At 43.9% G+C, this 71129-nt stretch overlaps 4 protein-coding genes and 1 long non-coding RNA gene across 10 annotated transcripts; all 5 read right to left on the bottom strand.

Moving 5' to 3' along the window:
* Nucleotides 1–11221: 11221 nt before the first annotated feature.
* On the bottom strand, nucleotides 11222–13222 carry LOC121544389 (gap junction beta-4 protein). The gene is made up of 2 exons (XM_041854329.2): nucleotides 13108–13222; nucleotides 11222–12516 (listed from the first exon to the last, which is right to left on the bottom strand). The coding sequence occupies exon 2, from the start codon at nucleotides 12398–12400 to the stop codon at nucleotides 11576–11578; it is 825 nt and encodes a 274-aa protein (XP_041710263.1). The 5' UTR covers nucleotides 12401–12516; nucleotides 13108–13222; the 3' UTR covers nucleotides 11222–11575.
* Nucleotides 13223–15736: 2514 nt separating this feature from the next.
* LOC121545010 (peptidyl-prolyl cis-trans isomerase E) lies at nucleotides 15737–22321 on the bottom strand. The gene is made up of 10 exons (XM_041855326.1): nucleotides 22236–22321; nucleotides 21793–21891; nucleotides 21573–21616; nucleotides 20183–20209; nucleotides 19937–20018; nucleotides 19737–19840; nucleotides 19488–19611; nucleotides 16657–16842; nucleotides 16352–16494; nucleotides 15737–16230 (listed from the first exon to the last, which is right to left on the bottom strand). The coding sequence occupies exons 1-10, from the start codon at nucleotides 22264–22266 to the stop codon at nucleotides 16162–16164; spliced, it is 909 nt and encodes a 302-aa protein (XP_041711260.1). The 5' UTR covers nucleotides 22267–22321; the 3' UTR covers nucleotides 15737–16161.
* A 4726-nt stretch (nucleotides 22322–27047) lies between these two features.
* On the bottom strand, nucleotides 27048–36229 carry LOC121545008 (polyadenylate-binding protein 4). Its single transcript, XM_041855324.2, has 15 exons — nucleotides 35604–36229; nucleotides 32168–32361; nucleotides 31873–31988; nucleotides 30682–30821; nucleotides 30424–30518; nucleotides 30142–30279; nucleotides 29879–29974; nucleotides 29503–29772; nucleotides 29147–29237; nucleotides 28875–29000; nucleotides 28463–28596; nucleotides 28219–28309; nucleotides 27916–28046; nucleotides 27702–27806; nucleotides 27048–27453 (listed from the first exon to the last, which is right to left on the bottom strand). The coding sequence occupies exons 1-14, from the start codon at nucleotides 35797–35799 to the stop codon at nucleotides 27705–27707; spliced, it is 1920 nt and encodes a 639-aa protein (XP_041711258.1). The 5' UTR covers nucleotides 35800–36229; the 3' UTR covers nucleotides 27048–27453; nucleotides 27702–27704.
* A 2366-nt stretch (nucleotides 36230–38595) lies between these two features.
* LOC121545009 lies at nucleotides 38596–44205 on the bottom strand. Of its 6 annotated transcripts, none has more exons than XR_005996178.2 (7): nucleotides 44034–44205; nucleotides 41272–41398; nucleotides 40736–41004; nucleotides 40463–40640; nucleotides 40282–40387; nucleotides 40108–40193; nucleotides 38596–38889 (listed from the first exon to the last, which is right to left on the bottom strand). It is a non-coding gene; the product is annotated as an uncharacterized LOC121545009 (long non-coding RNA). The 6 variants fall into 6 exon arrangements; XR_005996181.2 differs by having other exon boundaries at nucleotides 41272–41325; XR_005996179.2 differs by lacking the exon at nucleotides 44034–44205 and having other exon boundaries at nucleotides 40736–40820; nucleotides 40900–41004; nucleotides 41272–42490.
* An 11863-nt stretch (nucleotides 44206–56068) lies between these two features.
* LOC121545006 (histone deacetylase 1) lies at nucleotides 56069–65379 on the bottom strand. Its single transcript, XM_041855323.2, has 13 exons — nucleotides 65250–65379; nucleotides 64430–64542; nucleotides 64183–64300; nucleotides 63942–64016; nucleotides 61195–61333; nucleotides 60887–61028; nucleotides 60523–60615; nucleotides 60134–60383; nucleotides 59854–59962; nucleotides 58524–58654; nucleotides 56707–56895; nucleotides 56553–56607; nucleotides 56069–56439 (listed from the first exon to the last, which is right to left on the bottom strand). The coding sequence occupies exons 1-13, from the start codon at nucleotides 65299–65301 to the stop codon at nucleotides 56412–56414; spliced, it is 1494 nt and encodes a 497-aa protein (XP_041711257.2). The 5' UTR covers nucleotides 65302–65379; the 3' UTR covers nucleotides 56069–56411.
* Nucleotides 65380–71129: the final 5750 nt, after the last annotated feature.

Below are 71129 nucleotides of genomic sequence, written 5' to 3'. Positions count from 1 at the left end.
TGGGATCAGGGTTGGTAAAGAGTGGAGGGGAGGTAGGGAGTAGTATGGGGAAAGGTTTTGGAGGGGGAGACGGTTCCTCTGAGGGGGTGGGGGAGGGGGTGATGTTATCTGGTCTCTTGCTGGTGTGTTGTTTAGTCTTCCTTTTCTGCTTTTTTGTCTGTCGTTTGGATTTTGTGTGTTCTGGCCATTGTGGTTCTTCTTCTTGACTGTTAGAGGAGTACAGAAATTGTGAGGGGGGAGCTGGAACCGTCTCCCCTCTGGCCTGGGTTTTAAGGGGGGTAGAGGTGACCAGGAAGGGGGAGCTGGTGGAGGGACCGGCAGCGGTGGGGTTCGTTTCTGGGGCAACTTGGGTGGTGGTGGGGGACATTTCTGGAGCGTCTTGGGTGGGGGCAGGGGAGGGGGTCGTTTCTGGGACATCTTGGGTGGTAGGTTGGACGGTGCCTATGGAATGGTCTGGTTCTGGTTGTGGTTCTGGGTCTTTGTTGTTGTCTGGGGGTGGGGGGTTGTTGGGGTTGGTGTGGTTGGTAGGGGGTTGATGGAGTTGGTGTTGTCAGTGGGGTTGGTGGGGTTGGTGTTGTGGGCGTTGGCCCTTGCCCTGCCGGAGTAGGAATTGGGGAAGGTTTTTAAGAAGTGGCCCCCTTTCCCGCACAGGTTGCAGGGCCATTGACCCTTACCCTCCTAGCTGCTGACTTGAGGGCGGCAAAACGGTGTAACCAAACTTCTACAGTACATTAGGAAATTATTCAGACCCGTTGACTTTTTCTACATTTTGTTACGTTACAGCCTTATTCTAAAATGGATTAAAATAATTTCCCTCATTAATCTACACACAATACCCCATAATGACAAAGCGAAAACAGGTTTTTAGAAATGTTTGCACGTTTATTAAAAATAAAAAACAGAAAAATCGTATTTACATAAGTATTCAGACCGTTTGCTATGAGACTCGAAATTGAGCTCAGGTGCATCCTGTTTCCACTGACCATCCTTGAGATGTTTCTACAACTTGATTGGAGTCCACCTGTGGTAAATCCAAATTGATTGGACATGATTTGGAAAGCCACACACTTGTCTATATAAGGTCCCACAGTTGACAGTGCATATCAGAGCAAAAACCAAGCCATGAGGTAGAAGGACTTGTCGGTAGAGCTCCGAGACAAGATTGTGTCGAGGCACAGATCAGGGGAAGGGTACCAAAAAGTTTCTGCAGCATTGAAGGTCCCCAAGAACACAGTGGCCTCCATCATTCTTAAATGGAAGAAGTTTGGAACCACCAAGACTCTTCCTAGAGCTGGTCGCCCGGCCAAACTGAGCAATCGGGGGAGAAAGGCCTTGGTCAGGGAGGTGGCCAAGAACCCGATGGTCACTCTGACAGAGCTCCAGACTTCCTCTGTGGAGATGAGAGAACCTTCCAGAAGGACAACCATCTCTGCAGCACTCCACCGATCAGGCCTTTATGGTAGAGTGGCCAGGGATGTTTTTCAGCGGCAGGGACTGAGAGACTAGTCTCGGAGAGATCCTTGATGAAAACCTCCTCCAGAGCGCTCAGGACCTCAACAGGACAACGACCCTAAGCACACAGCCAAGACAACGCAGGAGTGGCTTCAGGACAAGTCTCTGAATGTCCTTGAGTGGCCCAGCCAAGCCCGGACTTGAACCCAAACGAACGTCTCTGAAGAGACCTGAAAATAGCTGTGCAGCGACGCTCCCCACCCATCCTGACAGAGCTTGAGAGGATCTGCAGAGAAGAATGGGAGAAACTCCCCAAATACAGTTGTGCCAAGCTTGTGGCATCATACCAAGTCCAAGACTTGAGGCTGTAATCACTGCCAAAGGTGCTTCAACAAAGTACTGAATAAAGGGTCTGAATACTTATGTAAATGTGATATTTCCGTTTTTTATTTTTAATACGTTTGCAAAAAAAGTATAAAAACCTGTTTTGCTTTGATTTGGAGAAGAAGGGTGTTGGTTCTGGTCTTGGTGTTGTCTGGTCTGGTCATTGGTCTGCTCCGGTCCTGCAGGGGGAGGAAGGATAAACCTCAGAATGAGCAGACACACCTGGAAGTCCTTGACCCCGTAGGTCAATGGAGGCACTCCCCTGTGGTCTGCTCGCTCCAGGCATAGGTTGGTGTCTTTGGTCCTTCCTCCGCGCCTCTGGTTCTGGTGGTGATGCTGTCTGGTCTCATCTCTCCTTCTGTTGGTCTGCTCCGGGTGGTTGGCGGTCTGCTGGTCCTGGTCTGGTCGGTGGTGGCCTGAGGACAGCAGATGGAGAAAAAAAAGGCAGGGGAGGAGGGCTGCAGGCCAAGGGTAGAGGGAGTAAGGCTTGCCTCGTTAGCACTCTACTCGCTTCAAGGCCTGGTGGGGTGGGGTTCGTGGAGTCAGGTCAGGTCAGGCCACAGTCAGCCTTCCCTCTTCCCCCGGTTCCGGCCTTATCCGCTGGACCAGAAAGGCAGTGCCAGCCGCAGTCAAGCCACTGTTACCGTTGCTGCCTCCTGGTCCATCTAATGAAAAGGATAGAAGAGAGCGGGTACAGAGAAGGACACAACCCCAGTAAATCATCACCACGCAGGGTTGTGCGTAACGAAGAAAAACCAGAGTCATATCTCAACTATTAAAAGGTTTGAGACTTGCTGCCACTCTGTTCTGTCTCCTATATACATGTAATTGTTAGGGAACCACTACCACATATTATTTACATTTGTACAGCATTCTCACTAACGGGTGCAACAAATAAAGCCTCTTACAAGACACACCTCAAAATATGTTAATGTCAGAAACAACAATACCATGCACCCACTAGTGGTCAAAAATGTGGTGCTGTATTCTGAATAATAGTAAATTACTGGCAGCAATTGGCCAGTAAGTTACTGTAAGTTTTCAGGACAAGGTTTTTAGAATTCCTAAAGTACAGTATATTACTGTATTCTGTGGGTGTAGAGCATTCTCACATGGATGCAACAAATATAGCCTATTACAAGGCACGCCTTCAAATATGTTAATGAGTCAGAGACTTTCCCTGCCCAACATTTTCCCACAATGCACCATAATTAATTCTGTATTTTAATGTGCATTCTACAGTGTTTTACTGTTGAAATTGCAGAAAAGTCTTACAGTGTGCTGTAAAACACATTTACAGTATTTTACAGTGCATTCTACAGTATTTTACTGTTGAAATTACAGAAACGTCTTACAGTGCACTCTTCACTCTTTTGTGATCGGTCAGATGCGTCCAGACTCACCAGTTCAATAGATGTCATGTCTGCTTCTTGACAGTGTAGTACGGGGACTAACGTGGTTTGGTAACTTTGGTTCAGCTTGGACTTTGATGCGGTGAAGTTGTCCTGTCCCCTTAGCAGAAAAACACCCCCAAAGCATAATGTTTCCACCTCCATGTTTGACGGTGGGGATGGTGTTCTTGGGGTCATAGGCAGCATTCCTCCTCCTCCAAACACGGCGAGTTGAGTTGATGCCAAAGAGCTCGATAAGTAATTAATTATCAACACTATCCAGTTTTTAATTCCAATGTAAAACACAAATAAATACACCTATATATACAGTTCCAGGCAAAAGTTTGGACACACCTACTAATTCAAGGGTTTTTCTTTATTTTTACTATTTTCTTCATTGTAGAATAATAGTGAAGACATCAAAACTATGAAATAACACATATGGAATCATGTAGTAACCAAAAAAGTGTTAAACAAATCAAAATATATTTTAGATTTTAGATTCTTCAAAGTAGCCACCCTTTGCCTTGATGACAGCTTTGCACACTCTTGGCATTCTGGTTAGTTTAACACTTTTTTGGTTACTACATGATTCCATGTGTTATTTTATGGTTTTGATGTCTTCACTATTATTCTACAATGTAGAAAATAGTCAAAATAAAGAAAAACCCTAGAATGAGTGGGTGTGTCCAAACTTTTGACTTGTACTGTATATACTACTTACACATGTTAAGTTCCATACACAATAAATAGGTATTACCATATTATTGAAAGGCCATCTCCTTTCCATTAACTAAACTCAGGACAAATGGAGATAAGGAAATAGCAGATTGTTTGAGAATGTTTTGTTTGTGTGTTGATGTTAATTTCCATCTCCTGTTGCTATGCACAGTTCTTTCTTCCAGTTGAAACTTGTTCCAGAATGCTTCCAGCCCTCCACTAACATAAGAGACCTTCACACCCAGAGGTGAATGCGAATTTTTGTTCAGCTGCTGTTCCTCACACCTGATTGGTGGAAAGCATCAAAGGCTTACCTAGTGCTAGGAAGTGGTGGAAAAAGTAACCAACTGTCATACTTGAGTAAAAGTAAAAACACCTGAATAGAAAATGACTCAAGTAAAAGTAAAAGTCACCCAGTAAAATACTACTTGAGTGAAAGTCTAAACGTATTTGGTTTAAAATATACTTAAGTATCAAAAGTAAAAGTAAAAGTATAAATCATTTCAAATTCCTTATATTAAACAAACCAGATGGCACCATTTTCTTGTTTTTTAAATGTATGGAAAGCCAGGGGCACACTCCAACATTCAGACATCATTTACAAACGAAGCATGTGTGTTTAGTGAGTCCGCCAGTTCAGAGGCAGTAGGGATAACCAGGGATGTTCTGTTGATAAGTACGTGAATTGGACTATTTTCCTGTCCTGCTAAGCATTCAAAATGTAACGAGTACTTTTGGGTGTCAAGGAAAATGTATGGAGTAAAAAGTACATTATTTCCTTTAGGAATGTAGTGAAGTAAAAGTAAAAGTAGTCAAAAATATAAATAGTAAAGTACAGATACCGCAAAAAACAACTTAAGTAGTACTTTAACATATTTTTACTTAAGTACTTTACACCACTGGTGCTAGGCAACTCTCTATTGTTGGATGAAGACGTGGGGCAGCGAAAGAGGTGAGGCAGTGGGTGAGAGGGAGGGGGCACTTTCAAATCAGCAAGATAATTAATCCTTTCAGCTTTTTCAATAAAGGCACAGCAATTCCTTATCATATTACCTGTTTTTTTAAGTTACCTGACTTTTCATTGTGTTTCTCTACCCTCTTTTCATTGAACACTTTTTATTTTTACTTCTGTTTGTTGCATTGACATGCAGAGACCTTCCTTTGCAACACAATATTAGGAATATGTTCCTAATGTTTGGTATTCTCAGTGTATGTGGATTTGGCTATTTCAGCCACACCCTTTGCTGACAGGTGTATAAAATCGAGCACACAGCCATGCAATATCCATAGACAAACATTGGCAGTAAATGGCCTTACTGAAGAGCTCAGTGACTTTCAACAAGGCCTCCTTTCCAACAAGTCAGTTTATCAAATTTCTGCCCTGCTAGAGCTGCCCCGGTCAACTGTAAGTGCTATTATTGTGAAGTGGAAACGTCTAGGAGCAACAACAGCTCAGCCGCAAAGTGGTAGGCCACACAAGTGCCACAGAAGCTCACAGAACGGGACCGCCGAGTGCTGAAGTGTGTAACAATCATCTGTCCTCGGTTGCAACACTCACTACTGATTTCCAAACTGCCTCTGGAAGCAATGTCAGCACAATAACTGTTCATCGTGAGCTTCATGAAATGGATTTCCATGGCCGAGCAGCCTAAGATCACCATGTGCAATGCCAAGCATCAGATGGAGTGGTGTAATGCTCACCACCTTTGGACTCTGGAGCAGTGGAAATGTGTTCTCTGGAGTGATGAATCACGCTGCACCATCTGGCAGTCCGACGGACGAATCAGGGTTTGACGGATGCCAGGAGAACTCTACCTGTCCCAATGCATAGTGCCAACTGTAAAGTTTGGTGGAGGAGAAATAATGGTCTGGGGCTGTTTTTCATGGTTCGGACTAGGCCCCTTAGTTCCAGTGAAGGGAAATCTTAACGCTACAGCATACAATGACATTCTACACGATTCTGTGCTTCCAACTTTGTGGCAACAGTTTGGTGAAGGCCTTTTCCTGTTTCAGCATGACAATGCCCTCATGCACAAAGAGAGGTCCATACAGAAATGGTTTGTCGAGATCAGTGTGGAAGAACTTAACTGGCCTGCACAGAGCCCTGACCTCAACCCAGGTGTCCACATACTTTTGGTCATGTAGTGCATGTATATACTACCTACACATGTTAAGTTACATACACATGTTTTGTTTGTGTGTTGGTGTTAATTTCCATCTCCTGTTTCTATGCACAGTCCTTTCTTCCAGTTGAAACTTGTTCCAGAATGCTTCCAGCCCTCCACTAACATAAGAGACCGCCACACCCAGAGGTGAATACGAGTTTTTGTTCGGCTGCTGTTTCTCACACCTGATTGGTGGAAAGCATCAAAGGCTTAACTGGTGCTAGGTAACTTTATATTGTTGGATGGAGAGGTGGGGCAGCGAAAGGGGTGAGGCAGTGGGTGAGAGAGGGGGGGCACTTTCAAATCAGCAAGAGAATTCATCCATTCAGCTTTTTCAATAAAGGCACAGCAATTCCTTATCATATTGCCTGTTTCTTTTAAGTTACCTGACTTTTCATCGAGTTTCTCTACCCTCTTTTCATTGAACAAATGTTATTTTTACTTTTGTTTGTTGCATTGACATGCAGAGACCTTTCCTTGTGGTCTCCTTATTCCCATTGAGAGGCCAGGGGTGGACTGAACTAGAAGGTTTTTGCTTACTATGGAGATCATCCCAAATCCAAATCTCCAAGGAAATGGACTGTGGCTCATTATGAGCAAACTTTGGAGATAAGCTTTCATATAAGATGTTCACAATGTATTTTACTGGATGTAGCTCAGTGGGCCCCGTGTAGCTCAGTTGGTAGAGCATGACGCTTGCAACGCCAGGGTGGTGGGTTCGATTCCCAAAGGGGGCCAGTATGAAAAATAAAAAGTATGAAAATGTTTGCACTCACTAACTGTAAGTCGCTCTGGATAAGAGTGTCTGCTAAATGACTAAAATGTAAATGTAATGTTCCCAGGACAAAGATTATCAGTATCTTTTCAGATGGCCATGAGAACATCTTTGTTGGGAGAATATTTGTCGGCAAAAAAACCTCCCAGATGTGTGGTGAATGGAAAAGAACATCATATGTCTGCTTCTGATAATTCCCCATACATGTCAGAACATATCAGCTCTGTGTGGAGGATTGCCTCTATTCAGCACTATCATGTTACTGTATGTCCCCTCACGACACAACAACAAAGGCAAAAAGGCTTATGTAATATGAATGTAGAGTTCCTACATGTACATTCAACTTGATCGTGTGTGACTAGTGTGTATTTGAGCATCCATGTTCTCAAACACACCTGAGCTATTGACATATTTTATATTTCATATAGGCTGATACGTACTAATGCTGCAGGATTATAACACACTGGGATCACAAGTATGTATCCATGGGATGTGAACTTTCAATGACATCAAACACATTCTTGATTTCATATAGAACCTCTCTCAACTAGTGTTTACTGTTCATCCGCTTTGCCCACGCATCAGTGGTCTCAGCTCAGTGAATGATCAATCTCCCCCACATTCCTGCCCTTGAGCTGTTTTCTATTTTTCTGTCTTGTGTTCTCATCCACCAAGGAGAAGTATTCTACCTCTATTCACATTCCACAGGCGATTCCCAATGACTCATCAATGCAATCATTTAGTTGCTCAATCAAAGGCTGCGTTTACACAGGCAGCCCAATTCTGATATTCTGCCAAATTATTGTCAAAAGAGCTGATCTGTTTGGTGAAATGACCAATTAGTGAAACAAATATCAGAATTGGGCTGTCTGTGTAAACACAGCCAATATGACACTAAGGCTCAATGTAACTACATAGACAAAGGAGGTGACTTCTGTCCAGCTTTTGAGAATGAAACATGATTGTAATGGTTCACCACTAGCCTAAAAGTCATCATCAGGTATTGTAAGAGAAGATCCTCCAAGATCACACTTCAGGAATCTTTACAATGGTCATAGGCCTCTTATAAGACACGTCAACATCTGCCCTGGCAACACTTGTTGTAATTTATAAACTAGGTCTAGGAGACAGAGAGGGGTGGAAAGTTCCTTTTTGGCTCCAGTTTAATGAACTGAATCAGGCAGTTTGCCGGGCGCACCTGATGGAATGCAGCCCATGACTCAACCGCTGTGCAGCGCATGTCTCCACACGCTGAGAGAATAGAACAGGAAAACTACTACAATGTTCTGTGTCTGTACACTGCTCTATAAGATAGTGAAAACAGCAGGGGCAAGTACTAACAGAGCAGATGAGGAGTTGGGGCAGAACTAACAGAGAATCCTGTTCAGTCTTGCTGCTGCAAAGGTGTGTTCTTTTCTTTGTCTACGCAGTAAAATACCCACAAGTCCTGATTCAAGAGGCTGAATAGAGAGAAAGGATACAGACAGATTACATTCACTGTGTCAACAGACAAGGTCCGTCCTTGATTCCTGGTTGATTATTACAGAAGATAAAAACATACACTTCATTGAACAACTTAAATCCCCCTTTCTGGAATACAAAGTGAGAGTAACTTGTTTGATTTCACCTCACAGCCCTGTGTTCACCTTTATTACACATATCAAGCCTTTTCTTCTCTCATGTCCATGTAAACAGAGGAGTCATCAACTCAGAACCTGTTCCAGAGACTGACAGGTCAAATTCCTCCACTGGGTGGGTCTACAGTTCTGGCTGACGTGTTAAACTAGGGACCCCACATCTGTCCAACATTTTAAATACACTTAAGTATCAAAAGTAAATGTAATTGCTAAAATATACTTAATTTCAAAATAAAAGTATAAATAATTTCAAATTCCTTATATTAAGCAAACCAGACGGCACCATTTTTTAAATTTTTATTTATTTACAGATAGCCAGGGGCACACTCCAACACTCAGACATAATTTATAAAGGAAACGTGTGTTTAGTGAGTCGGCCGGCTCAGAGGCAGTCGGGATGACCAGGGATGTTCTTTTGATAAGTGTGTGAATTGGACAATTTTTCTGTCCTGCTAAGCATTCAAAAAGTACTTTTGGGTGTCAGGGAAAATGTATGGAGTAAAAAGTACATTATTTTCTTTAGGACTGTAGTGAAGTAAAATTAAAAGTAGTCAAAAATATAAATATTAAAGTACAGATACCCAAAAAAACGACTTAAGTAGTACTTTAAAGTATGTTTTACTCTTTTTTTTAAAAGTACTTTACACCACTGACAAATGGACAGGTCCTCTTATACAATGAGATTGCTGTTCATATGTTCTGGTCTCCATATAGAATGAGTTTCATGAATAACTGTTGTGACCAATGCCCTGGTGATGATATGAGACTAATACCAGCACCCAGAGCCAAATCTTCCAAGGCTGTCTGTCACAAGAGAGTAAAATGGGACTGATAATGCACCATTCGGAAATTCGGAAAATCCGAAATAAAGTATCTTTCATACCATGCCCAGGGACTTTATTCATGGTCTTGATCCTTATCTAAGAATATTTTAACAAAGAAAAGCCTAATTTGAATACTGTCTGTAACTAATGAACACAGGCGCTCCCATAGAGAAATGTACTGTATAGGAGCATTACTCTCAGCACCAAGCAATGAGCATGCATTTTTGTATGTTATAGATATTGTGTATGGTGTAATTTCTCCAGCTTTTGTGTTACATGTGCACTTCAGTCAGTTATCAAAATTATTTGAAAAATACATAAATTGCATTGTATAAATATACAAATAAAAAAGTGAAATAGATAAACTGCAACTGTACTTATGTAAATGTGTAAATAGACCTACACTACCAGTCAGAAGTTTGGACACAGCTACTCATTCAAGGGTTTTTAGAATAGTGATGACATCAAAACTATGAAATAACACATATGGAATCACGCAGTGCCCAAAAAAGTGTTAAACAAATAAAAATATATTTTATATTTGAGATTCTTCAAATAGCCACCCTTTGCCTTGATGACAGCTTTGCACACTCTTGGCATTCTCTCAACCAGCTTCATGAGGTAGTCACCTGGAATGCATTTCAATTAACAGATGTGCCTTGTTAAAAGTTAATTTGTGGAATTTCTTTCCTTCTTAATGCGTTTGAGCCAATCAGTTGTGTTGTGACAAGGTAGGAGGGGTATACTGAAGATAGCCCTATTTGGTAAAAGACCAAGTCCATATTATGGCAAGAACAGCTCAAATAAGCAGAGAAACGACTGTCCATCATTACTTTAAGACATGAAGGTCAGTCAATACGGAACATTTCAAGAACTTTGAAAGTTTCCTCAAGTGCAGTCGCAAAAACCATCAAGCGCTATGATGAAACTGGCTCTCATGAGGACCGCCACAGGAATGGAAGACCCAGAGTTACCTCTGCTGCAGAGGATAAGTTCATTATAGTTACCAGCCTCAGAGATTGCAGCCCAAATAAATGCTTCACAGAGTTCAAGTAACAGACACATTTCAACATCAACTGTTCAGAGGGGACTGTGTGAAACAGCCCTTCACGGTCAAATTGCTGCAAAGAAACCACTACTAAAGGACACCAATAAGAAGAAGAGACCTGCTTGGGCCAAGAAACACGAGCAATGGACATTAGACCAGTGGAAATGTGTCCTTTGGTCTGGAGTCCAAATTTGAGATTTTTGGTTCCAACCGCTGTGTCTTTGTGAGATGTGTGTGGGTGAACGGATGATCTCCGCATGTGTATTTCCCACCGTAAAGCATGGAGGAGGAGGTGTTATCGTGTGGGGGTGCTTTGCTGGTGACAGTGTCTGTGATTTATTTAGAATTCAAGGCACACTTAACCAGCATGGCTACCCCAGCATTCTGCAGCGATACGCCATCCCATCTGGTTTGGGCTTAGTTGGACTATCATTTGTTTTTCACCAGGACAATGACCCAACACACCTCCAGGCTGTGTAAGGGCTATTTTACCAAGAAGGAGAGTGATGGAGTGCTGCATCAGATGACCTGGCCTCCACAATCCCCCGACCTCAACCCAATTGAGATGGTTTGGGATGAGTCGGACGGCGGAGTGAAGGAAAAAAAGCCAACAGCATATGTGGGAACTCCTTCAAGACTGTTGGAAAAGCATTCCATGTGAAGCTGGTTGAGAGAATGCCAAGAGTGTGCAAAGCTGTCATCTAGGCAAAGGGTGGCTATTTGAAGAATCTCAAATATAAAATATATTTTGATTTGTTGAACAATTTTTTGGTTACTACATGATTCCATTTGTGTTATTTCATAGTTTTGATGTCTTCACTATTATTCTACAATGTAGAAAATAGTAAAAATAAAGAAAAACCCTTGAATGAGTAGGTGTGTCCAAACTTTTGATTGGTATATATAGACTACACTGTTTACATCCATGTAATATACATTCTGTGATATATCATCAACAGCTATGTTTACTGAAACACACTCAAATCAACACTCTCTACTGGCTTTGTGCAGAGTGCATTTATTTTATAATCTATCATACACATGAACACAGAAATGAATCGTCAAATAAATGTATTTGGCTAAGGTGTATGTAAACTTCCAACTTCAACTGTAAAAGTAATCAAAAGTATCTGTAATCTTATTACAATATATTTTAGTAATCCGGTTACATGTGACTGATTACATGTAATCAGTTACTCCCCAACCCTGACTATAAGATGGGGCTGAGCCATCCTTGCTGGGCAACTTTAGTGAGTTGGACTCCATTTGATTCTTGCCACCGATCACCAGCGAGGTAGCCATGGCCACCTGGCGTGACTGGATGGTGGATTTGCGTGATTGGTGTATGCGGGTGAAGCACTCTTTACATCGTTTCCCCACCAGGTACAGGATCTCAAAGAAGGATAGCAGGATACAGGCCAGGCTGGTGACCACCATGAAGATGGTGAAGATACGTTTCTCTGTGGGGCGAGAGATGAAGCAGTCCACCTTGTTGGGACAGGGCTTCTGCTCACACTTGATGAGGGAGGGGAAATCATAGCCCTCGTAGATATGGTAGATTAAATAAACAAAGGTGGCGTCCACGGCTATCTTGAAGACCAGGGTCAGGACGTAGGTCCACCACAGCCCACCACGCTTCTTGCCGGTGTTCTTGTAAAGTTTCCGACAGCCCTCGCCATATTTGAGCGTATGTTTGCGCTCACGTTCATCTCTGTAGGCCACGTGCATCACCACCATGAGGGAGGGACAGGTGACAAAGATGAGCTGCAGGGCCCATAGGCGGATGTGGGACACAGGGAAGAAGTGGTCAAAACAGACGTTATGGCAGCCAGGCTGGGCTGTATTGCACTGGAAGTCCTTCTGCTCGTCACCCCACACCTTCTCTGCCGCCACGACAAACACCATGACCCTGAAGAGGAAGACAATGGACAACCACACACGGCCGAACGCTGTGGAGTACTTGTTCACCCCACTGAGGAGGCCCTGGAGGAATGCCCAGTTCATTGTGAAGCTGACTTACAATCTACCTCTCTGATGGAAGTTAAGATAGAGGATGGTGTGAGAAACCTGTTGGTTGAGATCTCAAGTCAAATTCTGGAGTGTTCCTTACTTTCAGCCATCTATAGAAAAAGAGAGAGGGGGTAGGGGGAAGAGAAGGCCTTTGAGTATGAGTGAACAAAAACACAACTGGTGTTTTTGTTTTCCCCCAATGATTTATATATACACACATAATTGGTTTTCCCCTGTGTAAAATTCCCAACAAATAGCCCTAACTGGGAGCTATTTTCACACTTTCCATCTTTTTTCAAAATAAGATTGAATAATGAATAATAATGTGAATGTATGAAGGATGACAAAAGCCCCCATATCCTAAAAGCACAAGACAGGATTCCTATTTAGTAGCAAGTTAACTATTGCAAAATAGCAAGTTAACTGTTCAGAGTAGGTCTAAACATCAACCGTCACATGTTCTTATCGTTTTTAACACGGACAGGCTATGCTGCAACTACAGTACTTTATTCCCCAATTGTTTATTCTAGTGAGTGCACTGAATAATAGAGAAAGAACAGAGAAAACATTTCCCAAATGCAGTCTCTTCAACCAACGGAAAATAACCCAAACGTTCTTTATCGTAATCTTTAGCTAATCTAATAACCTTAAACTAATACTATTGATACACAGGTGGATATGTAAACAAATCATGTACTTACACTTCAAAATGTATTTGACGAAAGAACCATAAACTCAGTCGGGGAAGTTGCAGTCCGTATAGGAACGGAGAAACACCCTTTAACCACCAATGAATGTCTCTGAAGATTTCTCAAGAGTGTAGGTGGAGTAGTCACAAAGCGATGTTGTCGTGCAACATTCAACTTGTTCAGGTGGGGCTAGCGAACCATGCAGATGAGCGGTTTCACGGGCCATTTAAATGTACACGAACAAAAATATAAACGTGCATTAATTTAAAATATTTTACTGAGTTACAGTTCATATAAGGAAATCAGTCAATTGAAATAAATTCCTTAGGCCCTAATCTATGGATTTCACGACTGGGAATACAGATATGCATCTGTTGGTCAAAGATACACTACATTACCAAAAGTATGTGGACACCTGCTCGTCGAAAATCTCATTCCAAAATCATGGGCAATAATATGGAGTTGGTCCCCCTTTGCTGCTATAACAGCCTCCACTCTTCTGGAAAGGCTTTCCACTAGATGTTGGAACATTGCTGCGGGGACTTGCTTCCATTCAGCCACAAGAGCATTAGTGAAATCTGGCACTGATGTTGGGCGATTAGGCCTGGCTCGCAGTCGGAGTTCCAATTCATCCCAAAGGCGTTCCAATTCATCCCAAAAGTGTTAGATCGGGTTGAGGTCACCGATCTCAACCAACCATTTCTGTATGGACTTAACTTTGTGCAGGGGGGCATTGTCATGCTGAAACAGGAAAGGGCCTTCCCCAAACTGTTGCCACAAAGTTGAAAGCACAGAATCCTCTAGAACAAGGGTACTCAACTCTTACCCTACGAGGTCCGGAGCCTGCTGGTTTTCTGTTCTACCTGATAATTAATTGCACACACACATGGTGTCCCTGGTGTAAATCAGTCCCTGATTAGAGGGGAACAATGACAAAATGCAGTGGAACTGTCTTTGAGGTCCAGAGTTTAGTTTGAGGGGTCTAGAAGGTCCTTGTATGCTGTAGCGTTAAGATTTCCCTTCACTGGAACTAAGGGGCCTAGCCTAAATCATGAAAAACAGCCCCAGACCATTATTCCTCCTCCACCAAACTTTACAGGTGGCACTATACATTCGGGCAGGTAGCGTTCTTCTGGCATCTGCCAAACCCAGATTCGTCTGTCGGACTGCCAGATGGTGAAGCTTAATTCATCACTCCAGAGAACGTGTTTCCACTGCTCCTGAGTCCAATGGCGGTGAGCTTTACACCACTCCAGCGCATGGTGATTTTAGGCTTGTGTGCGGCTGCTCGGCCATGGAAACCCATTTCATGAAGCTCACGACGAACAGTTCTTGTGCTGACGTTTCTTCCAGAGGCAGTTCGGAACTCTGTAGTTAGTGAAAAACCTCCTTCACATAGAGTTGATCAGGTTGTTGATTGTGGCCTGTGGAATATTTTCATACTCTTCTTCAATGGCTATGCGAAGTTGCTCGATATTGGCGGGAACTGGAACATGCTGTCGTGCATATCGAACCAGAGCATCCCAAACATACTCAATGGGTGACATGTCTGGTGAGTATGCAGGCCATGGAAGAACTGGGACATTTTTAGCTTCCAGGAATTTTGTACAGATCCTTGCGACATGGGGCCGTGCATTATCATGCTGAAAAATGAGGTGATGGTGGCGGATGAATTGTACGACAATGGGCCTCAGGATCTCGTCATGGTATCTCTGTGCATTCAAATTGCCATCGATAAAATGCAATTGTGTTCTTGTCCTTGGTTTATGCCTGCCCATACCATAACCCCACCGCCACCATGGGGCACTCTGTTCACAACGTTGACATCAGCAAACTGCTCGCCCACACAACGCCATACATGTGTTCTGCTATCTGCCAGAAACAGTTGAAACTGGGATTCATCCGTGAAGAGCATACTTCTCCAGCGTGCCAGTGGCCATCAAAGGTGAGCATTTGCCCACTGAAGTCGGATACGATGCCGAACCGCAGTCAGGTCAAGACCTTGGTGAGGACTACGAGCACGCAGATGAGCTTCCCCGAGACGGTATTTGATAGTTTGTGCAGAGATTCTTCAGTTGTGCAAACCCAGAGCTTTATCAGCTGTCCGGGTGGCTGGTCTCAGACAATCCCGCAGGTGAAGAAGCTGTATGTGGGGGTCCTGGACTGGTTACACGTGGTCTGCGGTTGTGAGGCTGGTTGGACGTACTGCCAAATTCTCTAAAACGACATTGGAGGTGTCTTATGGTAGAGAAATGAACATTCAATTATCTGGCAACAGCTCTGGTGGACATTCATGCAGTCAGCATTCCAATTGCACGCTCCCTCAAAACTTGAGACTTCGATGGCATTGTGTAACAATACTGCACATTTTAGAGTGGCCGATTATTGTCCCCAACACAAGGTGCACCTTTGTAATGATCATGCTGTTTTATCAGCTTGTTGATATGCCACACTTGTCAGGTGGTTGGATTATCTTGGCAAAGGAGAAATGTTCACTAACAGGGATGTAAACAAATATGTGCACAAAAAGAGAGAAATAAGCTTTTTGTGTATATGGAAAATATCTGGGATCTTTTATTTCAGCTAATGAAACACTTTACATGTTGCGTTTATTTTTGTTCAGTATCATTCAGACTGGAGCTGCGGATCATAGGCTTTTATTTCAGACATTTTATAAAAAATAGCGGGGGAAATAATACACAACGACCAAAACATTTTTGAACGTTTTTAAGAAAAAACATTCAAATCTAAAAACAGGTACATTTTATAGTGAGAAGACGTAAGTATTTCACAATACTGTACCCAACAACAAAAACGTTTAATTTTAAATCCGGAAAATATGAAATTGACACAGCAGCTGTTCGTGTTCATTATAAAAGTGTTTGTAATATTTACATCACAGAGCGGGTGGGACCAACAGGAACAATCCATGTACAGCAGATGAGTCATGGGCATCTGCAGTACATTATACAAAATGAGCACTTTTTACAATTCTGCAGTCTGACACTGCTCATCTTTCTCACACATTCACAGTCACACACAACAGTCACTCTCCTATGCTTCAATTCAAACATACTCTCCACAGTCTGAAATGATCACTTTTTGCTTGGGCTTGCCTTCTTTTGTTCCTTGTGCCTGTGGGGACAGAGTTAACATGACATGAGTCTTGGTACACAACTTCTTCACAGTCTGTAACCCCCTATAGGATCATTCTTCCCCTTCACCACCTCCATGCATGTCCCTCCCCTCCGCTTACCTCCATGGCTTTGACCACCTCCATGCCCTCCATCAACTCTCCAAACACCACATGTTTGTTATCCAGCCAATCCGTTTTGTCACAGGTGATGAAGAACTGAGAGCCGTTGCTGTTTGCTCCAGAGTTAGCCATGGAGAGCTGACCTGACACACAAGAGAGGGGAGCATTAGGAAGCCATCCTTGTGTGATCAGAAACCATACTCAATCAAATCCGCATATGGCAATGCCTCGTGCACTTTCTCACCACTCTACACATTCATTCACAGACAAACTGCTATTTAGACCTGGACAGGCACGTGTCTCACCTGCAGCAGTGTGTTTGAGGACAAAGTTCTCATCGTCAAACTTGCGCCCGTAGATGGACTTGCCCCCAGTGCCATTGTGGTTGGTGAAGTCTCCTCCCTGACACATGAACTGTGGGATGACGCGGTGGAAACTGCTGCCTTTGAAGCCAAAGCCCTTCTCATGTGTGCACAAGCAGCGGAAGTTCTCTATAGGAGATATCAGGGCGAGAGGGTTGTAGATTTTAGGGGATGCTGCTTCTATTTAACAGGCATAGAGAGACTTAATTGGCTGCATGTTTCCAGCTTTACATATGATCTCTGCTTTGATACGTTCTGATACCTAGTCACTTTACCCTGCCTTCATGTACAGTGCCTTCAGAATGTATTCATACTCCTTGACCTATTCCACAATGTTGTTACAGCATGCATATAAAATGTATATTATTTATTTTTTTCTCACCTATCTACACACGATACCCCATAATGACAAAGTGAAAATGTGCTTTTAGAATTTTTGCAAATAGAAATATCTAATTGACACAAGTATTCACACCCCTGAGTCAATACTTTGTAAAGGCACCTTCGGCAGCGCTTACAGCTGTGAGTCTTTCTGGTTAAGTCTCTAAGAGCTTTCCACACCTGGATTTTACAATATTTGCCCATTATTCTTTTCAAAATTATTCCAGCTCTGTGAAATTGGTTGTTGACAATTGCTATACAACCATTTTCAGGTCTGGCCATAGATTTTCAAGTAGATTTAAGTCAAAACTGTAACTCAACCACTCAGGAACATTCACCGTCTTCTTAGTAAGCAACTCCAGTGTAGATTTGGCCTTGTGTTTTAGGTTATTGTCCTGCTGAAAGGTGAATTCACCTCCCAATGTCTGGTGGAAAGCAGACTGAACCAGGTTTTCCTCTAGGATTTTGCCTGTTGTCGGTACCCCCTGTATATAGCCTCGTTGTTTATTCCCACTGGGAATGTGATGAAAAATATATACATACATACACACACCACACAGTTGAAGTCGTAAGTTTACATACACCTTAGCCAAATACATTTAAACTCAAATTTCACAATTGCTGACATTTAATCCTAGTAAAAATACCCTGTCTTAGGTCAGTTAGGATCACCACTATTTTAAGAATGTTTAATGTCAGAATAATAGTTGAGAGAATTATTCATTTCAGCTTTTATTTTTCATCACATTCCCAGTGGGTCAGAAGTTTACATACACTCAATTAGTATTTGGTAGCATTGCCTTTAAATTGTTTAACTTGGGTCAAACGTTTTGGGTAGCCTTCCAGAAGCTTCCCACAATAACTTGGGTGAATTTAGGCCCATTCCTCCTGACAGAGCTGGTGTAACTGAGTCAGGTTTGTAGGCCTCCTTGCTCGCACACGCTTTTTCAGTTCTGCCCACACATTTTCTATAGGATTGAGGTCAGGGCTTTGTGATGGCCACTCCAATACCTTGACTTTGTTGTCCTTAAGCCATTTTGCCACAACTTTGGAAGTAGGCTTGGGGGTCCATTGTCCATTTGGAAGACCCATTTGAAACAAAGCTTTAACTTCCTGACTGATGTCTTGGGATGTTGCTTCAATATATCCACCACATTTTCCTTCCTCATGATGGTGTTCTTCGGCTTGCAAGTCCCCCCTTTTTCCTCCAAACATAACGATGGTCATTATGGACAAACAGTTATATTTTTGTTTCATCAGACCAGAGGACATTTCTCCAAAAAGTACGATCTTTGTCCCCATGTGCAGTTGCAAACCGTAGTCTGGCTTTTTTTATGGCGGTTTTGGAGCAGTGGCTTCTTCCTTGCTGAGCGGCCTTTCAGGTTATGTCAATATAGAACTCGTTTTAATGTGGATATAGATACTTTTGTACCTGTTCCCTCCAGCATCTTCACAAGGTCCTTTGCTGTTGTTCTGGGATTTATTTGCACTTTTCGCACCAAAGTACGTTCATCTCTAGGAGACAGAACGCGTCTCCTTCCTGAGCGGTATGACGGCTGCGTGGTCCCATGGTGTTTATACTTGCGTACTATTTTTTGTACAGATGAACGTGGTACCTTCAGGTGTTTGGAAATTGCTCCCAAGGATGAACCAGACTTGTGGAGGTCTACAATTTATTTTCTGAGGGCTTGGCTGATTTCTTTTGATTTTCCCATGATGTGAAGCAAAGAGGCACTGAGTTTGAAGGTAGGCTTTGAAATACATCCACAGGTACACCTCCAATTGACAAAAATTATGTCAATCAGAAGCTTCTAAAGCCATGACATCATTTTCTGGAATTTTCCAAGCTGTTTAAAGGCACAGTCAACTTAGTGTATGTAAACTTCTGACCCACTGGAATTGTGATACAGTGAATTATAAGTGAAATAATCTGTCTGTAAACAATTGTTGGAAAAATTACTTGTGTCATGCACAAAGTAGATGTCCTAACCGACTTGCCAAAACTATAGTTTGTTACCAAGAAATTTGTGGAGTGGTTGAAAAACCAGTTAATGACTCCAACCTAAGTGTATGTAAACATCCGACTTCAACTGTGTGTGTGTGTGTGTGTGCGCGCGTATATATATATATATATATATATATTTTACGTTTTTTTTAAACTTTTGTTTATTTAGTCAATATTTTCTTAACCAACAATGCAGTTAAGAAAAATAAGAGTTAAGGGCTTGTAAGTAAGCATTTCACAGTAAGGTCTACTACACCTGTTGTATTCGGCGCATGTGACAAATAAAATTTGATTTGAATATCCCTAAAGAATCCCTAAAGTTTAATGACTAAGTGTTCTATTCTCAGAAACGTCCCTGGTACTTTATAACAAGGAGGAGCATGGATACCTGCTGTCATAGGAACAATGTCTGCTCGGAGCAGGAAGCGCAGTCTCCCTGCTGGCTTGTTGCCAATCTTGATGTCCATGTAAACCTGGGGGTTCGTTCTGCCCTTCTTGGCTGGGGGCTCGCCCTGCAATCAATGATAATATATTATTGTGTCAGGCTTTTACAATATAATATGATACTATGCAATATACTACAGTGTACTACACTCAGAGACAGGCAGGAACACATACACACACACAGTCAACTTACATCTGCTGTTGTTGATTTGGCTGATTCTCCAGTGGACTCCGTAACCTCAGCCTCTTCAGCAGTCGTTCCTGAGAACTTCTTCAGCCAATCATCATCCGACCAAACTGTGCGGAAATGGCATACAGTTAGCGGTTTTACCACATCTAAAAGCCATGGGACAGTTTAAAGTCTTTATAGAGTGACTAATGCATATCATTCACCTGGACGAGAAGAGCCCTCTTTGATCCTCATAGGTTTGGCGATGTTGACCCGGATGGTTCTTCCAAACAACTCTGACTCATTCTGTCAATAAAACAGAGGGAAAACATGCATCAATGAGAGTTGTCCAATACCACAGCTTTGAAACATGTGAGTCACTGTCTCAGAGTACAGACTACCAAAACAGGGGATAATGCAAAGGACTGTTAGTTAAACCAAACTGACTTTAGTGGGAAGCAAACACTCACCATGTTATCAATAGCAGCAGCAGCATCCTGTGGAAGATGAAGAGTGGGATGAAAGACAATCACAGCAAACCAGTACAACACAATCACCATGGTGACCAATGACCACCCACCATAACCCCTAGATTAGGGTGTTAGGTGACTCGACAAACAATGGACGCAATTCTAGAATTCTACAAAACACAGCAGTGATCAAATCGATTTTCACTAAATGTCAATAATGTGGTTATCCTTAATACATAATAAATAATCTGAAAACATGAATGTGGAAGTTGTTTACCATGTCTAAAAATCACAATACTGTACGTCATGATATTTACGTGATATGACCCTAAATGTAAAGTAAGTGCCGTGCTTAGAACGTTCAATTCTATGGGACAGCCTATTTTTAATGAAACCCGCGAAATCGATGTGTTCATATTTGCTTTTTGCGATGGGTATTCCTCACTCTACCAGAGTTAGATCTATGTGACATTGTATTGCCAACAAGTATGGGAAAGTCCTGAGGGTGTTTTACGGTCATCAGACGTCCTTGGACTGAAAAATAAAGTAACTATTTTTCCTTCGCTTCTGTCATTCAGATGTTTTCAGAGACACTAAAAAAACAGCATGTTACAAAGTAGTGCTTTGTAGCTAAATGTTGGTGTATGGGTTGTCATGGATTGGTCCAAACTCACATGGTGCCACCTGTTTTCATGACGGAATGCTAGCTAGCTGTTTGAGGGTGTTTGTTGGCTTGATGTCGCTTGCTGAGGTAACGCTCTGGGCGAGAGGCAGTGGCTGTATTGTGCCAACGGCAAATTTTGTGATTGATGGTTATATTATTTCATGTGTAAACTACCAGAATTCAGTGGCTACAGCCCTACAATCGATAAAAACATAGCTAAATATCAGAGAATTGAAAATGTGTCCCATATATCTTGCTGTGCAGGTGGCTAGCAGGCAGCTCACTGTCTCAGGCTAATTATTTGCCGATAACGGTGCAGTTCATCCTCCCATCACTAGAGAAACTCATCAACACCAAACATAACATTATATTGTAACCCAACTCAGGTGTAGGCCTACCTTAGAAGTAAGCTGTGTTATTTGACTAGTGTATCCTTCTTTGTTACAGTGCAGACTTGGTGAGAAGTGTGTGTGTGTCTGTGTTTGGCTGTGTCTGGTGAGTGTGTGCTGGTGGGGATGCTATGTAAGTGTGTGGGGATGCTGAAGGGGATGATGTGTGAGTGCATGCATGGGTGGTACCATACTCCATAGTGTAAACATTATTCATTGTTAAAGCATACCGCAATCCATGCTGAACCTGAGCCGGTGGAATACCCTCACATTGGTAACTAGCTAGCATCTCCAACATAATATTGTATACTTGCATTTAGGTTTTGATTAAACATACCTCTGCCAATTCAAATTCAATGAAGGCGAATCCTCTGTGCTTCTCTGCAAAGTAAACAATAACATGAGACATTAACCTCCGCTCTAAACTTCAGGGTTTCATCTCCAGACAGTAGCAGTTTGCTCTGGCTAAGTAGCCAGGAAGGATAGATTAGTTTATTTTAACTGATTCAACTTATCGTTTATGTCAAACTCTGAATGGTAAAGGTATTTATTCTGACCTGTTTCATAGTCTATTGGAATCTGAATGTCTGTGACATCCCCGAACGGAATGAATGCTGCGTGCAGCACTTTTTCGTCCACCTCCTCTGTTAGACCACCTGTCAACACAGCAGGTACAAACAATCAAGTTAGTTTACTATGAGCTGATTCAATAAGAAACTGTCTTTCAAACTTTTAAAACTAAAGGTGTTCATATAATAACATGAATGGGGCTTTACAACAACCAATAAGTTGATAAACGTTAGCTAACTTGCTAACGTTACACACACAACACACTTGCTGCCTGCAACTAGCTAATTTTATCTAGCCAGCTTATTCACAGACTGGTCCACTTTAAACGTAAATAATGTGTAGCTTAATTGACACGCGACTACTAACACATGTTTATTTCAACTACACAGTAACTACGTATAAAAGCTTTTGCAAAGCGTAGCCAACTCACCAACATAAAGCACTCGTTTGGTCGACGCCATCTTGAACCCTTAACCCTTGAACCCAGCAAGGCTCGTGATTGGTTCATTGCAACCAAAGCCCGCCTCTCTGGTGATCCGCTTTTGAGCTCTGGCGCCACCTGTCTTTCCCATTTAAAAATTATCGCTCAATCTTAACCAGTGGGAGTCTCCAAAAACTGAAATCGTACAGCTCATCAACTCAAAATACAGTCGTGGTCAAAAGTTTTGAGAATGACACAAATATTAATTTTCACAAAGTCTGCTGCCTCAGTTTTTATGATGGCAATTTGCATATACTCCAGAATGTTATGAAGAGTGATCAGATGAACTGCAATTAATTGCAAAGTCCCTCTTTGCCATGAAAATGAACTTAATCCCCCAAAAACATTTCCACTGCATTTCAGCCCTGCCACAAAAGGACCAGCTGACATCATGTCAGTGATTCTCTCGTTAACACAGGTGAGAGTGTTGACGAGGACAAGGCTGGAGATCACTCTGTCATGCTGATTGAGTTAGAATAACAGACTGGAAGCTTTAAAAGGAGGGTGGTGCTTGAAATCATTGTTCTTCCTCTGTTAACCATGGTTACCTGCAAGGAAACACGTGCCGTCATCATTGCGTTGCACAAAAAGGGCTTCACAGGCAAGGATATTGCTGCTAGGAAGATTGCACCTAAATCAACCATTTATCAGATCATCAAGGAGAGAGGTTCAATTGTTGTGAAGAAGGCTTCAGGGTGCCCAAGAAAGTCGAGCAAGCGCCAGGACCGTCTCCTAAAGTTGATTCAGCTGCAGGATCGGGGCACCACCAGTGCAGAGCTTGCTCAAGAATGGCAGCAGGCAGGTGTGAGTGCATCTGCACGCACGGTGAGGTGAAGACTTGATATGTTCCTTTCCTGAGGATGGCTCACCCCTCACAGTTCTGGGTGACTTTAACCTCCCTACGTCTGCCTTTGACTCATTTCTCTCTGCCTCCTTCTTTCCACTCCTTTCCTCTTTTGACCTCACCCTCTCACCGTCCCCTCCTACTCACAAGGTAGGCAATACGCTTGACCTCATCTTAACTAGATGCTGTTCTTCTACTAATCTCACTGCAACTCCCCTCCAAGTCTCCGACCACTACTTTGTATCCTTCGCTCTCGCTCTCCTCCAACACTACTCACTCTGCCCCTACTCAGATAGTAATGCCGTCGCAACCTTCGCTACTCTCTCCTCTTCCATCCTATCATCTCTTCCCTCTGCTAAAGCCTTCTCCCTCCGATCTCCTGATTCTGCCTCCTCAACCCTCCTCTCCTCCCTTTCTGCATCTTTTGACTCTCTATGTCCCCTATCCTCCCGGCCTGCTCGGTCCTCCCCTCCTGCTCCGTGGCTTGACGACTCATTGCGAGCTCACAGAACAGGGCTCCGGGCAGCCGAGCGGAAATGGAGGAAAACTAGACTCCCTGCGGACCTGTCATCTTTTCACTCCCTCCTCTCTACATTTTCTTCCTCTGTTTCTGCTGCTAAAGCCACTTTCTACCACACTAAATTTCAAGCCTCTGCCTCTAACCCTAGGAAGCTCTTTGCCACCTTCTCCTCCCTGCTGAATCCTCCTCCCTCTCTGTAGATGACTTCGTCAACCATTTTGAAAAGAAGGTTTACGACATCCGATCCTCATTTACTAAGTCAAATGACACCGCTGATCCTGCTCACACTGCCCTTCCCTATGCTTTGACTTCTTTCTCCCCTCTCTCTCCAGATGAAATCTTGCAACTTGTGACGGCCGGCCGCCCAACAACCTGCCTGCTTGACCCTATCCCCTCCTCTCTTCTCCAGACCATTTCCGGAGACCTTCTCCCTTACCTCACCTCGCTCATCAACTCATCCTTGACCGCTGGCTATGTCCCTTCCGTCTTCAAGAGAGCGAGAGTTGCACCCCTCCTCAAAGAACCTACACTCGATCCCTCCGATGTCAACAACTACAGACCAGTATCCCTTCTTTCTTTTCTCTCCAAAACTGTTGAGCGTGCCGTCTCTAGCCAACTCTCCTGCTATCACTCTCAGAATGACCTTCTTGATCCAAACCAGTCAGGTTTCAAGACTGGTCATTCAACTGAGACTGCTCTTCTCTGTGTCACGGAGGCTCTCCGCACTGCTAAAGCTAACGCTCTCTCCTCTGCTCTTATCCTTCTAGACCTATCCGCTGCCTTTGATACTGTGAACCATCAGATCCTCCTCTCCACCCTCTCCGAGTTGGGCATCTCCGGTGCTGCTCACTCTTGGATTGTGTCCTACCTGACAGGTCGCTCCTACCAGGTGGCGTGGCGAGAATCTGTCTCCGCACCACGTGCTCTCACCACTGGTGTCCCCCAGGGCTCAGTTCTAGGCCCTCTCCTATTCTCTCTATACACTAAGTCACTTGGCTCTGTCATATCCTCACATGGTCTCTCCTATCATTGCTACGCAGATGACACACAATTAATTTTCTCCTTTCCCCCTTCTGATAACCAGGTGGCGAATCGTATCTCTGCATGTCTGGCAGACATATCAGTGTGGATGTCGGATCACCACCTCAAGCTGAACCTCGGCAAGATGGAGCTGCTCTTCCTCCCGTGGAAGGACTTCCCACTCCATGATCTCGCATCACGGTTGACAACTCCATTGTGTCCTCCTCCCAGAGTGCAAAGAACCTTGGCGTGACCCTGGACAACACCCTGTCGTTCTCCGCTAACATCAAAGCAGTGACCCGATCCTGCAGGTTCATGCTCTACAACATTCGCAGAGTACGACCCTACCTTACACAGAAAGTGGCACAGGTCCTAATCCAGGCGCTTGTCATCTCCCGTCTGGATTACTCCAACTCGCTGTTGGCTGGGCTCCCTGCCTCTGCCATTAAACCCCTACAACTTATCCAGAATGCTGCAGCCCGTCTGGTGTTCGACCTTCCCAAGTTCTCTCATGTCACCCCGCTCCTCCGCACACTCCACTGGCTTCCAGTTGAAGCTTACATTTACTACAAAACCATGGTGCTTGCCTACGGAGCTGTGAGGGGAATGGCACCTCCTTACCTTCAGGCTCTGATCAGACCCTACACCAAAACGAGGGCACTACGTTCATCCACCTCTGACCTGCTAGCCCCCCTACCTCTACGGAAGCACAGTTCCCGCTCAGCCCAGTCAAAGCTATTCACTGCTCTGGCACCCCAATGGTGGAACAAGCTCCCCCACGACGACAGGACAGCAGAGTCACTGACCACCATCCGGAGACACTTGAAACCCTACCTCTTTAAGGAATACCTGGAATAGTATAACAGTAATCCTTCTACACCCCTCCCCCTCCCCCCCATTTAAAAAAAAAGGGAGAAAAGTGGGTGGTTGTCCCACTGGCTATCCTAAGTTGAATGCACCAATTTGTAAGTCGCTCTGGATAAGTGTGTCTGCTAAATGACTTAAATGTAAAAATACTTTTGGAGGATGGCCTGGTGTCAAGAAGGGCAGCGAGGAAGCCACTTCTCTCTAGGAAAAACATTAGGGACAGACTGATATTCTGCAAAAGGTACAGGGATTGGACTGCTGAGGACTGGGGTAAAGTCATTTTCTCTGATGAATCCCCTTTCCGATTGTTTGGGGCAAACCTGGAAAAAAGCTTGTCCGGAGAAGACAAGGTGAGTGCTACCATCAGTCCTGTGTCATGCCAACAGTAAAGCATCCTGAGTCCATTCATGTGTGGGGTTGCTTCTCAGCCAAGGGAGTGGGCTCACTCACAATTTTGCCTAAGAACACAGCCATGAATAAAGAATGGTACCAACACATCCTCCGAGAGCAACTTCTCCCAACCATCCAAGAACAGTTTGGTTACGAACAATGCCTTTTCCAGCATGATGGAGCACCTTGCCATAAGGCAAAAGTGATAACTAAGTGGCTCGGGGAACAAAACATCGACATTTTGGGTCCATGGCCAGGAAACTCCCCAGACCTTAATCCCATTGAGAACTTGTGGTCAATCCTCAAGAGACGGGTGGACAAACAAAAACCCGCAAATTCTGACAAACTCCAAGCATTGATTATGCAAGAATGGGCTGCCATCAGTCAGGATGTGGCCCAGAAGTTAATTGACAGCATGCCAGGGCGGATTGAAGAGGTCTTGAAAAAGAAGGGTCAACACTGCAAATATTGACTCTTTGCATAAACGTAATGTAATTGTCAATAAAAGCCTTTGACACTTTTGGAATGCTTGTAATTATACTTCAGTATACCATAGTAACATCTGACAAAAATATCTAAAAACACTGAAGCAGCAAACTTTGAAGACCAATACTTTTTAATTATTTAATTAATTAATATGCCATTTAGCAGACGCTTTTATCCAAAGCGACTTACAGTCATGCGTGCATACATTTTTTTGTGTATGGGTGGTCCCGGGGATCGAACCCACTACCTTGGCGTTACAAGCGCCGTGCTCTACCAGCTGAGCTACAGAGGAATACTTGTGTCATTCTCAAAACGTTTGACCACAACTGTACAGTATAGTATATAAAAAAAAAAAGTATCACTGTTGCTGGCTAGTTGGTATAATAGTGGTCTTAGTTCTCAATTCCCCAATGGTCCTCAGTGTCATTCATTTAACGTTATTAAATGAGCTTTTTGGTTTTGTGAAATGAATGAATAATTTGATCAAGATGCCCTGGACTAGCTTATCCGGTTCAAACAAGCATTTGTTAACCCAGGGCTAAGCTTTAGCCCTGGGGTAATGTGCAGTGTGAACACGCCTACTATGGGGCTATGACAGTATGCAAACTATAGTGGAAAAGAAAAACAAACGTGGTAAATTTGATATATTCATCCCTTTATTGAGAATACCATATACCACACCACCCATGATAACATGATGGGATGGAGGAATCCAATTGTTCAAATCATAAAACAAAACATTAAAACAAAGACTAAGAGCAAAGCTAATTTTCCTCAGAGAAAAGGGGTCTGTCCTGGCCACAAAATAAAGGGCCTTATTTAGTTGGAAGTTTTGCTTTTGGTAAAGTTTCAAATTATTACAGAACTACACAAATGAAGTACTGTAATCTTCTTTTAAACGTTCAAGAGTATATCTTTTTTTGTAAATCTTTTTTTAACCTTGTTTTTATTTCTTTTTGCATAGGATTTTATAGAGATGACCCAGGCATTTGAAGCCAATGTAGTGATCTCTCCCCATCTTTTTCTCAGTTGTTTGTGTCCTGGGGGAGGGGGGAAACACAAAAAGCATTGGATAAGAAATATGAACCCACTACAATTGAACCAGTCAAAAGCAATAGATTAAGTTCCATTAGCAAATCTATACACCATTAATGTATGTTGCCAAAAGGTTTGAGTAGACACCATTATCAGTGCTGGGGCAAAATCTCATGCTTCGGCGATATCATGGCTCACATTTTCTCATCTATTAACAATACTAATTTAACAAACAGTTAGTAAGCGCTCTTACACATCAGGAAGTAGCGTCAGCAGCGGTTGAAGTGATGACTCCAACTTTCTGTGTGGCATCCTTCTTTGCCTGGTGGGCCTGGAGCACGGCAACAGCCTCCTCCACCTGCACAAACACACAGAAATAGGAAAAATAAATCAGAGCCTTAGACAAAACTATATGACCCTAGATCACTTTTTATGATCTTATCCTGATATTATCCTGTTGCTGGTACCTTGGAGCGCAGGGATTCGTGGGACTCCAGCATGTGCAGCAGCTCAGAGTTGTCGATCTCAAGCAACATCCCAGTGATCTTCCCTGCCAAGCTGGGGTGCATGGCCTGGATCAGGGGGAACAGGCGCTCCCCTGAGAGAGAGAGAACGAGAGACAGGGAGGGTTAAGAATGGTTCTTATGGTTTCAAATGTTACTGTATAATTGCACCTTATTGCAATGATGTTCAAAACTCTAGATTCTAGAATTTGGCAGTGAACTTCCAAGGACCAATATGACACACCACCAATCTGTTCCAGCACTCACCCAGCATCTGCTTCTGCTCCTGAGGAGGTGCAGAAGCTAGCATGGAGGATGTGAGAGGCTCCTGACCCTGCACATGTACAGCTGGCTGAGCCTGAGAGGAGAAAGACAGGCAACAAAGGGGTTAAAACGACAGAGTGATGGAACAGAAAAATAGTGGAAGGGAAAATAGAGATTTGAGGGAGGAGAAGAGATGAGGGAGGAGGCAGTTTTAACTATGCCAAAGATGGAGGTTGGTGAGATTTACCTGCTGTAAGGCAATGGGCTGCACACCCTGGGGGTTAGTGTTGCGTATGCTGGTGGCGTACTTGTAGGGTGGCATGGCACGAGGGGCAGGGACTCCCATGGAGGGACGAGGACCCATGGCCTGGCCAACACCTCCTAATGGTAGGGATGACACATAAGGACATATGATGGGCCAAGTATATTAAGTTTGATGAGGTAATCCCCTGTAGCTCAGTTGGTAGAGCATGGCGCTTGCAACGCCAGGGTTGTGGGTTCGTTTCCCACGGGGGGCCAGTATGAAAAATGTATGCACTCACTAACTAAGTCGCTCTGGAAAAGAGCGTCTTCTAAATGACTAAAATGTAAATGTAAAATTTCCATAATGTAAATGATAATCAGTTACTATCAGATATACTGAGGGCATCCAGTCTTACCAACTCTCTGAGCTCCAGCAGGCCCCATGCCTCGTGGGCCCTGGGCACTGGTGTTGGGAGCCAGGTGTCTCAGGTTGGCACGTGGACCAGGCTGGCGCAGAGAGTTGGGCAACCCCTGGAACCCACCTAGAAGGGGGGGGGGTTATTATTGGACAGCAGTTCAAGTCACCATAATATGTCACTAGGACATATAGTACTTGAATAAACATAGCCTGGACATATAGCCCATGATAAATTGAGTCATTATGTATGATGTCATCTCTAACCCTCACCTTGGCCTCTGCCACCCTGCTGCTGCCAGCGGGGGTTGGGCCTCATCTGGGTCAACTGATTGGGTGCATAGTAGGTGGTCCTGTTTTGGCCCTGGGAGAGACACACACAGTTAATGACAGACGTGTAACCATGTGTGCAATAATGTTGCACAACATTAAAGTTCTACATCCAACTCTACATAAACAACAACTGACTCACTTGTTACAGTGCCAAACATCTTACTGGCATTTGCACAGCAGTATTTATTATATCCACTGTCAGAACCCTGACATGGCTGTTGTGAAGGGTATTTCCAGTAAAGCCCACATAACTTTCTCTCAAACCCATTTTAACCCTCTCTCCCTCCCTCACTAACTTGTGGCACTGCAGGCATGAAGTATCCGCTGGCGGGCTGGAACTGGTTGATGATGGCGTTGGCAGGCATGGCCCTCATGCCAGTGATGCGCTGCATGTACTGGTTAGTGAGGTGGGCCTTGCGCTCTTCTTTGCGCTGAGCCAAGGCCACGTAGAGGGGCTTGGAGCCCACGATGCGCCCGTTCATCTCAGTCACAGCCTTGGTGGCTTCCTCAGGAGAAGAGAAGCAGACAAAGCCAAAGCCCTTGGACCGTCCCTCCTCCAGCATGACCTACAGCGAGAGAAGTCAGCCGTGTTATATCTGGATAACACACTCCAAATACACAACTGAGAAGGGTAATGGTGGTGCACTGTTTTGGCTTCTGCTGCAATCTCACTTTGGCACTGGTGATGGACCCGAATTGGGTGAATTCCTTGCGCAGTTTCTCGTCGTCAATGGTGTCGTCCAAGTTCTTAATGTACAGGTTAACGCCCTGAAACCAGAAAAACACTGCCATGACCCACACACACATACTCAGCCTGGCTTGTTTCCTTAATGGATGGGTACTATGAAACAAGATGTCAGGTTGATTGATGGCATTTGGTTGTAATCAGTGTTCTATTGGACATAGTGGTGCCAGAGGAGGACATGCTGGTTGACCTGGTAACGGCTGATCCTCTCCTGTTTCAGCATCTCAAACTTCCTCTTCAGCTCCCCCTGCCGTTCCATCTTCTTCTGAGCGCGTCCCACAAATACTGTTTTTCCATTGAACTCTTGGCCGTTCATCTCCTCACATGCCTGAATAGAGATTTATTTGTTACAGCCAGTCTATATGCTGTAAACCCATACGTTAACAGAATGTGATTATTAGTGTGATTGTCTCAGTCTTTTTCCACCAACCATGAAAGCCTGCTGACTGTTGTTATGAGGGTATAATAGTACCTTGTTAGCGTCCTCGTGTTTCTCGTAACTGACAAAGCCAAAGCCTCGGGATTTGCCACTGGGGTCGGTCATAACCTTCACGCTGAGAATTCTACCTGCAGGGAAGAAAAGAGAAGAAATGGGACTCAGCTATACGAGTTTTGACAAATGCAATTGCATGTCTAGTTTCCTTGGATGGATTGCAAGACAAATATGTGAAAAACAAAAATGGCTCCACTAATGAGCAAACTCATACTGTATGTTTCAGTCACAGCTTACCGTATTGGTCAAACATTTCCTTTAGCTTGTCATCGTTCATGTCATCTCCAAAGTTCTTGATGTAGACATTGGTGAACTCCTTTGCTTTGGCCCCAAGTTCTGCCTCCCTCTCCTTCCGAGACTTGAAACGTCCAACGAACCTAAACACCGCCAGAGAGCAACGACACAACTCTTGTAAAACAGTCCTGAGCAGGAGGGAGAAAGGGACTGTGATCCATCTCTTATGTTTTTCATCTGAGATTCATGTTCAGGCTTCAAGCAGGTTTTCACAGCACTGACATTGAGGATTCCCAGACTATTAAATGGAAAGAAGCACTTTGTATAAGACAGCAGCACAGTGAGTCAGTCAAGGACCTCTCAGGAACAACGAACAAACTTATTTTTGCACTGTTTATGGCACCACAATCAGGCAAACTGAGCATTCATGCTATACACCCAGAACACACCACACACACAATGACGTTTCCTGGTCCAAGACTTGAGGGATGGAGGGACAGAGGTCCATAAAGAGGAAAGTTGAGGACCAAACGGAGGTTGATAGATCATCTTCCTCTACTCAGACTGTACCTTGCTATGCAGACCTCTCCCAATCTGGCTCCAGTATTGCATTCCTGCATTCGCTCCATCACTAAAACACACAAGCGTGGTTACACACACACACACGACAGGCAGGTGGACGGGTGGACAAACGTACAGACAGACGGATGCTCAGCTGACACATGGAGTGAGGTAACACAGAGTGGAAATGTGTTGTTGTGTAGGTTTAAAAAGGCACATATCCCAGTAAGCACTGCAAAAACATTCACTGTTAGTTGTGTAATTCAAGCAAACCACACAGAAAGACAGGGTGTATGGGGACTGAGTGTGGGGAAGAGGCTCGTTATATGCATCTACAGCAGGGATGGGCAACTTTGATGGGGAAGGGGGCCACAAAAAAAGATGGGCCTGCGGGACGCCAGTTGCCCATCCCTGATCTACAGGTTGCTGTTCCTCTGCACACCTCACCTTTTGCCGTGTTACAGTATAGGCCAACAGATGAGCTACTACTTCAGACTCCAACCATGTACAATCCTCATCAATATCCTAGCTGCCCTTGATTGCTCTAAACTGTCAACTTTCTACACAATGATAACTGCAGTTCAGCCCCTTCCCCACACCTCCCCACCCTCTCCTAGTTGATCAGACACTCACACCTTGCGGTCGTTCAGAAGCATGCCGTTCATCTTTTCAATGGCGCGGTCGGCTGCGTCCTGCGTCTCAAAGTGCACAAACGCATATCCTTTGGATCCATTCTCATCACACACAACCTGTTTGAGAGACAAGTTGATGCGTTTTTTTTAAAAGTACACAGTATATACACTACCGTTCAAAAGTGTAGGGTCACTTAGAAATGTCCTTGTTTTCGAAAGAAAAGTTAGTGTATATATACACACACACACGTCTATGGCCATACAGATGTCTATGGTCAGAAACACTGCCATCTTACTTTGCAAGACAGAATGTTCCCAAAGGCAGAGAAGGTGTCATAGAGGGCCTTGTTGTCGATGGTCTTGTCCAGGTTCTTGATGAACACGTTGCCCACCCCAGACTTCCTGAGGGAGGGGTCTCTCTGTGACCACATGATTCTGATTGGCTTCCCTTTCACCACATCAAAGTTCATGGTGTCCAGGGCTCTCTCGGCTAGAGGGCAGGGGGGAGAGGTTAGAGTCAGGGTGTTAACTTACAACATGGAGCCTAAAAACATATCAGTCAATGTGTACTGCACACAACCAAACACCATGTTGTTTATGCTATATAGTGCTCACTTCAAATCATGCACACCACACCATATGTACGCCTCCCAATAATTCACACTACGACATTGTGTTGTGTTGGATAGGACCAGGACTTATTCCTGGTCATGTCATGTGATCAGGAAAAACTATTGGCCCTAGTTTATGGCACACTTAACTAAGAAACCATGCTACTATTGGACTGTCCTAACTGCTACGCCATGTGGCTATGGAGTCTGACCGCTGCCTGCCACCACACTGAGCAGCTGTTAGTGGGGGGGGTAGCTCAAGTTGGCTAGGCAGGAGCACATGGCGCTCACACAGACAAATGGGACCAGAAGTGCCTTACAAGCCACACGTTTATTCAACCTCTCATAATGAATAGATACAATGGCACACATATAGTGCATGTACAGATATAATTCAAATGAGGCAAATGGCTCTTGAAAACTTTACATTATCTTATAGGTTCTCTAATAAATACCAGCCATTATTATTTATCATGGTCCGTACTACATATGCCAGTGTGCTGTAACTTTGATTTATGTTTCCAGATCTGCCTATTGTGATTTCTGCTGTGCCAGTTCTCATTTTCCTGCCCCCTCTCTCATGTCCATCTGGGTACACATGCCAACCAGAGAGCTCCCCTTTGTTCCTGTCACTCCACAGCAACACACACCCGGGCTTTAGAGCTAAAAATGTCTGGTAAACAAAACGGAGCTCCCTTGCGTCTGCTGGCATCAGCAGTTTGCTGTGCAATTGTACTTCACACAAACCAGCTCAGAGAAGGTGTGTGACGGTCACCCTGTCTGTCTAGTTCTGGAACGTTCCCATGGCCATGCTTGATGAAAGAACATGAGCACCATGTGGAGCTGAGATTGCTCAATGGATGAATAGCAGAGATAAACATATGATGAAATGAAATAAGAGGTAAAGTGAATGTAACACAAAAAACAAGTGAACTTCACAGGTCAGTGTGATGATATTATACTGTAAATGTATTTTGTCATACAACTAAAAACTGGATAGTTTATTCTAGGCGAGGCTGGTAGCCATCCAAATTGATTCTGTCAAACATTACCCTTATATGAAGACTTTAAAACATTTGAGATATTATAGGCAGGCAACATTTGAACTGCCTGAGAGAGGGACTATATTTAGAGAGGGGTCCTGAGAGGTATGTGCTCAATTGGTAGAGCATGGCGCTTGTAACGCCAGGGTAGTGGGTTCGATACCCAGGGATCACCCATACGTAAAAATGTATGCACACATGACTGTAAGTCACTTTGGATAAAAGCGTCTGCTAAATGGCTTATTATTATATTATTGATCATTCTCTCCCATTGATGGAGGGAGACACATTCAACAAGAATGTTCAGATGAGCAACCCCAGGTCTTGCAACTATTTACAAATGCAGCTGTGACATGCTGACACCCAAGTGGAGATGGTCAGCCAACGCTACTTTAGTCACATGAAGGAATACTACTCTCCTCAAATATGTGGTTGCAGTTGCAGGCCTAAATCTGTGGTAGTTGTACTACACTTTTACATCCTGACAGGTTATATTGATTGTGTTATGTGATAAAAATACAACTTCCAGGTTATATTGTGACCATGGAGTTCTCTAGCTACACTGGCTCAGACTGAGTCAGATACGTGGTGGCAGGTGTGTAATGAAAACCGAAGAAGCCCACACTGTTTAACCAACAGCTCAAGCTCAATCATGTCAGGTCACACCCCCTAACAATTACATTATTCTACTGCACATAACTCTACTTAGGACAATTAAAAGAGTGATTGTTGAATCGAGTGGTAAATCAAAGTGTGCAATTACATGTTATAGTTCAGATTTCTTACAATAGGAGCAGGGGCTTAGATACAAATGTTGGAAATTCCCTGCAAGCATGGGCATTGTAAGCCACTACAACCTGAGCAAAATATTACAGATCCACATGTAGAGGAGAGAACGTGGAGATGTTGTGTATGACACTGCCCTTCAACAATTACTCAAGAAATCCAACCATAAAAAATATGCTGAATCCACAAGAAAAGTTTCAGCAGAAATGTCTTTGCAGAAGCAATCTATTCAGACTTATTATCTTCAGATCAGAGGACACACATGCATGACATCACATTATCCCCAGAAAGCAGGGAAATGCAAGTGTTAGGTCGTGTTCCCCTGCTTAGACGTTTCTGACGCCTGGATACGTATTTCAGGTATCAGAAAACCACGTTTCAGCACTCTGGTGCCCGACTGCACAGTCCATAACGTGGTACACAATCATTGGTTGGTGATTGCAACCTCTAATCATGGGAAATGCAGCCTTATTGTTCAGCTGTGCCTTTTCTTCCTCTGTGTGTAAGGCAGCACGGAAGATATTGGGAATTAATTTCACTACAGAACGGTTCCCTGATGGCCCTTTAAATAGGAGCAGAAATGGGTCACTTTGGGTTAGGCAGTGTGGAGCAGTACCCTGGAGCAGAACTGCAGCCACCCATTCAAAGGTAGAGGCAGAACACAGACAGTAGCCTGGCTACAACATATCCAAAGCAGGAGTCTTGTACATGGCAAAGCAGGAGTCCTGGAGCATATCCTGGTCAATTCTCAAACAATGACACATGGAAGTGGGCCACTGTCGCTATATGGGTCAAGAGATATTCCAAACGTTGTACTTCTCCACTCACCAGTTAGTCCATGAAGGACAAAAATCATTTTGAGAGTCCATACTGTATGTATTAGTAGTCTGATTCACTGTGCCAAGCATGGTTCAGTGCAAGTTTACTTTAGCCCAAAGTGAGGGTTGAAAGGAAAACATTATCTTACACTATAGTTTTTCATTCATTCTGTTACTTGCAGAGTTAGCCTACACCTCTTCTTAGATTGCCTGTGGATTGGTATGTTTGTACTATGTAGTAGAGTCTGGAGGTAACCACGGAGTTCTATACAGGTAACAGGTGTGAATGCTGTAGATACGTTAAAACAGGAAATCACATCAATAAAATCAAAGATGTGCTTTACATTGGATCCTCTTTAAGACAAATGCACTGAACAGTTGACATGCTCAAATAAAGCCAACATCCAATCAACTCTTTACTGTAGCCTAATGCAAACAGACGCCGTTATTGTGGAGGCATGCTTTATTGCTTACCGTCCGTGGGTTGCGAGAAATTCACATAGGCATAACCCAGAGAGCGTCGGGTGATCATATCACGACATACTCGAATAGACAACACCGGTCCTGCTGGGCTGAATTTCTCATACAGCATAGCCTCCGTGATATCAGGGTGCAGATCGCCAACATAGAGAGAAGCCATTGGATAACTCCCTGTAGTCGCTGTGTTCATTTCTTGGACTGCACAAAATGTATGAATTCTTCTTTCACGCTATAACCACGGGAATTGTTTTTTAAGAATTGTTCTCCGGGGCAGAATCTGTGCGTAATTTGTGAGTAAAAAAAACACTCAGAATGTGACTTGTGTTCCGATCTAAATTTCAAGACTGGCTCCCAAGGAAAAGTGACAGCTAAAAACAGAATGGAATTTCGGCGTATTCTCCTGATAAATATAATTGTCCTAAACGTCGGATTTAGCCCGGGGCCTCCTGTTAACACAATTTAGCGATTTAGTTTTATTTCGTATATTACGGTAGGCCTATTTATTTTTAAGATTTTATATGTTTTATATTTTTTATATTTTTTTGGTTTTTTAAAGTTGTTAAAGAACGGTGAGTTAGACACTCACGGTTGTTTTGTGGCCGGGGAAAGAGACTGCGTGGGAAAAGCATGGTCACTTTATAGACAGTGCAGTGCGCAGAGGAAATAGACAGGGTCAAACTTGGAATAGAAAAAACCTGAGCATGCGGTGTAAAAGAGAGCGGCGGGTGTACGATCACAACTACCCAGCACATATCCCTACAGCGACATCTGGGTGTGACTATGTGGGGGTCATTATGGCAGGGGGCCAAACACGCCTTAGTTTAAAGGACAATGGGAGAATATTTTGGCCAAAGTAATAAAATATCTTCATTGAAAAAATGGCGTTACAATAACAGTAATTGCAAAAAAAAATCAGTTGCATTGAGATTATTCAATTATAAAAATGTATAAACGTCTTCTTTGACTACTCTGCCTTGTCCAGCTCCCAAAAGAGAAATTACAAATAAAAAGTTATTCATTAAAAGTCTTACACTAACTAAAGGATACAAGTGAAATGAATAACTAAAATGGAACCATAGTCAAAACTACAAATTACCTCATCACATCCAGGAGGGACAACACCAGGTTCCTCTGCCCAGCCCTCAGCCTCTTCACTGGGAACCTCTCCTCCATGCCAAACCTCCTGATCCCTAGTTCCTTCTCTCTAGGCCTCCTATCCTCCTCATCAATCAGTGTCTGAAAGCCGTCGGCAGCTTGGGACAACTGCAGCTTGGTTTGGACCACAGACAGAGTCTGTTGCTTTCGGTTTGGTCACCACCTTTTCAGTCTGCTGGCTCCAGACCCCATCAATAGCAGAATTCAATAGAAAGGCTTTCTGGTCAGTGGCTTCAGGGTATACTTTGGGAAATGGGCTCTTCTCTATGACATCATTTTGGAGAAGGGGACTCAACAGTCCATCATTACTTTAAGACATGAAGGTCAGTCAAAACAGAACATCTCAAGAACTTTGAAAGTTTCTTCAAGTGCAGTCGTAAAAACCATCAAGCGCTATGATGAAACTGGCTCTCATGAGGACTGCCACTGGAATGGAAGACCCAGAGTTACCTCTGCTGCAGAGGATAAGTTCATTAGAGTTACCAGCCTCAGAAATCGCAGCCCAAATAAATCCTTCAGAGTTCAAGTAACAGATACATCTCAACATCAACTGTTCAGAGGAGACTGTGTGAATCAGGCCTTCATGGTCGAATTGCTGCAAAGAAACCACTACTAAAGGACAAGAATAATAAGAAGAGACTTGCTTGGGCTAAGAAACCACAGCAATGGACATTAGACCGGTGGAAATGTGTCCTTTGGTCTGGAGTCCGAATTGGAGATTTTTGGTTCCAACCGCCGTGTCTTTGTGAGACGCGGTGTGGGTGAACTGATGATCTCCGCATGTGTATTTCCCACCGTAAAGCATGGAGGAGGTGGTGTTATGTGTGGGGGTGCTTTGCTGGTGACACCGTCTGTGATTTATTTAGAATTCAAGGCACATTTAACCAGCATGGCTACCACAGCATTCTGCAGTGATACGCCATCCCATCTGGTTTGGGCTTAGTGGGACTATCATTTGTTTTTCAACAGGACAATGACCCAACACACCTCCAGGATGTGTAATTGAGATGGTTTGGGATGAGTCGGACCGCAGAGTGAAGGAAAAGCAGCCAACAAGTGCTCAGCATATGTGGGAACTCCTTCAAGACTGTTGGAAAAGCATTCCAGGTGAAGCTGGTTGAGAGAATGCTAAGAGTGTGCAACGCTGTCATCAAGGCAAAGGGTGGCTATTTGAAGAATCTCAAATATAAAATATATTTTGATTTGTTTAACACTTTTTGGGTTACTACATGATTCCATGTGTTATTTCATAGTTTTGATGTCTTCACTATTATTCTACAATGTAGAAAATAGTACAAAAAAAATACCCTTGAATGAATAGGTGTTCTAAAACTTTTGACCGGTAGTGTACCTGCACCTGTCCTGGCAGCCACAGTTGGTGAATCTCCCTGGTCCTGACTCAAGACCATCAGTCCCTCTACCACTACTGGGGGAGAGAGCCAGGGCCCCTTTGGGAGCATGTTTGTCTCCAGAGAGCGACCATTTACATTACATTTTCGTCATTTAGCAGATGCTCTTATCCAGAGCGACTTACAAATTGGTGCATTCACCTTATGATAGCCAGTGAGACAGCCACTTTACAATTTTTATTTTTTATTTTTTGGGGGGGTGGGGAAAGGGGGGGGGGGTAGAAGGATTACTTTATCCTATCCCAGGTATTCCTTAAAGAGGTGGGGTTTCAAGTGTCTCCGGAAGGTGGTGAGTGACTCCGCTGTCCTGGCGTCGTGAGGGAGCTTGTTCCACCATTGGGGTGCCAGAGCAGCGAACAGTTTTGACTGGGCTGAGCGGGAACTGTGCTTCCGCAGAGGTAGGGGGGCCAGCAGGCCAGAGGTGGATGAACGCAATGCCCTCGTTTGGGTGTAGGGACTGATCAGAGCCTGAAAGTACGAGACAGAGACAGAAGTCCCTGATGCTATCAAGCTTTTAGGGCCACTAGGGGCTGCAGAGACAAACTGTAGCACTAGAGAGGACTTGTACCTATACATTCCTGAATCACTAGAATCAGACTGGACATAGTTGGACATGTGAGGGCTGGAGGAGAAATCCTGCTGATGGGCTGAAGCCTGAGGCTTGGTCTCTCCATCCACAACTATCAGGGGACCACTGCTCACAATGGCTTGAGCATCTGAAAGGAGACAAAAAAATTAAATTTAAGCCCGAAACATTAACCTCTTAAGGATCGGACCCTTTTTTAAGTTTTCGCCTAAATTGACATACCCAAATCTAACTGCCTGTAGCTCAGGACCTGAAGCAAGGATATGCATATTCTTCATACCATTTGAAAGGAAACAATTTGAAGTTTGTGGAAATGTGAAATTAATGTAGGATAATATTACACATTAGATCTGGTAAAAGATAATACAAACAAAAAAACTTTTTTTTTTTATCATCTTTGAAATGCAAGAGAAAGGCCACAATATAATATTGCAGTTTAGGCGCAATTTAGATTTTGGCCACTACACGGCAGCAGTGTGTGCAAAGTTTCAGATTGATCCAGTGAAGCATTGCAATGCTGTACTATTTTGTATCAAGTCTGCCCAAATGTGCCGAATTGGTCAATTGATACATTTTCAAGTACATAACTAGAGAACATACAAAAATGATATGGTAATACAAAATGTAAGTTTACACACTCCCAGGAATGTCATAAATGATGTATCATTAGCTTATACACTAACTTTCACACATCTAGATGGCCAGGGTGGGGTGGGTGTGGAGCCAGAGACAGCAGGGGTTCAAACTGTAGAACTCAGTTCCTACATTTGAATATGTTTTATCAAACAATAACTATGCTACATTTGATCTCTGGGACCCTTAGGATGACAAATCAGAGCAAGACTACAGAATGCAAGTACATTATTTACCTTCAGAAGTGAATGTATCAAACCAGTTGCCGTGATAAGTTTTGTTGTGACTCAAACAATAGCGTGGCATTTTTTCACTGTAATAGCTACTGTAAATTGGACAGTGCAGTTAGATTAACCATAATTTAAGCTTTCTGCCCATATAAGATATGTCTATGTCCTGGAAAGTTTGCTGTACTTACAACAGTCATGCTAATCACATTAGCACACATTAGCTCAACCTTCCCGTATACAGGACACCGATCCCGTCGAGGTTAATGAATGACTGTCCTAGAAGACTACTATACAGCCATGGCAGTTCAATCACATTAAGAACAATGAGTAGGTTCTTGAAAGAGCCTTTACACCTGGAGCCACAGCAGCTGCACACCTTATCACCACAACCTCCTCCCATCTGTAACAGATGGGTCAACACCCATTCAAGCTAAATGTAATAGAAGAAATCATGAATAATGTTTCCCTGGCCCATGCCCAGATACCTTGATTTGATCTTGTTTTAGTTGCACGACTTAGCATCTGGAGACACACCATGGTTAGAGATGATCACACCGCAGTGCACATAGGTCTAGGAAGGACAGTCAGAACGAATTGGACTTTCAGTAAGGAGTCCAAAGTGGACAGTCAGAACTAATTGTCCTTCTAGATTTACTTACCGGTGAATGCAAAAGAGATGTGTTGAGGATTAAATTAACTGCATCTGCTCTCCTGAAGGCCACAAACTCTGCCACAGCATGCTGGGATGCCACAGAGGCTATGCACCTGCAGAGAAAATATTAATAATGTACTCCAGTGATTTACTGATACATGTGTTCTACTCCTATCCCTACTACTAACCCTTTATTTAATATGACCCAAAGCCTTGTCCTGGTCACTGCATCAGGGGATGTAGAAGCAAAGCAGGACTGAGTGAAGAGCTGCTGGTTAGGGGCAGGCCTCGTGGACACAGATGCCTGGAGGTGGATGATCTGCCCTCTTTGATAGATGTTGGTTTCAGATGCATTGGTCCAGTATGCTGCAAGTTCCATGATAACATTACACTTGTAAAGAGATTAGTAAAAAAACTAAAAAAACAATCAATTTAACAGTGTCCCCTTTATCATGACTCACGGTTCATCGCATTCACAGCAAAGCCCCAGTTCTTGTGGACTCCAGTCTTGTGAGCTTGTGTTGAAACAGGTGTAGTGGGACTCACCTCAGATATGGCAATATTATAATTAAGCAGCAGCCAACACCCACATTACTTAAACACACGTAGAAGCTTTGAGACAAACCTCTGTGTCATGCAGGAGATGGGCAGTACAAAAGGAGTCAGCCACCAGGTGAGAGTTAAGGTTGAAGTGGAGGACATTGGAATAGGTCTCAAATCCATTGTGTGTCTGGAGAAGAAAATTGTATGTTATACACATCTTGAACTCATTTGAGAGAAACATTTTATTGGAAAGCATGTTCATGTCAGAAGGACATTTGGTATAGGCTACTCACTTCTCGGTTAGTTTCACACTGGGTGAGTTCATAAGTGAAGACAAATTAATTCCCTTGAGCTCAATTGCGCTGGCACCCTACACCAAACATGAACTCCTCACCACAACACCATTAAACTGCTGAACTACCTGAAGAGTTAGCTGTGTTCTACTGCACATTACCTGAATTCTGGGGAGATGAATATGTGGAAGTTTGGCGCCCCAGTGAGCCAAGAACTGAAGATGGTGTCATATGGGATGTCATTATGCATGGCACCATCAGAGAACATCAATGCATTGTCTTCTCCAGCTAGACAAGTCCCAATCGTAAAACACAGGAGTACCACAACTGCTCCCATCCTGATCTGCCACAACCCCGACCACACTAAGGCGCTCTTCAATCTAACCTCTAGCTCTGGTAAAGGCCCTCTGAATCAAGGACTCTCTAATAGCTATATTTGTAGCTTCAGGTTGGCAAAGCACAGGTGTTGATAATCGTTAATCAATGTGCAATCAGTAAGTGCACGCATGTGCCCAGCATTTTATGTTTGGAACCTATAAAATCGATGAGATATGATACTTGCAAATGAATTGCTTACTGACTGGTTGGTTACTCTCAATTGTAATATCTAGTCTGTTTGTGTGGCCTGTTACATTACTTTAACCTAGGCCATACATCATTGGAAGTACAGTTGAAAATCCTTTCTGCTCCGTTTTGACAGACACTATTATTTCACAGGTAATAGAGGCGGGGCGTAGCTACAGTTTGTTAGAAAAAGATATGCGATAACTGGGTCATTCCTACCATATGGTGTCTTTTGGACCTCATAACTTTTGGGAAAAAGTATATTTCTTAAAAATGTGTATTCTATCAGAAAAAGAACATGTTTGACTTTCAGAAAAACATATTGGTCAAGCTCAGGCACTTAATTTTTTCAAACCTGTTAGGTGCACAATCCTGACAGGGTGGAACCTAACAGGGTGGAAATTTGGAGCCTAAATTATCCATAGATCTGTGAGTGAGCAAGATTGAGCTAGCGTAATTGTGAACACTTGAACAGGATTTTAACTTCTCTAGCAAACATATTTAGAAATGTTAATTTTCTCTATAATTTTGCCTAACAGGGTGGAAATGTATGAGTGGTACATACAGACTAACAACATGGAAAAATTGATAAAACTGAGTGTTTATATTTATTTAGCTTTGCACAATTGTTTTCCCACCAAAGAAATGATAACACTTCCTGAATGTGGTGTCATTGTAGGAAGGGGTTGTTTTCTTAAATGGAGAATTACAACAAACTAACAAGGTGGAAAGTGATATCAGGGACATACAGAAAATCTTAAATAAAATAATAATAAATACAATAATCATGAAAAACACTTTCTTGATGAAAGAGAATTGAACTAGGACTATAAAATAATGAAGAAAGATTTTAAATATTTTATGGCTTATATTTATGGTGGAAGTTGATGAATAACACTCAGGGACATAGCAAAACCACCTACATCCACTGAAAAAAAAAGTGTTCAAAATGAATAAAATCCCCTTTCAAGGCCCATATTTTTTTGTTTTTAAGGTAAAGGACACCTGACCTTATATTTAAAGCTTTTTTGGAATCCACATTTTATACTAAATAAGAAGTGATATTTCCTGGGGATAGAAAAGGCACCACCGCATACTAGGAATGACCCAACTATGAATGATCAATACTTGATTAAGTTACAGCTTAGCTTATACAAAACGCCACAATGGAACGTAAGTCACAGAAAATAGATGTTGTGGTGGCAGCTGCAGAGAAGTACATGGGGGTACGAGATTTGACTTCAGAAGAGTTACAGTGTATGTTGAGTGGTACTGTTCCGTCATCTCAGGCTGTTGGCATGGGGTAGGATCAGATAGGGTTAAAGTAGTGGACTAAGGTGATGGGTTTTAATGAGTATAGGGTTAGTTGGTAGGGTAATTAAAATATGTATTTTTTTTTTTCTAAACATTTTCACGGTTCCCCTTTCCCATTTTGTATCACAAAGTGTAATGGATCTATACTATAGTTCAGTTGGGGGCGTTAATGCAACATATTGGATGCCAACCGTTAAACTACACCGAAGAAGAAGAACAAAATGCTCTTGGCGATACTTTCTTCTTTCTCGATTTGGGAAAAAAGGTTATGTTATAAATGTCCGTTTCCAGTTGCTGGTGGTTCTATTGTACTAAAAACATACTTTTTTTTTGTGTTGAATCGAGTGAAAAATGCATCTTGCGTGTGTAGACCTTTGTTTTGGTCGCACTGTGTGACGCGCTGTCATCTACTTCTGCACATAGCATAGAAACGACTAGTTCCACTTCCTGCAAAGATGCTGGGAAATGCTAGATGTGCGCCAGCTAAATAAATAAATATAAATTTTTAAGATGGCGAGGTACCTCATCCCATGGACGCAGTACAAAACATGGATTTCATATATTTCTGAGTTATTCGATTTTTGTAGAACCACCACTTTTTTGTCAAACCACTGAACACAGACATTTATAAGAACATATTTTTCCCGAATCATGAACGAAGAAAGTATCGCCAAGAGCAGTTTCATTGAAAAATCTATGGAAACGTTTTGCATAAACTAAGCTGTAACGTCGAGTATGGAAACATCGTTATCACATCTCGTGTCACAACCTGTAGCTAGGCGGAGCGTAGCGTCCTCATGATGATGCACAGGCAACAATTATCTATTATATTGACAAGATGGTCGACTGATCGCTCTTACAATGGAAATACATGTCCGCAAAGGCGAAAGGCAGGCGGGAGGAGGCGAGATCAGTTGGGAACATTGTAGCCAATGATCTTTTGTAGAAACATATCAATACACTTGTAACAATCTAAGCATTATTAAACTTCTATTCGCTCAAATAAGACTAACCTATAAAAATAGCAAATCACTTTTAACTTTACCAAATTCGACACTCATTGCCCCCCATTCAAATACTCCTCACTTGCCAAGGTCGCGTTCCCCTGCTCAATGTTGCATGCATCAACCAATGGTTGAATGCCACATCATTGAACGGCGTCATCGACTGACAGAATACTCTAACATATGATGTGGTTAGGTGATACGTAAAATACCTATCAGCAGTGGAGGCTGCTGAGGGGAGGACGGCTCATAATAATGGCTGGAACGGAGTAAATGGAATGGCATCAAACACATGGAAACCATGTGTTTGATGTATTCGATACCATTCCACCACGAGCCAGTCCTCCCCAATTAAGGTGCCACCAACCTGTGCTATACAGGCGTTGTAAAATCTGGCAGGCTTCAGCAACGCCTGGGCAGAGGGACGCGCCCCATGTCTGCTTAATCTGCGCGGACAGATTTCGGGCGGAGTCGACCATCTTGCAGTCGCTTCACCTCTTCCTCTCTGGCACAGGTTGGATTCCACGCAGGGGCTCGAGTTTGAATTGGAGGGAGTACAGGGCTTAGCATGTCTCTCAAGGAGATTGAAAGGAGATGTCGGCTTTGAAAAGTTTAATATTTTCAGGAGTCGGGTAGTTGGTTAAGGGAGGAGGATTAGAGGAAAAGAGAGAGGAGGTTGAAAAGACTGAGGGAGGCAGAGGATGGGTTTGAATCTATTGAAGCTAGCAATAACAAGGGAGAGCGTATGACAAGGAACATTGGTGTCAAATTCAAACAGAGTGAGCCGGACGCCAGTTCGAGTTCTGGAGGTGAAATGAAAGAGGAAGAAGGTGTTGTGAGGGGCTCGGAGCCTGAGCCTTTCATTGACGGACATTTTAAGTCATTTTTTAGCAGACGCTCTTATCCAGAGCGACTTACATTATTATTTTTATTTTTCATACTGCCCCCCCGTGGGAAACGAACCCACAACCCTGGCGTTGCAAACGCCATGCTCTACATCCCTGCCGGCCATTCCCTCCCCATACCCTGGACGACGCTGGGCCAATTGTGCGCCGCCCCATGGGTCTCCCGGTCGTGGCCGGCTACGACAGAGCCTGGATTCGAACAAGGATCTCTAGTGGCCTTAGACCACTGTGCCACTCGGGAGAGTAATGATAAAGACACGTTTGGTCCAGTAGGAGTGAAATCTTTGGAGAAAGTGGATTCTTGCCTTTTGCCTTTTGGCAAAGTGTATTTAGAGGGTAAATTAGTCAGGATGATATCTATGAGGGTGCCCATGTTTACGGATTTAGGGTTGTACCTGGTAGGTTCCTTGATAATTTGTGTGAGATTGAGGGCATCTAGTTTGGATTGTAGGATGGCCGGGGTGTTAAGCATATCCCAGTTTAGGTCACCAAGCAGTACGAATATCCTTGTCATCTATCGCCCTCCAGGTTCCCTTGGAGAGTTCATCAATGAGCTTGACGCCTTGATAAGTTCCTTTCCTGAGGATGGCTCACCCTTCACAGTTTTGGGGGATTTCAACCTCCCTACGTCTACATTTGACTCATTTCTCTCTGCCTCCTTCTTTCCACTCCTCTCCTCTTTTTGACCTCACCCTCTCACCGTCCCCCTACTCACAAGGCAGGCAATACGCTTGACTTCATCTTTACTAGATGTTGCTCTTCTACTAATCTCACTGCAACTCTCCTCCATGTCTCCGACCACTACTTTGTATCCTTTTCTCTCTCGCTCTCCTCCAACACTACTCACTCTGCCCCTACACAGATGGTAGCAGCGCCGCCGCAACCTTCGCTCTCTCTCTCCCACTACTCTCTCCTCTTCCATCCTATCATCTCTTCCCTCTGCTCAATCCTTCTCCCTCCAATCTCCTGATTCTGCCTCCTCAACCCTCCTCTCCTCCCTTTCTGCATCCTTTGACTCCCTGTGTCCCCTATCCTCCCGGCCGGCTCGGTCCTCCCCTCCAGCTCCGTGGCTTGATGACTCATTGCGAGCTCACAGAACAGAGCTCCGGGCAGCTGAGCGGAAATGGAAGAAAACTAAACTCCCTGCCGACCTGGCATCTTTTCACTCCCTCCTCTCTACATTTTCTTCATCTGTTTCGGCTGCTAAGGCCACTTTCTACCACTCTAAATTCCAAGCATCTGCCTCTAACCCTAGGAAGCTCTTTGCCACATTCTCCTCACTGCTGAATCCCCCCCTCCTCCCTCTCTGTGGTTGACTTCGTCAACCACTTTGAAAAGAAGGTTGACGACATCCGATCCTCGTTTGTTAAGTCTAATGACACTGCTGGTCCTGCTCACACTGCCCTACCCTATGCTCTGACTTCTTTCTCCCCTCTCTCTCCAGATAAAATCTTGCGACTAGTGACTGCAGGCCGCCCAACAACCTGTCCGCTTGACCCCATCCCCTCCTCTCTTCTCCAGACCATCTCCGGTGACCTTCTCCCCTACCTCACCTCGCTGATCAACTCATCCTTGACCGCTGGCCATGTCCCTTCCGTCTTCAAGAGAGCGAGAGTTGCACCCCTTCTCAAAAAAACAACACTCGATCCCACTGATGTCAACAACTACAGACCAGTATCCCTTCTTTCTTTTCTTTCCAAAACTATTGAGCGTGCCGTCTTTAGCCAACTCTCTTGCTATCTCTCTCAGAATGACCTTCTTGATCCAAACCAGTCAGGTTTCAGGACTGGTCATTCAACTGAGACTGCTCTTCTCTGTGTCACGGAGGCTCTCCGCACTGCTAAAGCTAACTCTCTCTCCTCTGCTCTTGTCCTTCTAGACCTGTCTGCTGCCTTTGATACTGTGAACCATCAGATCCTCCTCTCCACCCTCTCCGAGCTGGGCATCTCCGGCGCGGTTCACTCCTGGATTGCGTCCTACCTGACCGGTCGCTCCTACCAAGTGGCGTGGCGAGAAGCTGTCTCAGCACCACGTGCTCTCACCACTGGTGTCCCCCAGGGCTCAGTTCTAGGCCCTCTCCTTTTCTCCCTATACACCAAGTCACTTGGCTCTGTCATATCCTCACATGGCCTCTCCTATCATTGCTACGCTGACGATACACAACTAATCTTCTCCTTTCCCCCTTCTGATAACCAGGTGGCGAATCGCATCTCTGCATGTCTGGCCGACATATCAGTATGGATGACGGATCACCACCTCAAGCTGAACCCTGGCAAGACGGAGCTGCTCTTCCTCCCGGGGAAGGACTGCCCGTTCCATGATCTCGCCATCACGGTTGACAACTCCGTTGTGTCCTCCTCCCAGAGTGCGAAGAGCCTTGGCGTGACCCTGGACAACACCCTGTCGTTCTCCGCTAACATCAAGGCGGTGACCCGATCCTGCAGGTTCATGCTCTACAACATTCGGAGAGTACGACCCTGCCTTACACAGGAAGCGGCACAGGTCCTAATCCAGGCACTTGTCATCTCCCGTCTGGATTACTGCAACTCGCTGTTGGCTGGGCTCCCTGCCTGTGCCATTAAACCCCTACAACTCATCCAGAATGCCGCAGCCCGTCTGGTGTTCAACCTTCCCAAGTTCTCTCACGTCACCCCCCTCCTCCGCACACTCCACTGGCTTCCAGTTGAAGCTCGCATCCGTTACAAGACCATGGTGCTTGCCTATGGAGCAGTGAGGGGAACGGCACCTCCGTACCTTCAGGCTCTGATCAGTCCCTACACCCAAACGAGGGCATTGCGTTCATCCACCTCTGGCCTGCTGGCTCCCCTTCCTCTGCGGAAGCATAGTTCCCGCTCAGCCCAGTCAAAACTGTTCGCTGCTCTGGCACCCCAATGGTGGAACAAGCTCCCTCACGACGCCAGGACAGCGGAGTCACTCACCACCTTCCGGAGACATTTGAAACCCCACCTCTTTAAGGAACACCTGGGATAGGATAAAGTAATCCTTCTACCCCCCCAAAAAAATAAATAAATAAATAAATAAATTAATAATTGTAAAGTGCTTATCCCACTGGCTATAGGGTGAATGCACCAATTTGTAAGTCGCTCTGGATAAGAGCGTCTGCTAAATGACGTAAATGTGCCCTTGAGCAAGGCACTTAACCCTAATTGCTCCTGTAAGTCGCTCTGGATAAGAGCGTCTGCTAAATGACTAAAATGTAAATGTAAAATGTGGATAGATGGGGGGCAATCAATTCACATATGGTGTCCAGGGCACAGCTGGGGGCTGAGGGGGGTCTGTAGCAAGCGGCAACAGTGAGAGACTTATTTCTGGAAAGGTGGATTTTTAGAAGTAGGAGCTCAAACTGTTTGGGCACAGACCTGGATAGTATGAAAGAGCTCTGCAGGCTATCACTACAGTAGATTGCAACTCCATCCCCTTTGGCAGTTCTATCTAGACGGAAAATGTTGTAGTTGGGGATGGAAATGTCTGAATTTTTGGTGGCCTTCCTAAGCCAGGATTCAGACACTGCTAGAACATCAGGGTTGGTGGAGTGTGCTAACGCAGTGAATAACTCAAACTTAGGAAGGAGGCTTCTGATGTTAACCTGCAGAAAACCAAGGCTTTTACGGTTACAGAAGTCAACAAATGATAACTCCTGGGGAGTAGCAGTGATACTGGGGGCTGCAGGGCCTGGGTTAGCCTCTACATCACCAGAGGAACAGAGGAGGACTAGAATAAGGATACGGCTAAAGGCTTTAAGAACTGGTCTTCTAGTGCGTTGGGTACAGAGAATAAAGGGGGCAGATTTCCGGGCGTTGTAGAATAGATTCAGGGCATTATGTACAGACAAGGATATGGAAGGATATGAGTACAGTGGAGGTAAACCTAAGCGTTGGGTAACAATGAAAGAGATAGCATCACTGGAGGCACCGATTGAGCCGGTCTCGGCGTGTATGGGGGTGGAACAAAGGAGCTATTTGAGGCAGTTTGAGAATGACTTGGGGTTCTATATTGAAATTGTATAATAAGAACTAACTGGAACAGCAATAGGCAAGGCATATTGACATGGGAGAGAGGCATAAAGCAATCACAGGTGTTATTAGAGAGAGCTAAGACAACAACTGGTAATGGCGATGAAAGTTTGGGCTGAGGCTAAACAGATAAACAGGACAGGGTACCGTGTAAAGGAACAGTCCAGCAGGCATCAGCTGTGCAGCTGAGTGATCATAAGGTCCAGTGAACAGCAATATTTGTGAGTCCGAGAGCAGTTCAAATTGGTGCTAAAGCACAGCGAGCAGGAAGCACGGCTGTTGTTTGCGTGTGCTAGCGGGCCGGGGCTAGCAGATGGATCTTCGTGGTCGTCGCAACGGGAAGCTTGTTGAAACCATAGACGATCATGTCGGCAGACCAGTCGTGATGGATCGGCGGGGCTCCGTGTCGACTCTAGGAGGTCCCGTCCGGTTGACAGAGAGGTAGATAGCCGGGAGATGTGCCTGACTCGAGGCTAGCTCAAGGCTGATTAGCCAACAACAACATTCATTTGGTTGCAGCTAGCTAGTTGCGTTGATCAGGTGTTAAAGGTCCAGTGATTTAGTGATTCCGGCAGAAAATCCGATATGTTCTGGGTCGATAACCCGCTGTGCAGACTGGCCGATAATAGTCCAGGCTAGAGCTGGCTGGTAGGTAGTGCAGGCCACGGACAATGGTGAAAAACCGCTAACGGTGTCTAATAGCAAGTAGCTAGTTAGCTGGCTACTCCCGTCCGGTAGACAAAGAGGTAGATAGCCGGGATATGGGCCTGGCTCAAGGCTAACTGGTGCTTGCTTCGGGGGCAGTGGTGATTAGCCTACAGCAACATCCATTTGGTTGCGGCTAGCTAGTTGCGATCCGGTGTTAGGGTCCAGTGATTCAGTTATTCCTGCAGAAAATCTGATGTTCTGGGTGAAAACCGCTAACGGTGGCTAATGGCAAATGGCTAGCTACTTTCAACTGGAGATTCTAGATAAAGGTGAGTAAATAATAGAATCCGTTCCACATTGAGTGAGGCTGGTTGCAGGAAAGTATATTTAGTAGAAGGATGAAAAGTGTGATAGGGAAATATGTACGAAAAATACAAAAAAATACAAAAAACTGGCTCTGACACCGCCTAGTATATAGGTCCTTGATGGCAGGAAGCTTGGCCCAGTGATGTACTGGGCTGTACGCACTACCCTCTGTAGCACCTTACGGTCGGATGCCGAGCAGTTGCCATACCAGGCGGTGATGCAACCGGTCAGGATACTCTCGATGGTGCAACAGTATAACTTTTTGAGGATCTGGGGACCAATGCCAAATCTTTTCAGTCTCCTGAGGGGGAAAAGGCATTGTCGTGCCCTCTTATTGACTTTCTTGGTGTGTTTGGACCATGATAGTTTGTTGGTGATTTGGACACCAAGGAACTTGAAACTCTCGACCCGCTCCACTACAGCCCCATCGATGGGAATGGGGGCGTGTTCGGCCCTCCTTTCCTGTAGTCCACGATCATCTCCTTTGTCTTGCTCACGTTGAGGGAGAGGTTGTTGTCCTGGCACCACACTGCCAGGTCTCTGACCTCCTCCCTATATGCTGTCTCATCGTTGTCTGTGATCAGGCCTACCACTGTTGTGTAGTCAGCAAACTTAATGATGGTGTTGGAGTCGTGCTTGGCCACGCAGTCGTGGGTGAACAGGGAGTACAGGAGGGGACTAAGCACGCACCCCTGAGGGGCCCCCGTGTTGAGGATCAGCGTGGCAGATGTGTTGTTGCCTACCCTTAACACCTGGGGGGCGGCCCGTCAGGAAGTCCAGAATCCAGTTGCAGAGGGAGGTGTTTAGTCCCAGGGTCCTTAGCTTAGTGATGAGCTTTGTGGGCACTATGGTGTTAAACGCTGAGCTGTAGTCAGTGAATAACATTCTCACATACACTACCAGTCAAAAGTTTGGACACACCTACTCATTCAAGGGTTTTTCTTTATCTTTACTATTTTCTACATTGTAGAATAATAGTGAAGACATCAAAACTATTAAATAACACATATGGATTCATGTAGTAACCAAAAAAAGTGTTAAACAAATCAAAATGTGCTAAACGGCACCATGTGTAGCTACCTACACTGAACAGAAATATAAACGCTTGTCCACCAGAGCTGTTGCCAGAGAGCTGTTGCTTTCAACGTCGTTTTAGAGAGTTTGGCAGTAAGTCCAACCGGCCCCACAACCGCAGACTACGTGTATGGCGTAGTGTGGGTGAGCGGTTTGCTGATGTCAACGTTGTGAACAGAGTGCCCCATGGTGGCGGTGGGGTTATGGTATGGGCAGGCATAAGCTACGGACAACAAACACAATTGCATTTTATCAATGGCAATTTGAATGCACAGAGATACCGTGATGAGATCCTGAGGCCCATTGTCGTGCTATTCATCCGCCACCATCACCTCATGATTCAGCATGATAATGCACGGCCCCATGTTGCAAGGATTTGTACACAATTCCTGGAAGCTGAAAATGTCCAAGTTCTTCCATAGCCTGCATACTCACCAGACATGTCACCCATTGAGCATGTTTGGGATGCTCTGGATCTACGTGTACGACAGCGTGTTCCAGTTCCTACCAATATCCATTAACTTCGCACAGTCATTGAAGAGTGGGACAACATTCCACAATCAACAGCCTGATCAACTCTATACGAAGGAGATGTGTCGCACCGTATGAGCTAAATGGTGGTAACAGCAGATACTGACTGATTTTCTGATCCACACCCCTACTTTTTACCCCTTTTTCTCCCGAATTGGTAGTTACAGTCTTGTCCCATTGCTGCAATCCCATACGGACTCGGGAGAGGTGAAGGTCGAGAGCCATGCGTCCTCCGAAACACGAGCCCGCTAAAGCCGCACTGCTTCTTGACACACTGCTCGCTCATCCCGGAAGCCAGCCACACCAATGTGTTGGAGGAAACACTGTACATCTGGCGACCGAAGTCAGCGTAAATGCGCCTGGCCCCCACAAGGAGTCGCTAGAGCGAAATGGGACAAGGACATCCCAGCCGGCCAAACCTTCCCCTAACCCGGACGACGCTGGGCCAATTGTGCGCCGCCTCATGGGTCTCCCGGTCGTGACACAGCCCGGGATCGAAGAGCCGAATGAAAACCCTGGCGAACACCAAAACGAACAAACGTCACAAAATATGCACAAACTGTTTAGACTGGGAAGCATGTGAAAGGCTTTACACTATTCGACTACAAGCCCATACTCACACCTTTGTTCTTGTTCAACTTTGTTCCTCCCTTGGGAAGTGCTATTATTCTGTGGGTGCCTCTCATCCTTCTGTCTGTGGTGGAAGTGGTTCTCAGGCCGCTGTTTCTCTGCCTGCACCACCTTCCTCCGCCTCTATACGTGCAGGAGACACAAGAAGATCGTCAATGCCAGGAGGGTAGGTCAACTACCCACGCATGATGATGAGTTATCTTGCCTGAGACCTGAAGACTTGTAATAGCTCCCAGAACTATAGAGCTGAAGCCTAGGTGTGGGTCTCTGGTGTGGGCTAATGCGGCCTTGAGGCGTGTGAATGACCCTGGTTCGTATCCACATCGGTCATTGTCACAAAGTCCTGCCTTCACTTACAAACTGCAATGCTAAATGTTTCACTGACTGTGCTGATCAGGGGTGTATTCATTAGTCGGATTCCATTCATTTTCATTTGATGGTTTCCACGTGTTGCCATTCCAATCCGATAGTCTGAAGTGTTTGGCACAAGCTGCACATCTATAAATGATTAGTTCTCCCATGCTCCAAAGTGGAGTGAAGTCCACATAGTTCCTTCCAACTTCTTCTAGTCGCTTATTGTTTTTGAAGAGACACGACTGAACTACAACTTCCGTTTAAAAACAAAATTGAACTCAACAGCGTTTGGAGTAAAACGATTTCTGTTGCAAAACGTTTTGCAATGGAATCTGACTAATGAATACACTCCAGGTATCATTACTAACGTGCGGGTCATGTTTCACTATAGCTGAGGTGTGTCTGTGTGCTGATCATCATTCACACCCCTTGGCCTTTGTTGCAGATGTGCATTCAGACTCCAGGAGAAACGTCATCAGTGTCGCCTAATCCAGCTCCACTGCCAGCGCCAGAAACAGCAGAGCAACATGAACTGCTGAAGCCTGACTCACCGACAGAGAGGAGTGAATGGGTCTGAACCAGCTATGCCTGAACTATAGGGATTAATCCACCACCTGCACTGACTGCTAGCAACCCATTGTGAACTTTGAACTCTAACACCACAGGAGAGATGACTCCTGTATGTTGAATGGAGGAAGTTACGTGTATGCTACATTGCTAATCGGATATCCGATAACTTGTCAAATTTTAGCTGGAGTCAGTTGTCTTGTAGACCACTTTTCTGTGCTCAGGGCTCTGTGCAGGCCAGTCAAGTTCTTCCACACCGATCTCGACAATTTCTGTATGGACCTCGCTTTTGCACGGGGGGCACTGTCATGTTGAAACAGGAAAGGGCCTTCCCCAAACTGTTGCCACAAAGTTGGATGCACAGAATCGTCTAGAATGTCATTGTATGCTGTAGCATTAAGATTTCCCTTCACTGGAACTAAGGGGCCTAGTCCGAACCATGAAAAACAGCCCCAGACCATTATTCCTCCTCCACCAAACTTTTAAGTGTTCACTATGCATTGAGGCAGGTAGCGTTCTCCTGGCATCCGCAGAACCCAGATTTGTCCGACGGACTGCCAGATGGTGAAGCGTGATTCATTGCTCTAGAGTCCAATGGTGTCGAGCTTTACACCACTCCAGCCGAAGCTTGGCATTGCGCATGGTGATCTTAGGCTTGTGTGCAGCTGCTCGGCCATGGAAACCCATTTCATTAAGCTCCCGACGAACAGTTCTTCTGCTGACGTTGCTTCCAGAGGCAGTTTGGAACTCGGTAGTGAGTTTTGCAAGCGAGGACAGACGATTTTTACTCGCTTCAGCACTCGGCGATCCCGTTCTATGAGCTTGTGTGGCCTACCACTTCGCAGCTGAGCCATTGTTGCTCCTAGACCAGTGGTTCCCAACCAGGAGTACTATGACCCCTAGGGGTACTTGGCTTATCCACAGGGGGTACTTGAGAAGACTCATGAGACCATGGGCCTACTGTTAAAATGCACATGAGGGGGTACTTCATGGGTACTCCGGGCAGAGCAAAATTCAGTTGGTGGTACAGTAACCGAAAAAGGTAGGGAACGACTGTCCCAGACATTTCCACTTCACAATAACAGCACTTACAGTTGACTGGGGCAGCTCTAGCAGGGAAGACATTTGACAAACTGACTTGTTGGAAAGGTGGCATTCTCTGACGGTACCACGTTGAAAGAACACTGAGCTCTTCAGTAAGGCCATTCTACTGCCAATGTTTGTCTATGGAGATTGCACGGCGGTGTGCACAATTTTATACACCTGTCAGCAACGGGTGTGGCTGAAAGCCAAATCCACTAATTTCAAGGGGTGTCCACATCCAGTGCATTCAGAAAGTATTCAGACCCCTTCACTTTTTCCAGTTACGTTACAGCCTTATTCTAAAATAGATTGAGGGGGGAACAAGCAATTCAATCTACACACAATACCCCTTAATGACAAGGCAAAAACAGTTTGGAATTTTTACAAAACTGAAATATGACATTTACTTAAGTATTCAGACCCTTTCAGACAGCTTTGAGTCTTCTTGAGTATGACGCTACAAGCTTGGCACACCTGTATTTGGGGAGTTTCTCCCATTCTTCTCTGCAGATCGGATGGGGAGTGTAGCTGCACAGCTATTCTCAGGTCTCTCCAGAGATGTTTGATTGGGATCACGCCCGGGCTCTGGCTGGGCCACTCAAGAACATTCAGAGACTTGTCCCGAAGCCACTCCTGCGTTGTCTTGGCTGTGTGCTTAGGGTTGTTGTCCTGTTGGAAGGTGAACCTTCACCCCAGTCTGAGGTCCTGAGCGCTCTGGAGCAGGTTTTCATCAAGGATCTCTCTCTGTACTTTGCTCCATCCATCTTTCCCTCAATCCTGACTAGTCTCCCAGTCCCTGCCGCTGAAAAACATCCCCACAGCATGATGCTGCCACCGCCATGGTTCACCGTAGGGATGGTGCCAGGTTTCCTCCAGACGTGACGCTTGGCATTCAGGCCAAAGAGTTCAATCTTGGTTTCATCAGACCAGAGAATCTTGTTTCTTGGTCAGAGTCCTTTGGGTGCCTTTTGGCAAGGGTCTGAATACTTATACCTTATTTACGTTTTTATTTATTACTTTAAATACATTTGCAAAAATTTCTAAAAACCAGTTTTCGCTTTGTCATTATGGGGTATTGTGTGTAGATTGAGGAAAACTACTTAAACCATTTTAGAATAAGGCTGTAATGTAACAATGTGGACAAAGTGAAGGGGCCTGAATACGTTCCGAATGCACTGTACTTTTGTATATATAGTGTATGTTAACTAAAACTTCTCTGCCACGTAAAATGAGCAACAGCAATGCTGATAACTAGCAAACTGCACCTGAAGAGGTTTTTGAATTAACAATTAAATGACATTGTAGTATATCGCTGTAGATGAATAAGACTAGTAGATTCTTATTGTTTTTATTGTTTTCTAAAAGTAGTCTTATAGATTGTGTGGTCCTTCATATTTGTATGAAGTTTACAAGCACTCCTGGGAATTCATTTTTGCAGAATAAAAATCAGGTATCTACACAACACTGAATGTGTCAATTTTTGCTTGGCTAACTTTACTAAAGCATTGTGGCATTACCAAAATACCTTTGAACATCCTGTTCAAGTAAAAAAAAATCTAGGAACGCTGTTTTCATTGAAATGCTGAGATTACATGGGTCCTAAACATTCATTGGTATTTTCAGAGATCATTGTTTGGTACTAAACTACAATACATGGATGGAAGTCCTCCACGATTGTTTTGTTTTATCGCATACTGTACTGTAGGAGCAGTATTCTATATTGCTCATCTGGGTAATACAGAATGAATACATCTTTGAGAAGTGGATCTAAATGTCATGCTTCAACTACGTTTCCAAAGGCACGGGACAAAATACACGGGTGGGGGTACAAGAGTTGCAAACATAGCCATGATAAATTAAATCCAAAAGACATAAAAAGCATAATACTTTGTGCTAGGCCTTTAATATAGACTACATAATTGTTTGAGTAAGGAGAAGTGGTTTTCATAGGATAAAAAGATTCAGAACAAAATGGGCCTAACTAAGCATACAGAAAACTGTCCTTACAAAAAAAGAAATCTCCATTTAACTTTCGGTCCTTGAACAGCAACATGTATGTGTTCTAGAAAATACATGTTTAGCCCATTCCAATTTGAAGGAGCAGGATCTGTCATTAAAATGTATAGTCCTTCAGGGATATTCTTTGCAGCAGCCAGTCAAGGTGACTGCTCTGAAAAACAGAACCATTCTGAACAGGTACGATCGCTTTAAGAGGGCTAGGAGCTCCTCACGGTGTCTTGGACTCCTCTTTTGGCCTGTTGGATAAACAGAGGGAAAATAACTCACTTGTCTTCTTTCAAACAAACATATTTATTGATGACTATCTGATACGACACCTTTAAAATGGGTGTTTGAAATGTTTGCTCACCCCTTTGTGGTTGTGTCCATTTTCTCCTCTTCTGGCACCTTTTCTTCTTTTACTTCTAGAATAACAAAGAAGCAACACAAATAATCATCCTCAAAGTCACATGTTCAATGGGACGTGGTATGTCTGATATAGAACGAAGTAATGATTGTGATACCTTTCTTCTCATCAGCTTTCTTCTCATCACCTGCTTTCTTCTCTTCTCCCTCTTTGTCTTCTTCAGTCTTTGTCCTCTTTGCTTTCTTGAAGCTGGCTGCATTTCTGCGTCCGCCCCCTTGACCCTCAGCCTCGTCCTCAGAGTCGGAGAACTCCTCGTCACATGCTATCCTCTTGTCATGGGCACGGACTGCACAAGAGCAGAAGACAGGAGTATAAGCATCTCAGTGTATGACAGTAACTCACATACACGCGCACCAACTGCCTCACACTGCATACACTGGGTAGATTACTTACTATACTTAACAAAAATAAAACTTAACATGTAAAGTGTTGGTCCCATGTTTCATGAGCTGAAATAAAAGATAACACATTTTCCAAACGCACAAAAAGCGTATTTCTTACATTTTGTGCACAAATGTGTTTTTCCCCATCCCTGTTAGTGAGCATTTCTCCTTTGCCAAGATAATCTATCCACCTGACAGGTGTGGCATATCAACAAGCTGATTAAACAGCATGATCATTACACAGGTGCACCTTGTGCTGGGGACAATAAAAAGGCCACTAAATTGTGCAGTTGTCACAACACAATGCCACAGATGTCTCAAGTTGAGGGAGCGTACATTTGGCATGCTGACTGCAGGAATGTCCACCAGAGCTTTTGCCAGAGAATGGAATGTTCATTTCTTTCCAACGTCGTTTTAGAGTTTGGCATTACTTCCAACTGGCCTCACAACCGCAGACCACATGTATCCATGCCAGCTCAGGACCTCCACATCTGGCTTCTTCACCTGGATGATCGTCTGAGAGCAGCCACCCAGACAGCTGATGAAACTGTGGGTTTGCACAACCAAAGAATTTCTGCACAAAATGTCAGAAACCGTCTCAGGGAAGCTCATCTGCGTACTCGTCGTCCTCACCAGGGTCTTGACCTGACTACAGTACAGTGTCGTAACTGACTTGTGGGCAAATGCTCACCTTCGATGGCCACTGACACACTGGAAAAGTGTGTTCTTCACGAATGAATCCCGTTTTCAACTGTACCGGGCATGGCAGACGTGTGGGCGAGCAGGTTTGCTGATGTCAACGTTGTGAACAGAGTGTCCCATGGTGGCGGTGGGGTTATGGTATGGGCAGGCATAAGCTACGGACAAACACAGAATAGCATTTTATCGATGGCAATTTGAATGCACAGAGATACCGTGACGAGATCTTGAGGCCCATTGTCGTGCCATTCATCTGCCGCCATCACCTCATGTTTCAGCATAATACACGGCCCCATGTCGCAAGGATCGGCACAATTCCTGGAAGCTGAAACTGTCCCAGTTATTCCATGGCCTGCATACTCAGACATGTCACCCATTGAGCATGTTTGGGATGCTCTGGATCAACGTGTACGACAGCGTGTTCCAGTTCCTGCCAATATTCAGCAACTTCGCACAGTCATTGAAGAGGAGTGGGACAACATTCCACAGGCCACAATCAACTATGCGAAGCAGATGTGTAATGTTGCATGGGGCATATGGTGGTCACACCAGATACTGACTGGTTCTGATCCATGCCGCTATCTTTTTTAAAACAGGATATCTGTGACCAACAGATGCATATCTGTATTCCCAGTCATGTGAAATCCATAGATTAGAGCCTAAGGAATTTATTTCAATTGACTGATTTCCTTATTTGAACTGTAACTCAGTAAAATCTTAAATCGTTGCATGCGTTAATATTTTTGTTCTGTGTATTTGCAAACTGGGCAAAGTACTTACTCAAGATGTGTTTGCTGGGGCTGTGCATCATATCTCAATACAAAGAACTTACTGGAGATGCGTTTGTTAGGGTCTTCCTCCTCCTCGTCTCCACTGTCCTCCTGCACAGCGTCTTCTGGGATGGCCTGCATCTGAACTCCCGGGGCGTGGGGCAGCATGCGCAGGTTCTCAAACAGACGCTGCCTGAAGGGACACCCAATCTACATGACATCCCCTAAACAACTATAATAGTGCCAAAAATACACTATCATATGACACATCAAGGATCATATGTATAACATAAGTGCAGTAATATGACCTTTTTGGTAAGTGAAATGACCTGATCAACATCTATAACTACACGGCCAAAAGTACATGGACACCCCTTCAAATTAATGGATTTGGCTATTTCAGCCACACCCGTTGCTGACAGGTGTATGAAATATAGCACGCAGCAATGCAATCTCCATAGACAAATGTTGGCAGTAGAATGACCCGTACTGAAGAGCTCTGTGTTCTTTCACAGAGCTCTGGAAGAAAATGCCCCGGTCAACTTGTAAGTGCTGTTATCGTAAAGTGGAAATGTCTAGGAGCAACAACGGCTCAGCCGGGAAATGGTAGGCCACACAAGCTCACAGAACGGGACCGCCGAGTGCTGAAGCGCGTAAAAATGGGATGTCCTCGGTTGCAACACTCACAACCGAGTTCCAAACTGCCTCTGGAAGAAACGTCAGCACAAGAACGGTTCTTCGCAACCTTCATGAAATGGCTTTCCATGGCCGAGCAGCTGCACACAAGCTTAAGATCACCATGCGCAATGCCAAGCGTCAGCTGGAGTGGTGTAAAGCTTGCTGCCAATGGACTCTGGAGCAGTGGAAACGTGTTCTCTGGAGTGATGAATCACGCTTCACCATCTGGCAGTCAGACAGACGAATCTGGGTTTGGCGGACGCCAGGATAACGCTACCTGCCCCAATGCATAGTGAACACTTAAAAGTTTGGTGGAGGAGGAATAATGGTCTGGGGCTGTTTTTCATGGTTCGGACTAGGCCCCTTAGTTCCAGTGAAGGGAAATCTTAATGCTACAGCATACAATGACATTCTACACAATTCTGTGCTTCCAACTTTGTGGCAACAGTTTGGGGAAGGCCCTTTCCTGTTTCAGCATGACAATGCCCCCGTGCACAAAGCGAGATCCACAAAGAAATGGTTAGTTGAGATCGGCCATGTCATTTTGACCATGTAGTGTAGCTTATATAACAGTTACTTGATACTATGAACCAAATCTAGACACATTACTTCATCATTTACATTTTTAGTCATTTAGCAGACGCTCTTATCCAGAGCGACTTACATCATGACTAATACAGTATGATAGAACAGTATTTTTTCCTTATGACTCACTTGATCTTCTCCAGGTAGTCGTTGGTGTTCTGGTTGGTCATGTTAGAGGGGCTGATGTGCAGTTTGAAGTCTGGCCCAAAGTACTCAAAGTAATCATTGTATGGAAGCTCTGTGGAGAAATATTAATATTTTAACACGGTGGGCAGTGACATGTGTCTGCTTTAGTTGAAACTATCCTTAAAAACACACTCATGCCCTCTGACCTGTCAAATACAACTGTTAAGATAGTAACACTAGAAAGTAAAAGTACACAAATCAATGGTGCAGCAGGAGAGCTCACCATTGGGTATGGAGCTGTCCAGGGCCACGGCTGTCTCATAGGTCCAGCAGCGGGCTACGTTCCGGATGGTGTAGCCTCCACCACCCAGCATCAGCAGGGGCAGGTTGAAGCTCTTCATGTACTCCACACACTTAGCATGGCCTTTGATGGTGAGGTTAAAGCAGCCAAGCCTGTCTCCTGAGAGGGAGTCGGCTCCACACTGAAGAACCACTGCACTAGGCTGGTACATCTCCATCACCTTAGCCATGATCTACACACAGATATAGATGACAAGATATGGTTGGCTAAATGGAAACAAGAATAGGGTCTATCTACACTTGGGTCTGTTTGAGTTACAGGGAGGAGAGATGAGATACAGTAAAGACAAAAAAAAAAAAGAGTAGACTTACAGGTTTGAATATGGCTTCGTAAGACTCGTCGTCTATCCCATCTCTCAGAGGGTAATTCACAGCATAGTACTTGCCCTTCCCGGCACCAATATCCTTGAGGAGAAATAACAGTCAGTCAACTACAAGTGTGGACAGTTTTTTAAAAACGGACCCTTAATTTACCAGGTAAGATGACTGAGAACATGTATTCTACAGCAACGACCTGGGGAAGAGTTACAGGGGGGAGGAGAGCAATGTCGACCAATAAAGACTGTAGGAAACTACAATCAACAGGCCATGAAGTTTGAATTCAACGTATCCTTTGGATGTCCTTTAATAAACAATGCCCGCCAATTCTCATCCCCTGACAATATCACAAACTCACCCTCAGGTCTCCAGTGCCGGGGAAATACTCTCCGTACTTGTGGAAGGACACGGTCATGACCCTGTCTGTGGTGTAGAACGCCTCCTCTACTCCATCTCCATGGTGGATGTCAATGTCTATGTACAGAACTCTCTGGTGGTATCTGAGAGGAGAGAAGATTCACCATTAACAGATTGAATGATCCTTCTCCTAAATGTGGTGTATCTATAGTGTCCCAATGTGAAGTTACTATTTAATTCAGTAGGCTACAACATCTACATAAACTTTCACATAAACTTCATTAAGTGCTGTGGGGCTGTTTGACTCACTTCAGTAACTCCAGAATGGCGAGCACAATGTCATTCACATAGCAGAAACCTGACGCCTCAGACTTCTTGGCGTGATGGAGGCCTCCGGCCCAGTTAATGGCAATGTCTGTCTGCTGTTTGTTTAGCTTCACAGCTCCAGCTAAAACACAGGGAAAGAGAAGCCAATCAGAGAGCATGAAACTATAGCTATATTCCTGTAATTGACAGCCCCAGAAGAGGACAAGTAAGCCAGAAAAATATTCGAACTTTCCAGGCAAAATGTGCCTCATCCAACGGGGTAGCCTACACATCAGGGTTTCCGCTAAGAAAATGTGGCGCCAGACAATGTGGCCGGGAACGTTTTAATTTGGGTGTCCACTCACGGTGCTCAGAATGACAAATCATACTTAGATGATGGTAATTCATCTTAACAGAACATGCAACTCCTGTAATGAAGCAGCCAATAAAATGTCATTTTGAAACATTTACCAAAATGCAATTCGCGGGGAAACACCATTCTAAACACTGCACCTGATGAGAGCAGTTCCATATGTAGATGAAAATCTGTTAGAAATTTAGAAAGAGGGTGTATCTAAAGATGCAACAACTAGGATGGGTTGCTAATATGACTAGGATTGTGCCTTTGGCTTCTGGACAACGAAAGAAAGTTGATATGAAAACCAATAGAACAGGAGAGAAATGGCATAGCGGTGGGTCCAATAGGGAAGTTAATTGAAATAAACTTGCCAAAATTATATAATTACTCATGTCTATACAGAAATAAATAAAATCATTTGAAATACTTCACCAGAAAGCATGACTTGTGTGGCAATATTCCTAGCTGATTACTGAGTTGCGGCTATCAGTGAAAAGCATCTCAAATGTGTGTGAAGATAATGTGTCTTGAGTATGTTGAGACAAGAAAGGGATGGGTGTGTGGTGAAGATATAGGAGTCTCTCTCCAGAATTCAGCTGTCTCCCGCCAATTCTTGCACATTCATTGATTCATTGTGTGAATTGTTCGCCCTTTGATTGTTTATTTTGATCAATTCTCCATTACATGTCACCAGCAGTAAATGTACCGTTAATCCCCATCATTTGGTTATATTAATTTCTGTAATTTACGATTCTCATTCGTGGAGCGTAAACGTTGTTTGCAGAGTTCACAACCTTCTACACTTGTGAGAAATACTTTTTGGTTCACTTCATAACCATCATTTACAAGATTTGTCAATGTTTTCATTGTCTTTTGTTTGGAGTGCTCTATGTGCACAATGAGCATGTGTCTGGTTTCTGTCTTGATAATGTTGAGGGAGTGTGCGCACCTGAGCACGCATAGAAGTACCCGGCCTGCTGCGCAGAAATGTAGGAAAGTGCCCATTTGGGGATGTCTGATTTCTGATAGTCTTAACTCACCACATCCACCACTAATAAGTGGAGCTTCTAAGTCATTTTCTTCACCTCACACAGTAAGTCCGTATATACAGTGGGGGAAAAAAGTATCCCATTCCTCTCTCATCTTTTTAAGTGGGAGAACTTGCACAATTGGTGGCTGACTAAATACTTTTCCCCCCCACTGTGTGTGTGTGTGTATATATATATATTTTTTTACATCCATTGCGGATTATAATATTTTAAAAATTCAGTTCCTCGCAGTAGGCTATTTGAAAGATCTTTCCAACAATCTCCCCCTCGATAATCACCAAGCCTCGGGGTGAATGAGCAATGGAAGTTATAGGCCTACTGCTACAATGGCCTATAGGCGATGAGTTCCATGCGCTCATTTCTTTAGCAGCCAATGGATCACGGTGTATCAATGTGTCCTTATGGCAGAGGCTGGTGATCTCGCATTAGTTGAAATTTAACTTTTCAAATGGTATCATTTTATTCCGATTTGTATGATTAACCACGTGACAATGATTTTAAGAAACAAACTACATTATTTAAATGAAACAGTTCCACGAAAATATGCATATGAAAATCATAACTGGCACACAGATCGGTAGAAATGGTAGGATAAATTGTAAGCTTCCCCCAACTTGAAACCCACGAGCCACCTATGATGTCATTGTAAAATAATTGCCTCCATGTTTCCATGGTTGGATTTAGCCTATAGGCTACTTTGAAGCAAGGTAAGATAATAATCATAATATTTCATAATATGAAATAAAACATCCAGGTTTCAAACAATTAAGTAGGTTTTTAAAATGCATACTGCCTCCAGCTCACATTGTTAAGTGGTGGGTGACATCCTGTTGCCTTCACTTGAATGGTGAATGGGAGGCCCGCTTCAATTACCAGTTGAAAAAACATGCGATTGCATTTATAATTGTTGCGCAATGAATGGGCGTATAAAAAGCTGAGGAGCTGCAGCAGAAATCCCACTCAAAATTACACGCTATTACACGCTGTGCGCGTCTAATAGTTGTGTTAGAGAAGATACACGCTGTGCGCGTATAATAGTTGTGTTAGAGAAGATACACGCTGTGCGCGTATAATAGTTGTGTTAGAGAAGTAAGATACACGACGACTAACAAAAATACACACGCCGATTTAATTCCACTAAAGTATGCAAATGAACCCATAGACCGGTCAAATGTATTTCCATCAATGACTAAAAAGCCTTATTTTGCAATGGGATTATTTTGGGGGGGTCATTTTGGCCGCCAACAGTATTATTTATCAGCTTTTCATTTTTTGTTGGCCAAAAGCCGGTACTTGCGACTAACAGAAACCCTGCTACACGTGAATATGACAGATTAACTTACCAACAGAACCTCCTGTTGAGAGCTGGCAGAACTCAAACAGGCCATCAAACACAGGGCAATCCTCTCCAACGTTAACTGTGTGGGAATTGCAGAAAATGTGTTAATACACAATCCATGAGAGCAGCAAAAACAATGACAAAGCTTTACTAGATGCTTTTCCAAAAAATATTTATCTGTGACTTTTCACTGCTCAAATGTATAGGTATATTGAGGCATGACATCATCTCTGCCCCAAACTCACATCTCTGCATCTGTTTGCTGTACTCTGACATGTTGTCTGGCCGAATGGAACGCAGGAACTTGATGTAGTCGTCACTGTGGTACTTGGTCATCTCCTCCCCATTGGCTTTGTGAGGTCGCTGTACAGAGACATGGAGAATACCAATTACTGACACCTTACAAACCAGGCTTTACTTTTTCAACTGGGAACTATTGAGCTTGCAGGCTTTCTTCTGAGCTTACAAATCGTTTCAAGGTTTTCAACATACGTATATCTCCATCTTTCTGTAGAGACCATAGTTCAGCAAGAGGTTGTGTGTCATGCGGATACGGTGTGGCTTCATGGGGTGCCCCTGGCCATAGTAGTAATTCCCAACATCACCTTTGAATAAAGAGAGAGGAAGAAAGTGTACATCAGCACAGACATCCAATGTATGCATCATCCTAGCTTGTTGTCCAGTACAGCATAGTCTGGCTAGATTGCAAACCTTTAAAGGCAACACTGCAATAACAAACAACTTTTGCGTTGATTAATAGTAACAATTCGGACCACAACACATGCACATCTGCGGATAATGTACGGCCACTAACGTGCAAACAATCTGGCCAATGCAACGGAACTGGGTGCATTTTTTGTAGAGACTCACTATAATGATAGCAAGCTTATTACGTCCAGGAAGTGAAATAGGTTAACGTTAGCTAGTAATAGCTAACGTTGTTGCTAGCTATTAGCTAGCTTGCTATCTTAGTGGATTCCAATGCTTACATAGCTAGTTAATGGGTCTTACCAGTGTGTTCTGCCTTTGCCCAAACTAGCTAACTCGACGACATGAACATAGTGGACAAGTAACCTGACGTTATTACACATTGGATGATAATATTTGGCATTAGTGAAAATTTTCTGAAAGATCAATGTACAGAATTTGGAAATGCCTCGCTCTTGCACAAAGGGATGCTGCACGTTTGCACATCGGAGCTAGCTAACGTTAGCTAGCTAGCGGGCTAATCTGACCACAAATTGAACCATTTGCACCACTCTAACAAAGCACATTGTACAATTACTCAATGTAAAGGCAAATCAGTACTTACCATCATAATAGTAGCAAACTTTTTTCTTTGTTCCTTGAGAACTCAGCGCCATTTTACCTTATTTTACACAACAGACCCAGTGGGCGAAAAGCGGCAGCTGTACTTCGGAAACAGGGTGGATACAATCGGATAATTTGTAGAACGTCACTTGAACCAATCAAGTAGTAGTTTACACTGTAGAGGGGCGTTGCAGTCAGATCCCGCCACAACAAGCACGGAGTTTGGGATTTCAGGTAGGCAAACATTTTTACTTTTGCCACTTATTTGTTTACAGTCTTTTTTATGTTTTACATAACTTTTTATTGCATGAGCATCATCGACATTTTATATGTATTTCGTGTAAGAAGAAGCATCATGGCATCAACAGATAAATGAACAGAGTAGGCCTAACATTTGTGTTTTTTGTAAGGACATCATCATCCATAGATTTATAGTCTTCAAACGCATAGAACAAATATACAAAGAGAATATAGAAATATCTAAACAGTACAAATCGAACAAAAAACATGAAATGAAAAATGAATGCAGAGGATACAAAAGTACAGTGGTATCTTCCTTGAGCTTAAAAAAAATGTCACACTATAAATGCTTTAATTACATCCTTCAAATGTTTAGGTGTGTATTGAAAGGAGATCAGGCATGGTTCTCAGATAGATAGTATCAAAAGCATATAAGATGGGTTTTTGATGGATTAATTATTAATGACTAATTATTACACCCTGAAACTGTGTGGAATGTTTTGGAATGTGTGAGTGTCATCCCGAGTGGCACAGTGGTCTAAGGCGTGTGTAGCTGTGCCACTAGAGATCCTGGTTCGAATCCAGGCTCTGTTGTAGCCGGCCGCGACCGGGAGACCCATGGGATTCCAAGCATCTGCCTCTAACCCTAGGAAGCTCTTTGCCACCTTCTCCTCCCTGCTGAATCCTCCTCCCCCTCCCCCCTCCTCCCTCTCTGTGGATGATTTCGTCAACCATTTTAAAAAGAAGGTTGACGACATCCGATCCTCGTTTGTTAAGTCAAATGACACTGCTGGTCCTGGTCACACTGCCCTACCCTATGCTTTGACTTCTTTCTCCCCTCTCTCTCCAGATAAAATCTTGCGACTTGTGACGGCCGGCCGCCCATCAACCTGCCCGCTTGACCCTATCCCCTCCTCTCTTCTCCAGACCATCTCCGGTGACCTTCTCCCTTACCTCACCTCGCTCATCAACTCATCCTTGACCGCTGGCTATGTCCCTTCCGTCTTCAAGAGAGCGAGAGTTGCACCCCTTCTCAAAAACCAACACTCGATCCCTCTGATGTCAACAACTACAGACCAGTATCCCTTCTTTCTTTTCTCTCCAAAACTCTTGAGCGTGCCGTCTTTAGCCAACTCACTTGCTATCTCTCTCAGAATGACCTTCTTGATCCAAACCAGTCAGGTTTCAAGACTGGTCATTCAACTGAGACTGCTCTTCTCTGTGTCACGGAGGCTCTCCGCACTGCTAAAGCTAACTCTCTCTCCTCTGCTCTTGTCCTTCTAGACCTGTCTGCTGCCTTTGATACTGTGAACCATCAGATCCTCCTCTCCACCCTCTCCGAGCTGGGCATCTCCGCGGCTCACTCTTGGATTGGCGTCATACCTGACCGGTCGCTTCTATCCGTGTTGCGTTGCGAGAATCTGTCTCCGCACCACGTGCTCTCACCACTGGTGTCCCCCAGGGCTGTTCTAGGCCCTCTCCTATTCTCGCTATACACCAAGTCATTTTGGCTCGTCATATCCTCATCCTCTCTCCTATCATTGCTACGCAGACGACCACACAACTAATTCTTCTCCTTTCCCCCTTCTGATAACCAGTTGGCGAATCGCATCTCTCTGCATGTCTGGCAGACATATCAGTGTGATGACGGATCACCACCTCAAGCTGAACCTCGGCAAGACGGAGCTGCTCTTCCTCCCGGGGAAGGACTGCCCGTTCCATGATCTCGCCTTATCACGGTTGACAACTCCGTTGTGTCCTCCTCCCAGAGTGCGAAGAGCCTTGGCGTGACCCTGGACAACACCCTGTCGTTCTCCGCTAACATCAAGGGAGACAACATTCAGAGAGAAAGGAAGGGACAGGAATCAGGCACGAACCCGGATTACGCAACGCAGGGCTCCCGCTGTGCCAGTTAAACCCCTACAACTCATCCAGAATGCCGGCAGCCCGTCTGGTGTTCAACCTTCCCAAGGTCTCCTCACTTCACCCCGCTCCTCTCGCACACTCCACTGGCTTCCAGTTGAAGCTTGCATCTGCTACAAGACCATGGTGCTTGCCTACGGAGCTGTGAGGGGAACGGGACCTCCGGACCTTCAGGCTCTGATCCAGTCCCTACACCCAAACGAGGGCATTGCGCGTTATCCACCTCTGGCCTGCTGGCCCCCTACCCTCTGCGGAAGCACATTTTCTGCTCAGCCCAGTCAAAACTGTTCGCTGCTCTGGCACCCCCAATGGTGGAACAAGCCCTCAGACGCCAGGGACAGCGGAGTCACTCACCACCTTCCGGAGACACTTGAAACCCCACCTCTTTAAGGGAATACCTGGGATAGGATAAAGTAATCCTTCTTCTTTTTTTTTTTTACATATTGTAAAGTGGTTATCCCACTGGCTATAAGGTGAATGCAACAATTTGTAAGTCGCTCTGGAGGTAAGAGCGTCTGCTAAATGACGTAAAATGTAAATGTGGGGGTTCAATAATCATTGTGAGATTTAAAGAGGAATATGATCTGAAGGGTAATCAATTAAACATAATCATAGTATACTCCAAGGAATTTTGAGTGGTTTATGGATTAGTTATGAGGAATTAGATTGATACAAACGATTATTGATGAGTTAGGACTGGGGATATCTGTATCGTGTTTTGTGGTGTACTTAACATTTAGATTACTGATGGTAATTGAAGGTTAACAAAATGAATAATTTATCTTCCAGGAGAAAGAGATTCGCTTATCTCATTGGAATGTTGCCCCAGTGATAGGGGGAGCAGTTTAATGGAGTTAGGATATATGATTTCTTATGAGAATAAATGTCATGAAGACTTAATGAACACTTGGGATAAGCTGTTTAACATTTTATGAAATATTTAGAATGATGGTAATGTTTAGTATACTATGGGATGAAACAGTTTGTTGAATAATTTCAAATTGCCTCTGAACTCTGCTTTGACTTTCTGGTGTTAATTAATAATCCACACTGGTAAATTCCTAAAGGCATGAGAGGATGACTTTAAGATAGTTTATTTTACCAAGTTGAGAGGGTAATTATAATACTGTGAAAAGTGTGAAGAAGATTATAATTTGGTAATAATATATATGATTTGAACCATAAAATAACAGAAGAGAGAGAGCTTTCCCTGAATGAGGGATACCTGTTGCTAGTCAATTGTACTAATCTTGGATTACTTTTACGGGATAGAAGTAAGTTGAGGTATTATCGAATGTTGTCATTTAAATTTCATTTTTATTATGCTTTAAGTTGAGTATTTGAAACTAAATTAATGCAATGAGCTGCAGTAATCAGAGGGAGGCACAATCTAATGCGGGGAACAGCTGTTACCTAGATCATTTATTTAGTAATGAGATCAGAAGATAGGAGTAACAAAGAAGAAGGGACAGTTAAATAAATAAGGGATGGCACTGGATGATAATTATAATATTATAAGTGATTGTTTAGGTAGGTGGTGGTATTGACACATGGGCAGTGACACGTGTCAAGAGGAGGGATGGATGGTAGAGTAGATTAGACAAACACTTTGTCGCAAAAAGGATTGGCAAATTATTTAAAAAAATGTTTTTTGTTCAAGATGTGTTATCTGTGCCTGCAAAAGAATCACCAGGGCAGACAAAGGGCAGAGTATCCTCGCTAAGTACCCTTCCAGCAATTGGAAATTTATTTTATAGAGTTATCACGGAGTGAAAGGGAAGAAATGTAGAGTAACCCCAGATAAAGATGGGTTATCCCCCTTTGAGAAAGTGTTTGGAAGACTCTTACAGAATGCCTACAGTTGGCAGGACCAGACAGGCAGACATAGAACTAGGGAGCACCCTAGCAGAAACAGGTGAGAAGGTAGTTTTATTAACCACACCGTATGTCAGAGGTTTCGAGCTCCTACAGGGAATCAAAGGAGAAGGTGTCCACTCTATATAAACCTGAGACTGGGTGTGGAACCAATCGTTGAGGAAAAAAGGATTGAAAGCAGTAAGACTATTGGGGGAATGATTATTTTATTAAAATTAGGACAAGATTGGGGATTCAAGATACCATTCGACTTTCCATGTAAGAGATGGGAGGTTTTGGGGGCTTTGGTAAGAAGTATGGGTGTATAAGAAAGTAGGTCTCGAAGGTAGGGGTGGGATGATGATTGGCACTGGGGAACGCCTTCTATGTCCTTTGGGCAAGGGTGTTTAAACATACCTGGGGAACATAACATGAGAATGGAATGGATTTGGAGTACACCGAAGGGGGAAACCATGATAAATGTAAATGGAACTGGTGATAACGGTAAAGTCAATTATGCAAGATGACATAGCAAGGAACTATTGGGCCTGTGTTGATGATTTCGGGGCAGATATATATGTTTGAGGTTAATTTTTAGGAGAGAAATGGGAATTTCACCCCCGAGACAGAACAGCAGTAGATCTAATGTGTTGGTCACCGGAGTGTACCAAAAACTAGTCAATACCTTGGAAGGCTCTGAGAAGGAATCCTAAATAGCACTAAACTAATTAAGGGTAGAATATTTCCTTGCAGGAAATGGGAATCAAGGAGAAGTAGAAGGAATTTAAAAGAGAACTTTTGGGTAAGGTGGATGAACTAACAGCTAGGGGTGTTGGGGTCAAACTAATTGTTATGCCTGTTCAACAGGTAGGCCAACACTTGTAACTGCACCTATGCCTCTAGACCATGTTCTCTTGGTGATAGATTTGGGATAAACAAACCTCACCTAATTGTTCTGATATTAAAAAAGGATAATATAAGGACCCTAATTTACCATGAACCCCGGAGGATTATCAATGTTTATAGACACTTGAAAGTAATGCTGTAATCACAGATCAAATTGAGAAGAAAAATGTGGTAATTGATAAAAATGTTGATGGATTAATTACAGTGGGGGAAAAAGTATTTAGTAGCCAACAATGTGCAAGATCTCCCACTCTAAAAGATGAGAGAGGCCTGTAATTTTATATAGGTACACGTCAACTATGACAGACAAAATGAGAAAAGAGATCCAGAAAATCACATTGTAGGATTTTTTAATGAATTTATTTGCAAATTATGGTGGAAAATAATATTTGGTAATAAATAAAAGTTTAATATTTGATATATAGTGGTAATGACACAGGTAAATCGTTTTCTTGTAAGTCTTCAAAGTACACACTGTTGCGGTATTTTGGCTATTCCTCCATGCAGATCTCCTCTAGAGCAGTGATGTTTTGGGGTGCCGCTGAGCAACACAGACTTTCAACTGCCTCAAAGATTTTCTATGGGGTTGAGATCTGGAGACTGGGGCTAGGCCACTAGGACTTGAAATGGGTATTAAACACTCCCTTGCCCGGGCGGTGTGTTTGAGATATTGTCATGCTGGAAAGACTCCAGCCACGTTTCATCTTCAATGCCCTTGGCTGATGGAAGTGAGGTTTTTACTCAAAAATCACCATACATGGCCCTATCTTATTCTTTCCTTTACACGGATCAGTCAGTGGTCCCTTTGCAGAAAAACAGCCCCAAAGCATGATGTTTCCACCCCCATGCTTCACAGTAGGTATAGAGGTTCTTTTTGGATGCAACTCAACATTCTTTTTGTCCTCCAAACACGCTAAGCTGAGTTTTATGAAAGATTGACATATGACATTAATGGATA

Source organism: Coregonus clupeaformis, chromosome 29 (assembly GCF_020615455.1).
Source record: "Coregonus clupeaformis isolate EN_2021a chromosome 29, ASM2061545v1, whole genome shotgun sequence".
NCBI classification, from domain to species: Eukaryota; Metazoa; Chordata; class Actinopteri; order Salmoniformes; family Salmonidae; genus Coregonus; species Coregonus clupeaformis.
Note: the sequence above shows the minus strand (reverse complement) of the source record. Positions and strands in the feature narration are given on the sequence as shown.

Coding starts and splice junctions, on each gene's coding strand:
- LOC121544389 (XM_041854329.2), bottom strand. CDS start 12,400: ATGAACTGGGCATTCCTCCAGGGCCTCCTCAGTGGGGTGAACAAGTAC.
- LOC121545010 (XM_041855326.1), bottom strand. CDS start 22,266: ATGGCGTCGACCAAACGAGTGCTTTATGTTG. Junction 20,210..21,572: donor TTGAATTTGAATTGGCAGAG/GTATGTTTAATC, acceptor CATCTTCCACAG/GATGCTGCTGCTGCTATTGA. Junction 19,612..19,736: donor CCAAATCAACAACAGCAGAT/GTAAGTTGACTG, acceptor CATTGATTGCAG/GGCGAGCCCCCAGCCAAGAA.
- LOC121545008 (XM_041855324.2), bottom strand. CDS start 35,799: ATGAACACAGCGACTACAGGGAGTTATCCAATGGCTTCTCTCTATGTT. Junction 31,989..32,167: donor GGAACATTCTGTCTTGCAAA/GTAAGATGGCAG, acceptor TCTCTCAAACAG/GTTGTGTGTGATGAGAATGG. Junction 30,519..30,681: donor GGAAATGTTTGACCAATACG/GTAAGCTGTGAC, acceptor TCTTCCCTGCAG/GTAGAATTCTCAGCGTGAAG.
- LOC121545006 (XM_041855323.2), bottom strand. CDS start 65,301: ATGGCGCTGAGTTCTCAAGGAACAAAGAAAAAAGTTTGCTACTATTAT. Junction 60,384..60,522: donor ACGAAGCCATATTCAAACCT/GTAAGTCTACTC, acceptor ATCTGTGTGTAG/ATCATGGCTAAGGTGATGGA. Junction 58,655..59,853: donor GACTACCTGGAGAAGATCAA/GTGAGTCATAAG, acceptor GTGTCCCTTCAG/GCAGCGTCTGTTTGAGAACC.